Source organism: Anabrus simplex, chromosome 1, assembly GCF_040414725.1.
Source record: "Anabrus simplex isolate iqAnaSimp1 chromosome 1, ASM4041472v1, whole genome shotgun sequence".
NCBI lineage: Eukaryota > Metazoa > Arthropoda > Insecta > Orthoptera > Tettigoniidae > Anabrus > Anabrus simplex.
The window spans coordinates 39,831,519-39,903,607 of record NC_090265.1 but is presented as its reverse complement, the minus strand read 5'-3'; positions in this window follow the sequence as shown (position 1 = coordinate 39,903,607).

Below are 72,089 nucleotides of genomic sequence, written 5' to 3'. Positions count from 1 at the left end.
ACGTTTCTCAGAGAACTTTGCTTCACGTCTTAAGAAGAAAATCTCCACTGTTCACGAGGAAGACTTCTACAATAATGAGGGTTTGAATTTAAGAATATTTTACCATTGGCGCTCTAGTGGTACGCTCATTCGTCACCAGGTGGCTCGCCGTATGCTAGCACTGCGCTCCAAGCGGGAGCATACGACAACATTAAGCTCCAATTAAGATATGTGTGCGTGAGAAGTGACACTGTGGATTCAGACGAATCAGGAACGAATGTGGTAGAAGAAATACATAGAAACTAATAAAATAAAATGCAATGAAAGACACCAGGATAGAATAGAACAGAGCTGAAGGATGGAAAGAAAGTATGTGGCAGAGTATGAACAGTCGAGATTTTCTTCTGCAGACGCCGAGCAAAGTTCTCTGCAAAACGTAAAGAATGTAAATTTGTTTTCTTGCAACTCTCTCTTCGTATGTCCACGCATTTTTTCGGCTGGGTGGCGCTCACCTCTTCGCATCCTCAGCCGGCCCAAGAATAAGCACACGGGCAGACGCCTAGTTGGCTGTCGCCTTCCCTCATATCATGTATACTTGTATCATCAAGGACGTGGACCTAGGATACACCGACGACAACCTCTGCCTCCTACTCCGTCAATATGGCATCCCAGTCTCTGATATTCTTCGCCTTCGTGACGGACCTACTGCTGCTCCAGATGCTCCACCTTCACCTGCGGTTTTGGCCTATCTCCCGGATGCCGATGCCACGGCAGCCTTCATCATCAGCGGAGCGACCATCAATGGCAAGCTTCATGAGGTGGTTCCTACTCCCGCGTCTCTCATCCAGCAATCCCTCCATGATCTTCACCCTCTTCGTACTGTTGACATCCATCCACCCCGTACACTCCAACACTTTCCCCCGCTCCCCACCACCAGTACATCCCAAATCACCACCACTACTACTCCTACCTTCACCACTTCTACTCCTCCTCTCCTGCATACCACTACCCTTACCACCACGACCAGCCATCCTTCCCCTATTATGTCTACTCCAACTACCTTCGTCCCCGCCTCCCTACTCCCTCCCCAGGATCCACCTGTCACCAACTTGGCTGCCCCTACCACCTTCACAGCTGCCACCGCCACTACTCAGCCAGCTTCCCAAGGAGAGTCCGCCGCTGCCGCAGTTCTTCACCGGCCTCCGTCTTCGAGCTGCGTCCTTCGTGGCATCGACCCTACCATCACTGAACAGGACATATTGGGGGAACTCCACATGGTAGGCGTCCCGGCACTTCGAGTGTTTCGTATCTACAACAATGCTGGCCCAACGTTTATGGTACGCCTCCAACTCCCGTCAGATGAAGACGTCCACAAACTGATCACCTCTGGCGTCCGCATCCGTCGTCGGCACTACCGCATGGAACATTCTCGCTCCCCACCCCGTACTGTGTGCTCCCCACCCATCAGTTCTCCTCGTCGCCCTCGACCGGATCCGCCACCCACCCCACTCACGCAAACGGTTTTCCTACCTGCTCCCCAACCCCCACCTTTTCCGCCGCCCCACCCGATCCTAGACCTTCTTCGTCTTCTTGCTACCTCCATTACCAACATCACAACTACCCTCTACTACCTCCTGTTACAACATTACCCTCGTGCTCCTTACTAAACTTTTCAACCGAACCACGAACTCATGTCCACCACCGATGATCCGGCGCCACAAGCGCCCTCAATGAGTATTTTATCGAGTGCAATAAAGTGTAATTCACGCACGTTTCTTTCTCTCAGTGTTTATTTCTCTTCGTTACGTCTCTATGGTTTCTTTTCGTGCTCGCTACCGAAGTACCCTGTAAGACAATTGAACAATCTCTACTAATTTACTCATATTTTTAGTTGTGTCTAGTGTTACCATAGCAGCGCACGAAGAGCTGCAGGACAATTTTGTTGTTTATCTTTTCCTTATAGTTGCACAGTGTAAGCAATGCTGCAGGACTTTCACAATTTTCTGTTTCAGTTGTATCCTCCTGTGCTGGGACATTCTACATATTATTTTACGTATGTGCATAACATACCCACCAGTACTTGTAAATCTCACTCTCCCCTTTTTTCGCAAGGCCTAAGAGCCGCTAGTTCGGCTGATGGCCCGCCCACCGCGCTTGCGGCGGGAATGAAATAACTTACGTTTGTTTGTTTGTTTGTTTGTTTGTTTTCTTGATACGACATAAAGCCAAAATTCCATATCATGTCTAAAAATTCGGGCCAGGAAAGCATCTTATTGACAGGAATTGATCTTAGGTACCCTCTGACTATGCGGTTTCTCTCATGAAGATCCGTATCATGTTATGATACTGTGAATCACAAGAAACATACAAGGAAGCTGTACAAAACAACCAAGGATTGTCTATTGGCACAGTTTATTCAGTGTCTGTTACAGAATAAATGCATTTTTTGTCACAGTAAAAGACAAAAGGAGCCGATGGAGAATTCAGAAAAATGGTATTCCCCACAGTAGTCTGTTGGCTCTTAAATTTGGTACACGCATGCACAGAAATGGTGTCCCGGCATAAACAATCCCCACTGCCCCACTCCAGTACCGAAAAGGATGGGAATGGAGTGAACTGGTACTGCTGAAAGCACAGTGTGTGTATTGATATGCTTTACACCCACCAATGGGTCCATTTCACTCATAACCGTCTTGTAGTGGACTGTCTACCTGTAGCAATGCGTTAAACAAGAAGGAGGTGTTTATATCGAGGCACCATTGCTGTGCATGTGCGTACCAGGCAACTGTTAGTGTCTGATCACACATAATTCAAGGGAACCTCAGTGAGATTTTGGCGACGAGAAGAGAATTTCAAGCTCTACAAATGTATTTTACTAACATGTACGATATCGGAATACATCAAAGTATTGATGTTTCAATAACATTTGCGATAAAGTAAACGACACTGAAATGTTATACAGAATGGTCTGAAACAATGTGAGCCGAGTATATGAGAATTAGGGGGTTGGTCATGCTGATAAATAATATGAAAAAAGTAATTCGATATCTCGCACCGTTCCGCCTGTGGATGGAGGCGGTAGAATAACATCCACGGCAGCCCCTGCCTGTCGTAAGAGGCAACTAACAGGGGCCACAGGGGCTCTGAACTTTGGAGCGTGGGTAGGTGACCACGAGGCCCTTAGCTGAGTCCTGGCACTGATTCCACTTACTTGTTCCAGGCTCCTCACGGTCATCTATCCTATCCGACCTCCCTTGGTCAACTCTTATTCTTTTCTGACCCCGACGGTATTACGTATGGAGGCCTAGGGAGGCTTATTTTCACGCCCTTCGTGGCCCTTGTCTTCCTTTTTCCGATACCTTCATTTTTTGAAGTGTCGGACCTCGTCCATTTTTTCTCTCTGATTAGTGCTGTTGCCTAGTTGTACTTCATCTTAAAACAATAATCACCACTACCACATTAAGTTAGCCAATCAGATCACTTCACGGGAGAATTCAAATGCGTTTTGCGAGGCGGTGTTGCTAAACCTGCACGAGGCTTCAGACTGGCTTGAGTCCTCCAATCGAAGAAGGCCTGCGTTGCAGTGCGAGTCCAAGTCTACTGTACACATGCCAAATGGCTGCTTAACGAACATTTCCGTAAGTGACGGATCACCTCGCAGTTACCGATGCCAAAAAATCAGCATCAAACACAAACACACCATGGGTTTAAATCGGTGTTACTTAGCGTACTTGCTATGGCGCGACCTGTCACCTCGGAGATCCGTGTTCAAATCCCTTCCTCGACAAAGTTTTTTCTCCGAACGGTGCTCTCAAACCAGTCTTAAGCCAAGTACAAATTTAGCAACACCGCCTCGCAAATCTCATATGAATTTACACGCGAAGAGATGTGATTGGCTATTTCAGCATCTGATAAAATGGCAACAGCGCGAGATACCTAATTCTTTTTTAAAAATTATTTTTCAGTATGACCAACCCTCTAACGCTCATACACCCGGTTCACGTTGTTTCCGACCATCCTGTATAAATACATTGGTACAGTATGTTCTCAAAATACGTACCATCATGTGCCACATATTGTTCACAACGTTCCTGAAGACTTTTGATCATATTGATGAAGAAAACTTGCTGTAGGGACACAACAGTTGAAATAATCTTCCCCCGTAATTCGGGAATATTTCTTCGTAGATCATCTGTCTTGACAATGAGGGCCGATTGAAGAAACAATGACTAGTTTTAAGCCTTAGATAGCGGCCACCTAAACAACATCTAAGTTACGCACGATCTTGCATTGCATAAACAATGTTCAACAGTGATGTATACTGAGGGCTACCAAGGCTATCGGTGAAGCCCAACGTCAAATGAGAACGATGGAACTCTAAAGAACGTCTAAAGAACTTTGCTCTGCGTCGTCAGAAGAAAATCTCGACTCTCTTCTCTGCGAAACGTAAAGAACTTCACCTGATCTTCTTGACACGGCATAAGACCAAAATCCTATATCACGTTATAAGTATGGGCCATGAAAGCATCAATGGCAACATTTGACACATTGTTCTAATTTACAAAACTCGAAAAAAAAATAAAAAAAAAATAAAAGTAGCACATATTTCTGAGAGCAAGGCATCGGAGACTGATTTTGCACCCCAGGCTTTGTGCCGCTCTCCCTTCAACCCACCACACACGGCTTGCCGCTGTATGTCCTATAGGTGCGGGAAGCGGGGGAATAGGTGTGCAAGGCTTCGCTCCGTCAGATCGCCACTGCTAACGAACAGCCAAGCGTTCCACATCGTATACAGTTCCTCATTTCTGACCTAATTATATAGACAACAGTGTTGGTATTTCACTACCATTTACTTCTACATCCATGCAGGAAGACATTACAGGGCTGCTGATATAGGAGTATTATATAATTTTCTTTTTATAGGTACAACTGCTAAAATGAAATCGAATCTGTGATCATGTCTGTGTCTAACTGATAAATAACGTCTTTGCAATGCGACAGCCATGCTTAGACACTTTTTAACCGTGATCATTGTCTAAATAGCGTTTCTGTACTCGGCCCTGTTTCTTCACAAACAGAACACTAGCATAACTGGTTCCCAGTTAGTCGAGTTTCGATAATCTCTCTTACATAATGGGCGGTGAACACCGGCTTGGAATGACGATCAGAGTAACACGTTCCTCGGCAGAAGCTGGCATGACCATTCCAGGACATGAACAGTTGGTCAGAGTCTCATAAACTGGCCACAGCTGCAGTGACTTTATGAAGACAGTAGCACGCGCGCACGCCAGTTTGATCAACCCCGCACTGCCAGATCCGCATTAAGAATACGTGAGGGTACAAGCTGAAACATTTCCCGTGACAGTTGTTTCTTCGTCAGCCTGTTGTTATCCATTCTGTGCTGATGCCCGTAGAATTTCTAATTAGAGTTTCTTTGTAATTGTATCTGTTATATTTTCTGGACATTATTATTATTATTATTATTATTATTATTATTATTATTATTATTATTATTATTATTATTATTATTATTATTATTATTATTATTTTATAATTCACAATTTTTATAATTGGGTTTATGTGCTTCTTAGATACAATATACATGGAAGAAGTACTATTTAGTACGTACGCATATATGCTCCATACATGCTGGTATATACTTACAAAGTTGACAAATTTGACAGGTATTTACTTTACAAATAGTGAAAATTATTACTAGATGAAAATAAAAGAGATAATGTACAAAATGTACTGTGTACCCATACTGACTTATGCAGCGGAGACTTGGACTTTGACTAGCAGGCAAGAGAGTAGAATTCAAGCCAGTGAGAAGATGAAATTCCTAAGAAGTATGGTAGGAAAGACAGAGTGAGAAATGAAGATATTATAAAGGAAGTTGGGATATGATAGCTAAATGAGATAGTTGAAAAGCATAAACTATGGTGGTCTGGACGTGTAAAGAGGATGGAGGAGAATATAATTCTAAGGCAGATGCTGGAGGCAAAGTGCGAGGGCAAGAGAACAAGAGGAAGACCTAGAACAAGGTGGATTAAATCAGTGAAGAGCGGCATAAGAAGACGAAATTTAGATTGGGACAAGATCGTGCAAGAGGAATGGTGGAAGGAAAGAGGAAGGTGGACCCGACCCGGCAGGAGCTGGATAAGGGGAAATGATGATGATTTTCATTAATCCTCTGTATATGGTGGATGGTTCAAGGCAATAAACTTCCATACTATATGGCACACGGCCAGGATTTCTGCTTTTTTGTAAGTCTCTGTAAGTCAAAGGATAGAGAATAAGTGCTTCAATACTCCTGTGTAGTGTCATTGGTGTAATACCACTACATCCAATCACTACTGGAATGATGATAATATTGTTGATATTCCACATGGTTTTTATTTCCCTGCCCAGATCTGTGTAACTGGATATCTTCTATGTATGTGTTGAATAGAGGTTGTGAGGATTAGGGCAGGCTATGTCAATTATGAAGCAGATTTTCTTGTTCTTATCTACAAAAGTTATATCTGGTCTATTGCGAGGAATAGTTTTTATCAATGATGATATTTCTATCCTAGTAAATTTTGTAATTTTCATTTTGCAAGAGTGTTTGGGGTTTGTGCACACAGTATGGTGTAATACAATGAATTAGGTTACTTTGCCGGGCTAATTTCTGATGAATAATTTTTTGCACTTTGGTCATGTCTGTACTCGTAGTCTGTATTTGCCATAATCGACAACCAGAATTTATGTGCTGGATGGTTTCTGGAGACGTATAACAGTATTATTATTATTATTATTATTATTATTATTATTATTATTATTATTATTATTATTATTATTCAAGTTCCAAGTAAGCGGCTGTTGGCATCATCATCAAAGCGAAGGGACCTCTAGTTTTACATGAGGTCAGATCCACAAGGACGTGACAATTTCACATTCATATCGATTGAAAATGAAAACCTACAACCTGTTTTCCAGTCATTGACCGGTTCAGGGATGTATGAATGAATCATATATAGGCTAGTTGTACGATGGGATTACCACTCCCAAAGTGACTTATTAATGACTGTTAGATGCTATGAAATTAGAATGGAGTGTGTCGCTGGAATGAAAGATGACAGGGAAAACCGGAGTACCCGGAGAAAAACCTGTCCCGTCTCCGCTTTGTCCAGCACAAATCTCACATGGAGCGACCGGGATTTGAACCACGGTATCCAGCGGTGAGAGGCCGACGCGCTGCCGTCTGAGCCACGGAGGCTCCTCATATCGATTATCTAGTAAAGAAAAGGATACGATTAATCCGGTGATTTTATTTCTATTTAACGCGTACTTTCACATTATTTAAATTAATGAACTGCTCCATTAATTTTAAAATTCCGTTTTGAGCTTCTCAAAAACCCAACTTAATTAGTCTGTCTGATGAGAAAATCTTCAGGCCTGTCAAATGTGGAGTTCGGACCCACATCACGCAGTCACACTTCCAAATGTTTTCTGTCCGAACTAAATGGAATTCGACTGTTTGCCTGCAGCACCAGGTCGGTAGACGCAGAGTGGGTTTCGGCCCTTGGGTTTCGTCCCCTAAGAGGCCACGGCTTGCCCGTGGTCCACCAGCTCTGTACTCTGACTGGCCAACCGAGCAGAGGAAAGTTGGCCACGGCTCTATCGTGGTTCTACGCCTCTGCATTCGGGAGACGGGCCTGGGGCACAGTACCGGACTTCACGCATGGCCCCACCCGTCGGCTGTCCTGAGAATGGTTTTCCGTGGTTTTCCATTCTCCTGCACTAAGGCGAATGCCGAGAGAGTTCGTAGTATAGGCCACGGCCACCCACCCCCTCACCTTCTCCGCACATCTCCTTTACCGTAACAAATCTCCCGGCCTAAGAGACGGCGTCACCGTCAGAGAGGCCCGCCTCCCCCTTCAGGGGAGGAATTAAAACGTTTAGTGGTAGTAGTAGTGCAGCACCATGCACGGGTGAGGGAAAAATAAATTCTCAACCGTTCTAAATGGGAAGTATTACACATTTATTACAGAGCAATGATAAAAGAGGCTGAGAGGATTGCCAGGTAAATGAAATGAAATGGCGTATGGCTTTTAGTGCCGGGAGTGTCCGAGGACATGTTCGGGTCGCCAGGTGCAGGTCTTTTTATTTGACTCCCGTAGGCGACCTGCGCGTCGTAATGAGGATGAAATGATGATGAAGTCGACACATACACCCAGCCCCCGTGCCAGCGAAATTAACCAATGATGGTTAAAATTCCCGACCCTTCCCGGTATCGAACCTGGGACCCCTCTAACCAAAGGCCAGCACAGTAACGATTTAGCCATGGAGCCGGATAGCGGGTGAATGTGAAGGACTGACAGAGAGGGAAGGGAACATAAGATCTATTGAGCTGTGTGAAGTTCGCGAGACTTAAATTCACCTCGTTATGTGTCCAGAAGTTGCCTTTATTAGGTGGAAGATCCTTCAGTTTTGGATGAAAATACTACCGAACTGAGCCAGAATCGAATCCTCCAATTTGGACTAGTAAGACGGAAAAAAACTGACAGGGCTACCAAGTAACAGAACTATACCGAGCGATTTCTAAGGCTGAGTTAGTTTCGTCTAATAGCCGTTGAGTGCGGTGCCTGAGGTATTTAAAAAGACAATAATTATTATAATATGAATTGTTTAGATTTTCGGAAGTCGACTACTTTGGCCAGGATTCTAAAAACTTTTGATCATAAATAGAACATTCTACCTTTTAACACCTTGATTTTTTTTAACATCCTGTGCGTTACCAAGTATGTAGTGGGGCAGGCTGTCTTTTCTCCAGCAGGTTCAGCGTTCATTGTACGATAACCCCCAAGATACAGTACCTGTCTGCTATCGTTTACGAAATGCTGGTGAGAATGGTTAGTTTAATTTACGGTTCCCAAATTCTCCTCTAAATCTGCGAGCCTACTGCGTAGTCAGGCGCGTGGAAGACTGTACAAAGTCAGACAGCATATCAAAACTATGAACAAAGAAAACAACTAAACAACAAAACTAAATGTGACCGAGCGTGGGCTGTCAGCTCGTATTCTGGAGAAAGTGGTTGATGATGATTGCTATTTAAACGGGCCTAACATCCAGGCAACGGCCCCTGATAGTATAAGATAAAACGAAATTAAATAAGAAGTTAAAATTTAGGATAATTTATAAAATGATAATGATGAACATGATTATGAATTAAAATTAATCAGTGGAAGGAAGGTCGGACAGGAAAACTAAAAGTGAAGTGGCTATAACAAATGAGTGGAAGCAATGACAGGCTCAGCTAGGATGTCCGTGGTCGCCAAGTCACGCTCCCAATTTGAAAGGCCTTGCTTCCCCCTTTAAGTTGCCTCGTACGACAGGCAGGTGTTATTTGGGTCATCAGTCCACCCTATCGCGTGCTAACGTTTTCATTTCTACGTAACTGCTGCATCCTACATCTGCTCTAGTCTGCCTGTCATATTCATATCTTCATACTGTTTTTACCGTCTACACTTCACTCAAAAACCAACTGAACAAGTTCTGGGCATCATGTGCCCTATCATTCTCTCTCTTCTTCTGGTCAAATTTAGGCAATTCGATCTCCCCTCACCAATTCGATTATGTGATTCGATCTACCTATCTCACCTTCAGCATCCTTGTGTAACACCACATTTCAAGAGCTTCTGCTTTCTTTCTGAGCTAGTTATCTCTATGTTTCACTTCGAAAATAATCTAATTCCTATATCAATTTTCGAAGAGATCAAATTTCTTTTCTTAATAAAGGCCTTCCTTGCTTGTGCTAGTCTGCATATTGTGTCGTCCTTTTTCCTGCCATCGGAAGTTATTTTACTACCCAAGTAACAATATTTATCTACTTCCTTTAAGAATTTATTTCCTAATCTAATATTTCCTAAAACACGTGACTTCGTTCGACGGCACTGATTACTTTTCTTTTGCGTGTAATTATTTTCACCTTGTACTCTTTCTCCAAGACAGACTCCATACCATTCAGCAATTTCTCCAAATCTTCTGTAGACTCACATTATATCGAATATGGATTCTAGCGGACCCACCCCCAGGGGAATATCAATTAGAGATCTCGTGGACACTTCAAATGTTATTTTCAACAAAATCAAATTATAATCTTTGTGACTGATGACTAATATGTACTAATTCCCTAGATACAGCTATTTAAACTTCAGATGAGGTCCTGATGATTTGTTTCTGTTGTAGAACACAGCGGTGCCTATGTTCTGTAATATTACTTGGCGCCTGTCAAACGTAAGCCGTAACCTTTGTAGCAGGAGGCTCGGGTTACAAAGTATTCTTCACACAAAGAGGGAGTGCAGGGTCGTCCAAAAGGCATTAATACCGTACGAACTTCAAAGTGAGCGATGGCTTACGAGTATTAGGTGCAAAATCCTGCTCGTGATCTCTCTAAAGGTTTTCCCAATATGCTTCATGCCCAGCGCAACCACCACCTTGTTCAATCAGCATACTTCATTGAGTATGACATCAATTTCTCGTAATACAGATAGACGACGATCATCTGAGTAAAATTCCTATATTATTACTAACATCTGTAATATTTACTGGATTATATGAGAGGAGTTACACGGGTTGTATTATCAATGATCTGCATTTAGCGCTTTCACCCAGGTGGCAGATTACCTATCAATTATTTATCTGGTCTTTCTTGAATAATTTCAAAGATATTCGAAAGTTATCGAAAAGTTTCCTCAATAAATCAAGAATAATGTTATTGGCTTTACATCCCACTATTTACTTTAACGGTTTCCGTATACGCCAAAATGCCGGAATTTAGTCCCGCAGGAGTTCTTTTACGTGCCAGTAAATATACCGACATGAGGCTGTCGTATTTGAACACCTTCCAATACCACCGATTTTAGCCAGGTTCCAACCTGCCAAGTTGGGGTCAGAAGGCAAGCGTCTCAACCCTTTGAGCCACTCAGCCCCGCCAGTGCTGGACAGTTTGTCGAGCCTCAGCAGAATCGCATGTCGCTGAATGCACTTTGTCCCTCTTGTGTAGCCACATCTTCCATGGCTTGTCCTCACTCTGTTTAGCTCAAACACAGGGACCTTTCTCTTCGTGTCCAGCATGTTGTGAAGAGCAGGGATGTATCCTCTTTCCATTTTTGAATCCACTGTGTTGGAAAGTAGTTGTCTTGTTCCAACAGTGGGGCTGTTGTTATTGAGAGTCTTCGTGATTTGAGTCCTCTCTTTCAGGTAGCAGTAGGAATATCTTTTCACGGAAATAACCCAGGAAAACTCGTGCTGCTTTCCTTTGGATCATTTCCAGTTATCATATTAAGTAATCTTGGTATGGGTTCCATACAAAGGAACTATACTATATCTGGGGTCTTACTATAGACATATACACCCCTTCTTTTGTCGTAGTTTTACGTCAACCAAATTTCACAAGAAGTACATGATAACAAAACACAAAGGCGCTTCAGACAGTTATGTACGAAGAGCTCGCACTTAGAAACTTCTTTTTACAGGCAGTTATAAGGATACACAGTAGCAGTGCACTGATACGCATTGCTATAGTCCAAATAGTTATTAAACGTCCATCTGAATGACCAGCGTGGCGTGGTCATGTAGGTAGTGTGGGAGGTCAGATTAGCACTCTCTCGCACTTCTCGCTTCGTTATCACGTAACTTGCTTGTTGACACGTTGTGTTCAGCCACTGCGTATAGTGTGTACGCGAAGAGGAGTGCTAGACGAGGCAGTCTTATTGCAGTGTCCCTCCCCACATGTGCGACCGAGTCCCACGCAGGACGTTTACAAATATTTGGACTATATTCAACATCTTTGTCCAACCACTTGTTTCAACAGTACACCAAGGCATCGATGCGTCCAGTGCCTAAAGCCATATCATAATGGCACGGTGAAGAGCCGTATCGTCGCTGTATCACTTTCCACCCAGGTGCTTCTTCAACGGTCCGATCAGATGGAAGCCATGGGTGCCAGATCTGGGCGGTAGGGAGGATGGTCCAGACGGTTGATTTCCTTACCAGGAGTACGACAGTGAATGCTACCAATTCCTGCAACACACTGGAGTGTTTGCGGGTAGCGGTTTGCTGGAAACTACTCGGACTTCTCTCAACAGGCGTCGCGTTGCTGCACGCGTGAATTTTACAGTGCTCCGTGTGGGAGGTATTGGATTATTGATTTCTTTATTTTTCACGCCCATACTAACTGCTCATCATTGTCAACAAGTTAACCTTCATACGTACTGTGATAAAGTTTCAGCCAACGATCTATTATTGTTAAAACATACAAATTGTTTGCGACAAAGGTGTTTAACCATTGTCTTATACTGTTTAATAACTCATGCATGTTGTCGATAATATATATTTTCCACGGCGTCAGTTCACAAATTGTGATTGGGTGCCCTCATGCACCCACTCAGTCCAACATCGGGCCACTGTAACATCTGAATGGCCCACATGCCTGGCAATTGGACGGCACGACCAATCAGCCTCATGCAGTTCCACAATGCGGCCTCCGTCAAATGCTTTCAATTTGGCTGTCTAACGCGTTGTGAGCCATCGCGGGTGCTTCGTACTGTACGTAGTCCTCCTTGGACATCTTGTTTAACTGTCTGACTCACAGCACTTGGCTGGTAACAACTTATCAACAACAGGACGGTGCCATCACGAATGCACTCTGGTGGGCGTTCTACACATCACTGAGCCTTGTGCATCTCATCATTTACTCTCATATCAAAGGCATGCATGTATACTGAAATGAGAAAATATTCGACTGCTCCTTTTTTTTTTTGTCAAGCAGTGTAGTTATTTTGTCTGAATCTGAAGGCGATCTGGAGGATTTGTTAAATGGTATGAACATAGTCTTCGAGAAGGAGTGAAAATCCACAGCCTGTTTCCAGTCATTCGACCGGGTCAGGAATGGAATGAATGAAGCCCCCATCTAGTGGCGAGGATGGAAATTGTGCCGGCTGCCGAAGCCTTTCGCACTCCTCTGGGGCAATGATTAATGAATGACAGATGAAATGATATTGGAGAGTGTTGCCGGAATGAAATGTGACAGGGAATACCGGAGTACCCGGAGAAAAACCTGTCCTGCCTCCGCTTTGCCCAGCACAAATCTCACATGGAGCGACCGGGATTTGAACCACGGAACCCAGCGGTGAGAGGCCGGCGCGCTGCCGCCTGAGCCATGGAGGCTTCGAGAAGGAGTACAAGATGAAAATAAACAAATCCGAAACAAAAGTAATGAAGTCAGATGATGCAGGAAATGTTAGATTAGGAAATGAAATCTTAAAGGAAGTACATGAATATTGCTACTTGGGTAGTAAAATAACTAACGATGGCTGAAGTGAAGCGAGATGAAATGAGACTAGAAAGGTGTTTCTTAAGAAAAGAAATTTGCTCACTTCGAATATTGATTTAGGAATTAGAAAGATGTCATTTCGAGAATTTAGTCTGGAGCGCAGCATTGTATGGAAGTGAAACATGGACGATAATTGTCTCAGGAATAAGGAAAATAGAAACTTTTGAAATGTGGTGTTACAGAAGAATGCTGAAGGTGAGATGTATAGATCGAATCACAAATGAAGATGATGATGATGATGATGATGATGATGATGATGATGATGATGATGATGATGATGCTTGTTGTTTTAAGGGGCCTAACATCGAAGGTCATCGGCCCCTAATGGTACGAAATGAAATAACAAAAATTTCAAAGGCATCCACTGACCAAATAAAAATTAAATATGTCATGAAGAATGAATGGATGGACATGAACCCAACAAAAAAAAAAAACAACAAAAAAACAGTGGATCAGGCTCAAAACAGATCGAAAATAATATTACCGACCAAGGAACCACTTATAAAGCACAATGATGCTTGGTGTCTAAATGGGCTGCAAAATCCACGTCTAAGGACCCACAGAATGGTACATGTCGCGAGTAAAATAGAACTATGGCATTTGTCATGTTGGGGTATTAATCAAAAGTAGCGAAGACTCACGGTGTTCCACACAAGATGGTACTACTCACAAGTATTGCAATACGTACAAGTAACGCAGACCTATAGTGTGTCTCACACAATGGCGCAACTCATAGCCAACGCAAACCAAAGAAGGTTCCCCACCTAGGTGTACTAAACACGGGCGCCGGTATTCCCGTGGTGTTCCTCACATAGTGGGTACTAATCACTGGCAACGCTCAGACCCGCGGTATTGCTCACATGAGTACGACGCACGGGTACTGGAATCCACCAGGCCAGGCATTTTACTGCTACTAGTCACAAACCTATTCCGCACCTAATTTTGTGGTACTACTCGCAAGTACAGGCAACCTATGGTGTTCCCCGCGTGATGGTCCGATTCAAAATTAGTTTCATGGTTCTAATTCAGTCAGCCCTTGGTCGCCCCTTTTTGTCGCCTCTTACGACAGGCAGGGGATACCGCGGGTGTATTCTACATGTGCGTCCCCCACCCGCAGGCTGTCACAAATGGAGAGATATTGAATCAAGCTGGTGAGAGGAGAACGAAATTTGAAGAAGAGACAGAATGGTAGAACACATCTTAAGACACCCAGGACCTGTTTAGTTTTGAGGAAAATATAGGTGGTAAGAACGGTAGAGGTATACCAAGGTATGTATATGGAAAGTAGATTAGAGTAGATGTAGGATGTAGTAGTTACGTAGAAAAGAAAAGGTTAGCACAGGATAGGGTGGCGTGGAGAGCTGCATCAAACCAGTCTATGGCATGATGACCCAAACAACAATAATACGCTTCCGCCATTTCCAAAATACACGCATGTTCCTCACAAATGGTGCAAGTAGGGGCAACAGATCTTTCTAGGTCGACGCCCCGAACAAATAGCATTAAAAAAGACAATTGAAAATGAAAACCTACAACCTGTGTTCCAGTCTTTGACCGGGTCAGGGATGTAATTAATGAATCAGATATAGGCTGTTATTACGATGGGGTCACCACTCCCGAAGTGATTTATATTAATGAGTGATAGATGCTATGAAATGAATATGGGGAGTGTTGCTGGAATGAAAGATGACAGGGAAAACCGGAGTACCCGGAGAAAAACCTGTCCCGCCTCCGCTTTGTCCAGCACAAATCTCACATGGAGTGACCGGGATTTGAACCACTGTATCCAGCGGTGAGAGGCCGGCGCGCTGCCGTCTGAGCCACGGAGGTCCCTTAAAAAATACATTATAGCCGCAAAAAAAAAAAAAAAAGAAACTTCTGAAGGAAGAATAACATCCCTACCGAGAAAGAGTTCGGGGGCCCCCAGGGGTTAACGAATTTCACTTTGAGAAACACTGGACTATCATATATCACGAGAATTTCTCTTGGACTTTGTCCTGTAACAAAAGAAGGTACTTCTCCGGAACAATTTCACACCCTTATCAGTGGGGCCCAGGGAAAGCTCGTACAGGCCCTGGGGACAAACATGGGAAGTAGTTCAGTCAACAGATGTGTTGAGTTCCCAGTATGTTGCCGGCCTGTGGGGTATCTGTGTAAGAAGTAAACCTGTACCAATCGATCCAACGAGTATCCTTTATACTGAAGGCCTTTATGTTCAGCCACGCGCTGTAGCATAGTCAAGAGAAAGGCGATTGGTTGAACCGCGCTGACCACTTAGCGAATGTGTTCTTTACCTGTTGGTCCCAGACTTACCAGGAGACATTCACAACGTGTCTCCGATTTTAATAGACAATCAATACATGCAGGCCAGGGCGACAACTTTTACTAGTTCAAATTGCAATTCCAATTCCGATAAAATGGAATTGGAATATTTCGAGAGTAGTTCACAAGACCAGCATAGGACACGTTCCCACAAAGAGATAGTTCTCTGTTTCACAACCTTCTGATTCACGGATGGAATCTCGTCTCCTCCTAGTTTGTACGTCACACGCATTACCAGCACATTAACAAAATGGACAGTAATATGTAGGGTGCCTTTAATAATTTTGCTTACCGAGCTCGATAGGTGCAGTCGCTTAGGTGCGACCAGTATCCAGTAATCGGGAGATAGTGGGTTCGAACCCCACTGTCGGTAGCCCTAAAGATGGTTTTCCGTGGTTTCTCATTTTCACACCAGGCAAATGCTGGGGCTGTACCTTTATTAAGGCCACGGCCTCTTCCTTCCTATTCCTAGGCCTTTCCCATTCCATCGTCGCCATAAGACCTATCTGGGTGGTGCGACGTAAAGCAAATATATATTTAAAAAAATAATTTTGCTCGACTAATGTGCACGTTATAATTTACTTCTCTGTGGAAAAGCGGAAGTTAGGCTATGTATTGGAAATATGAGTGCTTTATTGTTAACAGTTTCAAGAACCTAGAGGTCGGTATCATAATGGAATACCCAGTATCTGAGACGGTCTCGTTTTATGTTCGAGTAAAAGATTGTGACCAAAGCAATGTCAAAATACTGTATTTTTCATACGTCTTCGTCGATACATTTATTATCTATTATTTGGAAGGCGGTTCAGACTGCTCAAACCAAATCATGTTCCAAAAGGCTTTGATCTACCTCACAGGACTTGGTCGACACTGAATCAGTTTCGCACAATTCATGGCCGATATGCATACTCTCTTCATAAAGGGGGCTTCCAGAGTTCACCTGACTGTTATTGTGAAACACGTCTTTTCGGAATGTCCTCTGCGACGACACCAACGACCACAGGTAGACCTTGTAAACTGTCCGCCACCATTAATCCAGTGCTTCAATGAATTTGACTTTGAAGTCTAAAGCAGTAAATTTTATCTTTCTGATGGCAAAAGTGTTGAAACCTCACTGCTGTATATCGTTACGAATAAAACTCCGTCTGTTTTAATATTTCAATTTATTTCAGGATGAACTAATAAATGCACACACACACACACACACACACACACACACACACACACACTAAAATTGTAATCAACCATGAAAGGCCACACTTACTGGTTGCTGTATAGTTACAATTCTCTCTTCCTTACGACACAGCAGGCGATCTGGTCTGTTGCTATTACGTGGGAACGGCTAATCCTTACTTTCACTTTCCTAAGTCCAGTCACTTGATACAGAAGCTGTATGTAGACTGCTGGGTTTGAACACAGGGCTAAAGGATACACAACACACAATGACTATTCCTTGCTTTGACTCCAGACACAGCCCAGTAATTCACGGAGTCAATTCTCTGAACAACTAACCAGCAGCAGATCAGCAGTATTCAATAGCACGACGATACTCACAACAGCGAACATTAACACAGGTTTCTCGCTGACTCACGGCGATCCTCAGTTCGCAGAACTACACAAACATACAGTACTCTCAGGTAGTACATAGACATCCGTTCTGCACGTGTCTTCAGCCCAGCCACTTTCTGGACACTATGATACCATCAACAACCTGTCCTCGTTCAGACCTCGGTGGGACACGAGCGACAGCCAATATCTCTGTCGACCTTAGCCCAGCCACCGAGCCCCAACACACTGACCGCACCACGGGGTCCGACATTAACCCTTAATTCAGCACCAACTCTGACTCCACCACGGAGCTCAACATTGGCTGTCCGCGGGTAGCCTCCATTTTTATAGCTCGGGCGATGTGCACCAGAATATTCGCGATGTGGCCAGTGAAGGAATCTTCTCGTTGCATCTCCAAGAAACTGACAGGTAAGCCAGCCGACGAGAACGATACAGGGGAATACCCACCATGCCCCCCCCCCCCCCGCAGGCGGCTGGGAACTCCCTGGTCGGCAGATTCATTAATCCCTACCAAGAAGTACCGAAAGGGGCAATCACATGGCTGGTACGTGACAATATTTTGTACATTAAATATGTATTTCTTAATTCTGTGTGTAACCGTATAGCCATACGCTAAATAAAAGTATACACTGTTCTAAGTGTTGAGTTGTAATTGCGGATTGCTACTACAAGAACCTGGGTAGTACTGAGCACAAAAACATGGGAAGCAACTTATATGGACATGATATAGTCTTTTGGGCTTATACCGTGTCAAGAAAATAAGGTGAAATTCTTTCAGTTTCGTAGAGAACTTTGCTCTGCGTCTTCAGAAGAAAATCTCTACTGTTCTCGAGAGAGGCATCTCCAAAATTGAAATCTGAATTTCATTTGAACCGGTGAAAGTTCTCGCCATTGCCTGCAGGTAAAATTAAAATACATCAAATCGGTGAGGACACGTTTGCAAGGTCTTCTTGTTAGTCTAGACTCGGGAGTAGCCTTTCCTTAACGAAGTTCTGAAAGGTGTGTGTGTGTGTGTGTGTGTGTGTGTGTGTGTGTGTGTGTGTGTGTGTGTGTGTGTATTTGGGATCGACTCTATGGAGTGCATATACAATATTTGCATCATTAGAGGATTTCAGTCAAGAGTAGTGAAAGCAACTTCGTAGATGACAACGTTTATTCTTCGTTTCTCGACTAGAGAGCACACTCTGACAAGCAGCCTTAAATCTGACGGGCGCGCGACACCAATTAGCGAAGGGACCGACTGAGAAATGCAAGCAGACATCTCAAAAACCAACGTCGTCAATAATATTCCACCTTGTGTACAACGGTTCTCTTTCAAATGCCTTCAGTTACTGTCGTAGAGTGTGCATTGTGCCTGTGATGTGTGTGTGTGTGTGTGTGTGTGTGAGAGAGAGAGAGAGAGAGAGAGAGAGAGAGAGAGAGAGAGAGAGAGAGAGAGAGAGACAGACAGAGGAGAGTCAGTCTGTCAAGTGTCGGAAACCTTTTGCTGAACAGTACCTGTCAGTCTACAGTAGTGGCGTCCGACTTCATGGCTAAATTGTTACCGTGCTGGCCTTTGGTCACAGAGGTCCCGGGTTCGATTCCCGGCAGGATCGGGAATTTTAACTATAATTGGTTAATTCCTCTGGCACGGGGGCTGGGTGTATGTGTCGTCTTCATCATCATTTCATCCTCATTACGACGCGCAGGTCGCCTGTGGGTGTCAAATCGAAAGACTTGCTTCTGGCGAGCCCAACTTGTCCTCGGACACTTCCAGCACCAAAAGCCATACGCCATTTCATTTTACAGCAGTGGCATAACGAGCAGAAGGACGTAGAGGCATCAATCCCTTCCTCTCCGGCTCCACCGCTAAATGGTTAGTAAGGTGACCTTTAGTTCAACGGGTGCCGTTTTCGATTCCCGGCTGGGTCTCTTTATTCCGATGGCTCGATGTGACGCTTTCAGCATTAGAATTCGCCACAGACACGGATGTTGCTTATAGGTGTTCACTTTAAAGACGTGCATCAGACCCCTCCGGAAGCCACACGCCATTTAAAAGAATTGCCTCCCTTATCAGTGGTAGTTAGTGGGTCAACCGTTAGTAGCGCTGCGCTCGATGCTGACGATTGTCAAGCCTGTGTTTGCAACCCCTGGTAGCTAAGTTACTACAGAAGGTGCAGATGTGACGTCGGCGGATGCACAGTGGCATTCGGCCTATACGTGTCCGTGGTTCGACAGCTCTGCACTCCGACCAACCAACGGAGCAAAGGACGGGTTTGCGCAGCTCTGTCGTGGCTCTACGCGTGTGGATTTGGGAGACGGAGAGGAGCTGTCCTGAGGAAGATTTTTCGTGGTTTTCCGTCCTCCTGCACTAAGGCGAATGCTAGGACGCTTTCTTGTACATGCTATGGCCATCAAACCCATCACGTTCGAACATCTCCTTCACCGTACCACATCTCCCTAGCCTGAGAGACGGCGTTACCGTGAAATTGTGGTTAAAACCCCCGATCCTTCCGGAAGTCGAATCTGGGATCCCTGAGAGAAAAGGCCAGCACGCTAACCTTTTAGTCATAGAGCCAGGCAGCAGCAGCAGCAGTAGACGTGAAATACGTTCAGCCACGTTTTTAACCGTGCCGAAAGACGAATATAGTATAAATATTCAACTTTTAATTTAATTTCGTGTGGCTATTTCTAGCCGACTGCAGCCCTTGTAAGGCAGACCCTCCGATGAGGGTGGGCGGTGTCTGCCATGTGTAGGTAACTGCGTGTTATTGTGGTGGAGGATAGTGTTATGTGTGGTGTGTGAGTTGCAAGGATGTTGGGGACAGCACAAACACCCAGCCCCTGAGCCATTGGAAGCCAATGAAAGTTAAAATCCCCGACTTGGCCGGGAATTGAACCCGGGACCCTCTGAACAGAAGTCCAGTACGCTGACCATTCAGCCAATGAGTCGGAAAATATTAAACTAATATAGTGTAATAATGTTCTTTGTGCATGGTATCAGGGATGATAATGTTATTGGCTTTACGTCCCACTAACTACTTTTACGGTTTATGGAGACGCCGAAGTGCCGGAATTTTGTCCCGAAGGTATTCTCTTACGTGCTAGTAAATCTACCGACACGAGGCTGGCAAATTTGAACGCCGGACTGAGCCATGATCGAACCTGCCAACTTGAATCAAGCAATGAGAGTGTTATAATAATGTGGCCTCCGGACAGACCTGGTGCAGTTCTTCGGAGTTGACGCTTTATAGGCAATCTGGGCGTCTATGAGGATGAGGCCCAACTATGATAAATTCTAATGATGAAGATGGCACAAGCCCCCAGCCCCCGAGCCATGATTAACCAATGAAATCTAAAAAACACAGTTCCGACCGGGAATCGAACCCGGGGCCTCTTGGACCCAATGCTAACCATTTAACAATCTAGTCCGGCAGTATTAGCGTTTGTTAAATAATAATAATAATAATAATAATAATAATAATAATAATAATAATAATAATAATAATAATAATAATAATAATACCGTTCTGTTTAATTACGGGCTGTGGATTAAGATAAAATAAAATTTCAGCCCGCCAAACAAAAGAATGCTATTACTTGAAGTGCTGATTCTTCTTCAGAACAAAGGAAACCCGGAGAGACTTTCAAGATCGGAAATCTGCTAAATCTGCTCGCAAACTTTCAAGAGTAGCGGATACCAGCGGATGGGGAGTGTTTTATTTTAATTCAGTTCTGTTTGTAATCACTTGCATCTACTGTGTTTTGAATTTAAAGTAAACAAGCTCCTTTAAAAGTGTCTTTCAGTTTAACAACGAGCAATTTTGTTGTAAAATAAAGAACAAAGCTAGCTAGTGGATCTACTTGAAGGTGACTGACAGCTTGCAGGGAATTTCCGTGAAGCGGTACACGGAGAACGGACAGGAAGGGAAAAGGCAGCTCGTTCTAGTGTAGTAGTAGTATGAGGGCACGGTTCTTACGCCGTGAAACAGAAGTAACATGGCTGCTGTATTTATTTATTTATTTATTTATTTATTTATTTATTTATTTATTTATTTATTTATTTCATTGAACACTGTAGAGACTATGTTGATTGTGCTTATTGGTTTGAGTTTATGTAAAATTGAGCAACCATACTCCCTTAATGTTAATTGGAAGAGAAAGAGTGGAGATATCGAAAGGTGTAAAAACAAAACAAAAATCTGCCTGAGCCTCGCAAACGTAACGCCGTCGGACACGGAAAAAGAAGAAGAGCTGACCAAAGAAGGTCAGACAAGAAATCTTCCACCGGGCGAGTTGGCCGTGCGCGTAGAGGCGCGCGGCTGTGAGCTTGCATCCGGGAGATAGTAGGTTCGAATCCCACTATCGGCAGCCCTGAAAATGGTTTCCGTGGTTTCCCATTTTCACACCACGCAAATGCTGGGGATGTACCTTAATTAAGGCCACGGTGGCTTCCCTCCAACTCCTAGGCCTTTCCTATTCCATCGTCGCCATAAGACCTATCTGTGTCGGCGCGACGTAAAGCCTCTAGCAAAAAAAACAACAAAGAAATCCTCCTGTGAGTGGGAGCAGTAGTATAACACCCATGGTATTCCCTGCCTGTCGTAAGAGGCGACAAAAAGGGGCCCAGGGACTCTGTACTTTGAGCGTGGGTTGGCGACCACGGTAACCTTAGCTGAGTCCTAGCATTACTTCCACTTACTTGTGCCAAGCTCCTCACTTTCATCTATCCTATCCGACCGCTCTTGTTCTTTTCCGACCCTGACGGTTTTTTTGTTGCAAGTGGCTTTACGTCGCACCGACACAGATAGGTCTTATGGCGACAATGGGATAGGAAAGGCCTAGGAGTTGTAAGGAAGCGGCCGTGATCTTAATTAAGGTACAGCCCCAGCATTTGCCTAGTGTGAAAATGAGAAACCACGGAAAACCATCTTCAGGGCTGCCGACAGTGGGATTCGCACCCACTATCTCCCGTTGCAAGCTCACAGCCGCGCGCTCCTAACCGCTCGGCCAACTCGCCTGGTCCTGACGGTATTAGAACACTCGAGGCATAGGGTGTCTTTCATTTTCACGCACTTCGTGGCCCTTGCCTTCCTTTAGGCGATACCTTCATTTTTAGAAGTATCGGATCCCTTCCATTTTTTCTCTCTCTGATTAATGTTATATAGAGGATGGTTGCCTAGTTGTACTTCCTCTTAAAACAATAATCACCACCACCAACCATCAGACAAGAAAGATAAAGGCGAGAAGACTGCAATAATTAACTGGAAGTACTGTTAGAAACAACAAGAAAAGAGTCCCTGGGGTTTCCCCGGTTAGGCACCTGTGACAGGCTGGGGAACGTGGGTGTATTTTGCTGATCTTACCCACCATGGGTAGGTTGAAGGGGATATGGAACCCTACAAATAGAACATTTTGACAATGTTCAGATATATGGTGTTGTATTAGGCGAGTGGAAAGAAAACTGAAATTGTCTGGAAATGCTACATTATACATTGAAGTGTAAGGAGAGCACAGATGTTTATGCAATTATAGGTTAGAATGCAACCTTACTGAAGCGAGTAACAAATGAAAATGAAAATCCACAGCCTGTTTCCAGTCATTCGACTGGGTCAGGAATGGAATGAATGAAGCCCCCGTCTAGCGGCGAGGATAAGAATTGTGCCGGCTACCGAAGACTGTCGCACTCCTCTGGGACAATGATAAATGAATGACAGATGAAGTTAAATTATACTGGAGTGTGTTGCTGGAATTAAATTAACAGGGAAAACTGGAGTACCCGAAGAAAAACCTGTCCCACCTCCGCTTTGTCCAGCACAATTCTCACATGGAGTGACCGGGATTTGAACCACGGAACTCAGCGGTGAAAGGCCGGCGCGCTGCCGCCTGAGTCACGGAGGCTTCGAGTAACAGACATTGTCTAAAATATTTAAGCTCTTTAGCCCTTTTCATCGTAAAATTACCAGTCTAGTCTAGCCCGGACAATGGCTAAAGCAGGGATGGCGAAACTTTTACAACAAGTGTGCCATTTTAAGTCTGGTTTATTATTCTCCACTGTTGACTGTGCCACTTGTTATTTTCCTTTAAGGAATCTACAACCTACAACACACCCACGCCCGCGACTTATTTTCCCAATTATATTTCATAATATGTTATTTATTTACTGATTCATTAATTTATTAGATATTTGCCTCGTAAATACATTTGATTGCATTTTCCGTGGTCGTATTTTGCAAATACTACAAAAAATACATTTTTAAATGTGTAAGTTTTGAGAATACCTATTATTCGTTGTAAATAAATAAATATATAATAAGCTCCCATTGTAAGACACTTCGTCATTAAATATTATTACCGGGCGAGTTGGCTGCGCGATTAGGGTCGCTCAGCTGTGAGGTTGCATCCGGGAGATAGTGGGTTCGAGCCCCATTGCCTGCAGCACGATTTTCCGTGGTATCCTATTTTCACACCAGGCGAATGCTGGGGCTGTAACTCAAATAAGGCTTCGGCGGTTTCCTTCCCACTAGTAAGCCTTTCCTATCCCATCGTCGCCATAAGACCTATCTGTGTCGGTGCGACGTAAAACAAATTGTAAAAAAAGATAAATATTATTAGATAGAAAAATCAGAAATATTAATATTGCCAATGGACTTCACTTTCTCCATTAGCTTCATTATCTTTCCATGTTGTCGTAGTTCGTATGCTCAACAATTTAACTAATTTCTCCCTCATCACATTTCCTCAAGGGAGTCAGAAAAAAACAGCTATCCTTGCTTGTAAGGTCAACTCCATGCTTTCATCAAAACATACTGCATACATCTGGGAGTTATCCAAATAAGCTTTCAATTGCTCCGAAACTTCTTCACTCATTCTTATTTTCTATCCTTGACAGCAGTTCAGCTGGCTGGCATTCCTTTCATTCTGTTAATTATTTGCTCGATAGCTGCCGTAGATTAAGTGCGGCCAGTATCCAGTATTCGGGAGATAGTTGGATCGAACCCCACTGTCGGCAGTCCTGAAAATGGTTTTCCGTGGTTTCCCATTTTCACACCAGGCAAATGCTGGGGCTGTACCTTAATTAAGGCCATGGCCGCTTCCATCCTACTCCTGGCCCTTCCCTGTCCCACCGTCGCCATAAGACCTATCTATGTCGGTGCGACGTAAAGCAACTAGCAACAAAAAAAAAAAAAAAAAAAAAAAAAAAAAAAAAAACACACACAGGCAACACATCTTCCTGTGAGTCCGAATACCCTTATCCAATGTTCTTCAAAAATCCGGTCACTACCTTTGTTAAGTTTCTGTTCTTTTCGGCACTAAAAGACATGTTTGCGAGGTCCGTTACAAAACCACCAGAAAACGACACTGTTATCTCATTTGACTTTCGGACCTATCAGTGTAGCAGTGTTGCCATATTGCACGTCCGGATGGAACTAGTATTTAGATTTTCGATATTTATTTCTTACACGTGAAACACTAAAAGTTATGTGCTGTTTGTAGTACAAGACGTATATAAGAACATTATTATGTTTATGTGGCGTGCCAACAAAATCGTGATCGCGTGTCACTAGGCTCGCCATCCCTGGTCTAAGCTATGAGGATTGCATAAGCGTAGGGGTATGACCAATCAGTACCCCTATGATTTATGTTACTCTTGCTACACTATGGAAGAGCGGGTAGACACATCCTAATAACCATATTATTTGCGATATAGTGTCATATCTGAAATACTTATTTGATTACTGTTTGTATGAAGGAGCTATACCAAATGAATGGAGAGTTGAAATAGCAAACCCAGTATTCAAGGGAAAGGGTGACAAACATAAAGCGGAAAATTACAGGCCAGTAAACTTGACGTGTAGTTTAAAAGGTCTGGGAAAGCGTTCTTTCTGATTAAATCGGACACGTTTGAGAAATTACTCACTGGTTTGATAGAATGCACTTCGGGTTTAGGACATGTTATTCCAGTGAAGCTCAAATTGTAGGATTCCAGCAAGATATAGCAGATATTTTAGATTCAGGATGTCAAACGGACTGCATCGCTTTTGACCTATCCAAGGCTTTTGATAGGATAGAACATGGAAAATCACTGACAAAAATAAGGGCTATTGGACTAAATCAAATAGTGATGAGGAAAAGGAGACTGACGTTTTATGGACATATCAAAATAATGAACCCTGAGAGATTGGCCAACAGGATACTTCCTCTGCAGGAAAAGTGGAAAAAAACCGGGATGGCTAACACAGGTGCACAATGACTTGGCAGAAATAGGTATCAAGGAGGAGGATATAAAAGAAAGGACATCATTTAGGATGAAGGTTGCGGGAATGAGTGATGCGTCTGAAGAGCAACATGCGAAGCCACGGAACATCTCGGTGGAAGAACGAGCAAGAAGAAGTCAAAGACTCAAGAATCTTTGGCGAGAGTGTAAAGAGAAGGGTATCAGTCTGCGTGATAGAAGGAAGATTGTGTAAACGTGGACCACAAGTGGTCGTATCGATAAATATATATATAAAAGGGTAGTTGAGTGGGTGGCTACATTTCTAGAAAATATAACTCAGAGAATTAGTGTAGGTGAAGCGTTATCTGATACTGTAATGACAGAGAAGCCCTCCCGCAGGGCGGCATTATTGAACTTTTAGTCTATATTTTCTTATATATATAAATGATATGAGTAAAGATCTGAATTCACAGATAAGTATATTTGCTTATGTATCAATCAGTTCGCACGTTGTGCCAGAGACCATTTGGATGACAAAACGATTTTATAGTGTTGTACGCAGACTTCAATTCCTTTCGATATGAAATTATAGTTTCTCATTAAAGAAAGGAATTAAGAAACAAGAACTGAGACGTTGTTCTGTTTTGCAAGGTTGGTACTGCCCTCAGAATCTCCTGTTTTTATTATACTGATATTATTTTAAAGTGTAATGCACTATACCGTTGTGATAGGTTTAAGAATGCAGTCATGCATGTTACTCATGCAGTGGTGAGTGAAGCGACCTGACAACATTGTACGGCTGTTCGCATGTGATTGAAACACTTTCCCGTTTGGAAACTATTTTAAACCTGCGGCCATTGAGTTAGGCGGATGAGGAAATCTGCGCTGTCGTCGGACATGGGAACGGCAAAGCGTCAGATCGTTGAGAGTCGCGTATATCTGAGCACGGATTGGCAACGCTGATCGTGCAGTGCTGTCTATACTACGGGCCACCTTTTGAACAGACTAAAGCGGAACTCGTGCTGACATAAATCATGAAACGCGCGCCTCCTTGCCCCTCTCCAAACATGTGACAACACCGTAGGCGCAGCCCCTCCCACCCGCGTCCTTCCCTGGCCTGTGCCATTCCTTCCGCTTTACGCTGCTTAAAAGGTGGTCCGGAGAATAGAAGAAATCGGTTAGCTCCAGGTTCACGTATTCTTCTATACTAGATATTTAAATTTATATTGTAATCATTATAAATACAAATAGTACTTAAGTAGCCTCCGTGGCTCAGGCGTCAGCCTCTCACCGTTGGGTTCCGTGGTTCAAATCCCGGTCACTCCTTGTGAGATTTGTGCTGGACAAAGCGGAGGCGGGACAGGTTTTTCTCCGGGTACTCCGGTTTTCCCTGTCATCTTTCATTCCAGCAACACTCTCCAGTATCATTTCATTTCATCTGTCAGTCATCACTCATTGCCCCAGAGGAGTGCGACAGGCTTCGGCAGCCGGCACAATTCCCAACCTCGCTGCTAGATGGGGGCTTCATTCATTCCATCCCTGACCTGGTCACTGACTGAAAAACAGGTTTTCGGTTTTCATTCACGGAATCCGGAAGTACTTATCGTGTCCCGTGTCCTGCGCTGGCGAGCGCGACCCGAACGACCTCAGCTAGCGATATTTATATGGCCATTTTCCGAGATATTCTCCAGGAAAAATAAAAAAAAATCGACGAAACAGGTTTCAGACTTTTAAGAAATGTTAAGTCGATTCTCTACATTTTTTCCGCATATAAAATTTTATTGACTTAAGAAATGAAAACGTTGTCTATTGAAAATTTCAATTAATGATTGCGGATTTAAAGTTACTCGTGCAGGTTTTTTGTTCCTAATAATTATTTAATTGGTTTATGTTGAAAACAGTTATACCGCTGAAATAGGGATGCATAGAACTAGCACCGATAGAGCGCACTACTGTTTTACTGGGTAAGCGCAATGCGCTCTTCATTTGTCTCCTGTGTACTCATGTCGCTAAATATCCACGAATTTAAGTTGCTTAAATTGTTATTTTCGTGACTTTGTCCAGCTGTTGCAGTGTTCCTCTTTGAAACTATCAGAGAAGCCCATTTTCGTTTCACCAGTTTCCACAAAATAAAGAAATGAGGAAGAAATGGTTACAAGCTATTAGAAGGAAAAATTTCGGTGAGAAGAATCTGACCGAAAATATTAAAGGGTTTTCCCATTATTTTCAACCCGGTGATTTCACGAAAACTTTGTTGGGTAAGTGCGATTTACGAAGAGAAATAATTCCTATTTTCTACCTATAAACTGATTAGGCATTTTGATAACAACCACCGAAATTATGCGTTTGTATTTAAAGGTGAGAGAGCAAGATTGAAACCGGGCGCTGTTCCATCGCTTTTTCTGTCGACCACGAACACGACAAAAACAAAGAAGAGGCCATACACCAGAAATTTGCCTGATTACCACGATAAGCCTACACTATCGGAATATGCAGAAATAACCTCCCTTGAAGTACGGGAAGAAATCGTGAATATACCCGAAGAAGTGAATGTTACATTTGTGCCTCCCATTTTCAAAGACATCAGCACTCAAAAATACTGCAGGTAATTTGGTTGTTGAGCAAACAATGCGTAACCGTGATGCCATATTGCTTTATATAGGGTTTGTACACCTCCAACATTGTAATTTGGTGTTTGCTGTTCTGGGAGAAAGCAGATACAATTTACAGATATTCCCTCTTGAAACCAGACTGTGTTTCTTCTTGACTAAGGACAACAAATCTGACAAAGAACTAGGCCTTAAATTCGGAATCCATAAAACTACTGCTGGGAGAATATTTAATGTTTGGATTAATTTCATGTACTGCCAGTTTAAAGAGTTGAACATTTGGCCTGATAGAGAAAATGTCCTTGAAAACAGCCCCCTTGCTTTTAGACAGAAATACCCCTCAACTAGAGTTATAACTGGTGAAACTGAGATTATACATTGCAAAACGTGTTTCAAGGGCAAACATTCCACTTTCATAGGGCTAACTGTCCTCAACCGTTTGGTAGCGGGATGCAGAAAAGTTTAGAAATTTTGGCTGCATGTTTCTGAACACTGAATAATACCAGGCTTGGGGAAGTGCTCTAATGGGTAGCTTACAGCAGCAATATGCTTACAACATGCCTTGGGGCCTGCTCCAGCAAAACGTTCACATTCCCCTCCTATAATGTCACCAGGTAATCCTAAAATAAGCTTCACATCATAGGTCTTATGTTTTGTGTACACGGATTTCACAGCACTGCATTTTAGAATTTTCACTGAAAAGTCTGTATCCAGTATAACACAATGATTTGTAGTTGGAAACAGGTGTTCCATCTATTTCCGATTTTATAAATGCGAAATAATCCATCAGATGCAAATTTGTGGTAGTGATCTTCACCTTATGGCTGATGGTCAAATATTCAAAGGAACCGGCACTGGGAAACTCAAGAATATTCACATGCCTTTGGCGGTGGACAGAGGCTGTATCTGCAGTTTCATGTAAGCCATCAACCTTAGAATTACATGAATCGAAGTGTATAAGCAAGGGGAGAAAGTGCGTGTTTAAATATATATTTATGATTTAAGTCTTGTGGAGGTACATTTATATATTTATCAATGTACAATACTCAAGTAATCGTAATCTTAAGGAAAATGCATGCTGACTCCTATTCATTATTTGGATAATAAAGCATGTTAGAATTTTCCAATTACCGCTGTACTAATTCTTCCTTCCTTCTGCTAGTTTTAGCGTTTCTGGTCCGTAGCTGATTTTGTAGCTGTTTAAGGCTTAAATGCTGAAAATCGTCCGTAATATACCAGGGGATATACCCATACAATTAATTAATATAGTCTTGGAGTAAAATTGAGAAGATACAATCGGTTTTAGCTCAGAAAAGTCGGTCACATTCTATACATTACTCGCAGCTGACTGGGATAAACATAAGACGATCGCCTTGCGCTTACCTAGTAGTACACGAGCGCTATCTGGCGCGAACTTTCTCTGCCTACATCCCTATTAGCTGTCTTTTTTGAAGCATGTAGTATAATTTGTTTTAGAACACTGTAGGACGTAACATCAGGAGAACAAACTGCCTCGTGCTCCAAAATGATTCCTTCAATTGGACATTTCTTCGTCAGTTGCTACATAACCTTGGCAACAACGTAATTTCTCTTACCCAACTAATTTGATGGCCACGACAAAATAGTCTCTTATCGGAAATTTACATCCAATCAACTTAAGAAATAAGCTTCTTGAGTTATAGTGGATCCTTTTTTCAGTGTATGATTTTAGCGTTTACTGTTCAGAATTTTGTCTCTCTCTGAGAATGCTGCCCTCCTTCTCGGCTCTGGCTTATCTCGGCGGACACGCGGCAAGGAGACAATAGCTTGCCCCCGGGGCAGGACCGCAGTGATCCAGACAAGGAAATGCTCTCTGTGCTTTTGGGCCTCGCTCCGTTAGCCGTAAATAAGAAAGTCTCGGCCTCCCAGCTGACTCTTCATTAACAACGAGCCTAGTTAGAGGAACACTGCCTTGATTCTTTCTTGGTGTTTATTTTACGTCGCAACGACACGGAAAGGTCGCATGGCAGGGTTAGAAATCGGAAGGAAGTGACTGTGGATTTAAATAAGGTATACAAATGGGAAAGCACGGGAAACCAACTTCAGGTCAAAAACGGTACAGATCTCTGCTCATAGTTATGAGGGTTCTTAAAGGTTGTAAAGGAGAGGGCATATAAGTTTCTGGTAAGACCCCAACTAGATTATGTTTCCAGTGTATGGGACTTTAACCAGGATTACTTGGCTCAAGAACTGCAAAAAATCCAAAGAAAAGCAGCTCGATTTGTCCTGGTGACTTCCGACAAAATGGTTATGAAAAAGTTTGGGCTGGGAAGACTTGGGCGAAAGGAGACGAACTGCTCGACTAAGTAGTTATGATTCGAGCTTTCAGTAGGGATTAGCAGACCAATAAACTTGAGTGGTGTTTTTAAAAGATATGAAGATAAAACTGGAATTCAAGAGGAGAAATTTTGCCAAACATTCGTTTACAGGAAGAGGAGTTAGGGATTGGAATAATTTACCAAGTGAGATGTTCAATAAATTTCCGAATTCTTTGCAACCATTTAAGAAAAGACTAGGTAAACCAACGATAAGGAATCTGCCACCTGGCCGACTGCCCTAAATGCTGATCAGTGGTGATTGGTTGACTGAGGGCTGACGACAGCGGGGTCTAAAGTCACTGTCTCCCGAATAAAATCTCAAAAGATTCGCTCCTGCCAGTGGTTCGACGTAGCACTAATGCGTTCATGAAGAAGGCTGTAAAACAACTAGGATTGGAAAGGTAGCGGGCATGGCCTAAATTAACGTATGCAAATAGGAAACAACGTGAAACCATGTTTAGGGCTGTTGACGGTTGGATTCGAAATCACCATCTCCCGAATTCAAGCTCACAGCCTCGTGACCCTGACCGCAAGGCCAACTCGCTATCTTTACATTTGACTGCCAAATAATTCACAATGATTTTATGGATAATTTAACAATATTATTAAAAAACTGAAGTGATAGAAGCTCTATTTCAGAAGATAACGCGAAAAGGGAATTCATACTCACAAAATCATACATAAATTTGTGCGAAAAAATATCATGCCTTTACCTATCCTATCGTATGGTCACCAAGCATTTGGAGAAGACCTGCGCAGCGTTGCCAACACCCGAAAATTGAAAAACCGTACTGAAATTCAAAATAAACCGCATTCTTTTTCGTAAAACCGTACACTACTAATATTCACCGAAATACACAAATTCAATAGAATGCCTTCAATAATAGCAAGTAGCAATAATACCAAATAGGAATACTTAACTTAAATGTATTACTAGAAGTAAGAAATGCAACATATACCCTTTGCCCTCTCTTCACATGTTTGATCAGTCACTTCCTGTACCGTCTATACTCTCCCAGGACTGCCTGTATTTTTGCTTCCTTTTGTGTGTTTTAACAGGAAATTTTCATTTTTTGGATGTCGAAAGTCTTGCTTTATTTTTTCAATAAGAAGTTAACCACAGCTTTACATATTTAACATTCAAAATAATCGCCAAAGAAAATAATATAAACCAACAAGAAATTGAAGCATTCACTGTCACGCAAAATAATTTGTAAGTACATCACAATATTATACATACATTTGAGGAAATTTACAACTAGACGCTGCACCGTTACATCTTTGATGTTACACCACACTTCACACTGGTTTATAAACGATTGACGGAGTTCGGCGTAGGCTCATTCAAAAGTGTGACCCTGAGCAAATATACGACTGCGAGATCAACAGCTGATAAAGTTTGAAGTAGGGTAATGCCGGCCGCAGAGTGAGACAAGAAATCCCACGTGTCGGACAATTCAGGCGCTTCATTGGTTGATCTGAAACCAGCTCGAAGTGAATCATAACATTCAAAGCTTTAGAGTCACCTGGAGAAATTGAGGGCGCGCCACACATGCCCAGGAAATGAGGTTATGTTCAAACAGGAGAAAAATAATTTTGCATAAAAAATTTGAAGATTTCCAAAAATAAAACTTAAAAATATTTGAAAATTTCGCACAACCATATATAACGCGTACAGTCTGACATTCGGACCGTACACCGTACGTAGAAGGTTGAAAACAGTAAATGTACGGTTCGAACTGTAGGTTGGCAACGCTGGGCATACGTGAAGCAACTAGAACTACACTGTGAACTACTTGTTCTAACTAATTCTACTGAGGAGTTACTGAGTGTGGGGGTGACACGTGCTATCCCCTACCCACTTTCTCATAACGAGGAGACATTGCGAGCGAGTATTCAACATTCCTGAGGAATTAACTGCGGGACAACAGAAGAAAAACAGACGGAAGTTGTTGTTGCTAGGCGTCTCTCCATCACGTGGGACCGCCATAAAGCGTCCACGCACGTCCCTAATGCAATGCAATACGAGCGTCAGCTGTAATTACAGAGGGACCCGCGCTACACCGCCTCATCCTCACTAACTGGCAGCGGCGTATCGTATTCTTAAAGGGACCTTGGAGGACGTAGAGAGCTCAAAGTGTTTGTACAGGGTGGTCGGATAGAGGGTTGGTCATACTGATAAAAAATTGGAAAGTAATAATTCGATATCTAGCAGTGTTGTCATTTTATCAGCTGTTGAAGCTAGCCAATCAGATCACTTTGCGGGTGAATTCAAATGAGCTGCACTGTTTCTAAAGTTGTACGAAACTTAAGACCAGCATGACAGCACCAGACGAAGAACAAAACTTCGCCAGCGGAGAGGCCTGACTAAGCTCCGAGCTGACAGGATGGCGCCAAAACAAGTACGCTACGGCGACGGCAGTAAAATAACTAACGATGCCAGAAGTAAGGAGGACATACAATGCAGGCTAGCACAAGCAAGCAAGGCCTTTCTTACGAAAAGAAATTTGTTCACTTCAAATATTGATATAGGAATTAGAAAAATGTTTTGGAAGACTTTTATTTGGAGCATGGCATTGTATGGAAATAAAACATGGACCATAACTCACTTAGAAAGAATGAGACTAGAAGTTTTTGAAATGTGGTGTTACAGAAGAATGCTGAAGGTAAGATGGACAGATCGAATCACGAATGGAGATGTACTGAATCGAATTGGTGGAAGGAGATCGTTGTGGCTAAATTTGACAACAAGAGATAGATAGATTGGAGCAGATGTAGGATGCAGCAGTTATGTAGAAATGAAAACGTTAGCACATAATATGGTGGCATGAAGGGCTGCATCAAACCAGTCTATGAACTGATGACCCATAAGCAACAACAACGGTGACACTGACTGGAACCAACTGTGTGTTCGTGCTTGATACTGATTTCCCGGCATGGCTCTGAAACCATTCTATACCGACTATGACAATATTACCGGGATCCTTAGGGCTATCTCTGCCGAGAGTCAGAGGTAGAATAATACAAAACTAGTGGACCCGCGTTGCTCCGCAGTATTCCTTATAAACAGGTCAGATAACTCGTCTTGATATGCATGCCGTAGTCCTATTGTTTTGCCTGATCTTTACAATAGTTTTATGAACCTTTAATACCGGTACATAATAAATGATTCATTCGTTATGTATATTAAACACTTCTTTTCATACAGTATTCACTGCGCTTCGACTATTCGGGCGTATCTGGACCTTAACAATTTCAAACGATATTGCCCTAGATACTGCAACATACAACTGGTCGTGACTGAATATTGGTTCTGGTAAATAGACACCCACATTTTGAGAGGTTGTCCGTGCGCTTTGTTACTGGTAATGGTCATACAGAAGGCTAATCGACTTGATAACATACAGTCTGTACGTGCGCCAATGTTTTCTGTTCTTGCTAGTTGCTTTACGTCACATCGACACAGATACGTCTTATGGCGACGATGGGACAGGGAAGGTCTAGGAGTGGGAAGGAAGCGGCTGTGGCCTTAATTAAAGTACAGCCCCAGCATTTGCCTGGTGTGAAAATGGGAAACTACGGAAAACCATCTTCAGGGCTGCCGACAGTGGGGTTCGAACCTACTGTCTCCCAAATACTGGACACTGGCCGCACTTAAGCGACTGCAGCTATCGAGCTCGGTATGTTTTCTATTAGCAGCATGTAAGTAATTAGGAAAGTTCTGCCATATGTTGAATATATTAAGAAGGCGGGGAAGGTCAGAGAATCGAAGAGTATATAGCATAGAATAGCATTCATCCGTGACCAAAGGAAGTGTATATCCTCTGGCTTGAGAGGTAGTAATCAAACATGGCTGCATGCAATAACATTACTAAGGATGAAAATCACACATATCAGAATGAAAGTGTTAGTCGCTTAGCAACATGCTAAGTACAGAATGTATTGCGGGTAGGGTAAGCCTTCGCATGCAATTACTGAAGTGATCATTTAATGATTTGATTTTATGATTACAAAAAGTTGGCTGAACTTAGAGGCCTATCAATGCCTCATGATTCACAGGCAGGTAATTACGGAGAGAATACAAGATAAATGAAGTAAATCGGTCCAGTAGAACGGACGGACGGACTTGTCAAAGCTGCTTTTAGTAAACTCTTAATATATACAGTATATACCTAGAATATCTATTTATCATTTTGGGCTCAGAAGACAAGCACTCGACGATCTGATCCACCGAATCCGGCTATTAGGAAGAAAAACAGCAGGATGGGGGGAGAGTCACGAAGGGCGTTAAAACGAAGGCCTTGGAAGCCTAATGCTGTCGGGGTTGGGAAAATACCAACAGTTGACCGATCGAGGTCCGATGGGAAAGAAGAAAGTGAAGATCTAGTTGCAGGTCAGTGGAAATAATGGTGAATTCACATGGTCACCAATCCACGCCAGACTGCCATAACTGTGCAAGCAGGGTGAAGTAGATATTGCAGCCCAATATTACGTAGTCATTGACCAAGGAAACAATGTTGAGTTCCTTGTACAGTGCAGGTCATACCACCACTTCTGAAAGTCGTCGAACGCTGGCTGGAGCACGTTCCTTCTTAAGTCTATCGACACTCCCAGCTCTGGGGGATTTAATAACATTTCACTATTCAACATTCAAAGAACCTGTAGGACGGCTACAGCACGAGCCTGAGGATCACGACATAAGCACGAAGTATATATAGCGAACTGTTTGGTTATTTGAACGAGTTACAAAGTGCTAATGACAGAGCAATTGAATAAACACTTCTTCATTCTGCTGGGATAAGCTCATACAGTACTAAGCGCTTTCAGTTTGGAATATTGCCGGTCTTCACCTCGACTGTCTTCTAAAGTAGAATAAATTTCTCAAAATATACTGTTACGAAAGAAGATTGTCCGGCCCCATGGCTAAGTAGTTAGTGTGATGGCTTTTGGTCACAGGGGTCCCGGGTTCGATTCCCGGCAGGGTCGGGAATTTTAACCTTAATTGGTTAATTTCGCTGGCACGTAGGCTGGATGTATATGTCGTCTTCATCATTTCATCCTCATCACGACGCGTAGGTCGCCTACGGGAGTCAAATCAAAAGATCTGCATCTGGCGAGCCGAACTTGTCTTCGGAGACTCCCGGCACTAAAAGTCATACGCCATTTCATTTCATCGTCCGCTTTAAGCTCTAAGTTATTTCAGGATGGCACAATAAATTCAGCCATGTATGACCAGACTTAACTAATTACTGCCTATTTAGCCGGGCTGAGTGGCTCAGACGGTTGAGGCGCAGGCCTTCTGACCCCAACTTGGCATCTTCGATCCTGGCTCTGTCCGATGGTATTTGAAGGCGCTCAAATACGTCAGAATCGTGTCGATAGCCACCGAATTCCAACATTCACCTCCAACACACTGGCTCGACTCTGATTGACTGCCCACGGCTAGCCTCCTTTTCACAGTACGGGTGATGCGTACCGGAATATTTTCGATGTGCCTAGAGACGGATCATTCCCATTGCATCTCCCAGAGATGCGTGACTAAATTCTGATACATTGGCGTCTCCAAAAAGTGTAAAAGTTGTTAGTGGGGCGTAAAACCCAGTAATATTATTAACTGCTGATTTACAAGTATCTTTTCTCTTCACAGCAGGCGGCCAGTTAGGTGGTCTACTTAGACGGGACTATAATTCTTATTGACAAGCTCGCCTTACTTTCACTTCTCCATGCCACACCCCACACAGCAGCTGCGTGCAGACAGCCAGATTTGAACACAGCGCTACTGTCCATACAACACAAGATCACTGTTCCTTGGTTCGATTCCAGAGACAGTCCAGTAATGCACACGGCCAATAGAGTGAGTTACTTAACACTGACAACTAGACAACAACAGCTCAACAGTGCTAACCAGCAGGACAATACTCCTAACAACAACGATCATTAACACTGTTCCAATTACACTCACGTAAGCTGCTCCAATCGCTGACTCTACGACGGTCCTCAGTCCACGGGAGCACACACAGTGTTCCGTTCTGTACGTGACGATTCTTCGACTCCGGTGGGACACTGAGCGCAGCCAACACTACACGTACAACAGCCGTCCACTGTCCAGCTACTCACTCAACACTCCGACGCACTAACAACTCGTTCACACTCCAGTGGGACAGTGGCTGCATCTAACACCGCTGTCGCCCTAGCCCAGCCACGAATTCCAACGTTCATCCCAACACAGTGACTTATTCTGACTGACTGTTCGCGGCTAGCCTCCCTTTTTATAGCTCGGGTGATGAGTACTAGAAAATTCGCTATGTGGCTATAGACGGATCATTGTCGTTGCATCTTCCAGATACGCATGAGGAAACCAGACGAAGAGAAGCCCCAGGCCGGCTGGGAGACCCCACCCCCGATCGACTGACTCGCCAGTTCCTACCAAGAGGTACCGAAAGGGTCTACTACGGGGCTGGCACGTAACAACACTGTAGGATATTAACGGAGTGTACACAATTAGGGGATTAAGTATGAATGTATACCCGTAGCGGCACCAGCAACGTCATAAGTATGTCGTAAGCCTCCTTCGGGTTCCTCCTCCTTGAAGTATTGGCCGGTACCGCGTTCTAGCAAGGTAGCGAGGTGGCCTGCATGTCTCTCACACTATGGCATAGGTTTGGATACCAGGCAGGTCAAGGATATTTTACCCGGATCTCAGAGTTGGTTCCAAGTCAACTCGACCTATGTGATTACAACACAAGACAGTGCGCTGGTCTTAAAAGCCTAGAATAACGGCCGAGAGAATTCATCGCGCTGACCATGTGTCACCTCGTAATCTACAAGCCTTCGGGCTCAGAAGTGGTCGCTTGGTAGACCAAGACCCGTCAAGGCTGTAATGCCATGGGGTTTGGTTTGACTGTCCACTGTATTGTTCGGGCATTATCGGGTGTTCCAAAATATTTAAATGGCGTTCGTGTATAAGACGTACTGTAGGTTCAATGTCTTGAAAAGCTAACTTCGTTATTGGTCATTCTGAAATAAGCCGGCGACGTACGCGCGGAGAGGCACCATGTACTTGCTCGTGGCTGAAGTGAGGGTGAAGAGCCCCAGACATTTGAATAAATTACGTCGATATCTCGCACCGTTGTGATTTTATCAGCAGCTGAAGTTACCCGATCCGATCGCTTCGCGGGCGAATTCAAAGGGGCGTTATGAGGCGGTGTTGCAGAAACATTAAATCCTGAGACCAATAATTTGATATTTTTCGTAATTTTTTCCATTACTTGCAATGAAATACACTTTGTATAATATCTTACAAAAAAGTTTCATTTTATTCTATTTTTGAACTATTTCATCTATAACATCGCCGTTATTACTCTCAAGAATCCCACCATGATCTTCAAGAACCATGCTACCTCACTCGGTAGTCATTTTTGTTTTTATGACTCTGCAAACCTACCACAAAAAGCAATACGCGTACTTACAGATCAGACAATTGCTAAAAGGAGCTGCGTCAATTTCAAAATTATAGCTCCAAGTATTTGAAAAATTCAACGATAAACCTGATAGTTCTAACATTAGGAGATAGCACATGTTAACTTCCCTTAAGCAAATTTCGAAAAAATAAACCTTGTGAGTGGTTTAATGTCGCACAAACACACGGAAGGGCGCAACGGTTGTAAAGGGTAGGTAGTGGCCGAGGACTGGTGTGAAAATGGGAAAAGCATTAAAACCATCTTCAGGGCTCCGAAGGTGGGATTCAAACCCACTATCTTTCGAACGCAAGCTCACAGCTACGCCATCCGAACCGTGCGGCCAACTTGCTCGGATTTCGAAAATGCACATGATATAAGAACTATGTTGGTAACACTGCAGTATTTTATTGTCATCCACTTGCCAACCGTGAATTATTGTACCCGATACAATTCTGAATACACTTATTACCAACTGTAATAATTCTGCTTACAGTAGGTTATTTTACGCATTTTAGATAATTACAGTATTACCAACGTAAAATGCGATAGGACTGTAATTTATTTCAGTAACTTAATAACCATAATCATATAACTCTCGAAGTAATGTGCCGTATATTTATGGCGAGTAATTTTACGCACGATTTTATCACATTAGTGTTGTGAATAGCAAACGGAACAGGAATGAAATTTATTTCGATAACCTAATAATAAAAATTATAACTCTTTACCAGTGGGATGTGTCTGTGTTCGCATACGAGTGACGAAGTAATTATACGCACAATTCAGCCATAGCTAACCTTAATAAGATATTCCAAAGTACGTGATTTCCATATCTAAATTTGGAGAGAGATTTTCATTTAGACCAAACAGAATATGTTGAAGATATAAACATAGTAGAGGGATGAAAATGATTGGAAAGACCTTCTTCAGAAGTGGGATTTTTTCGATTTTGCAGTCATTAGTTGTGGTGTTTATTTTCATCTTGAAAACATTTCATAGCATAAAAGTTAGGGTCTCTACACTACGAAAAACGTAAACTTAAGTAATTTCCTCAATTGTGCCGAAAGCGGAAGAATTAAAAAAGCCCGGAAAGGTTCCAGATTCTGACTCTTGGATAGCTCTATCGAATTAAAAAACAAAGTGCGAAAATAACTTCCGACCTAAATGCAGTTCCTGAAAAAAAGCCTATAATCGCTTGTTTCTTAACTCTTTTCCTTCTTGATTCAAATCTATCCAAATTAAATTTCTTCTGTAATGTGTTCCTTGGTTCGATGTCCTCAGATTCTTTCTGTTTTGATAAATGCTCACACCCAATATGTAGTTATAAAATCTTAAGTGAAGCTCTGCATTGACTCACATTAGCGCTCATAGTGGTGCTTAAGTGAAACTCTGCATTGACTCACATTAGTGCCCATAGTGGTGCTTAAGTGAAACTCTGCATTGACTCACATTAGCGCTCATAGTGGTGCTTAAGTGAAACTCTGCATTGACTCACATTAGCGCTCGTTGTGGTGCTTAAGTGAAACAATGTATTGACTCACATTAGCGCTCGTAGTGGTGCTTACGTGGAACAATGCATTGACTCACATTAGCGCTCGTTGTGGTGCTTAAGTGAAACAATGTATTGACTCACATTAGCGCTCGTAGTGGTGCTTAAGTGGAACAATGCATTGACTCACATTAGCGCTCGTAGTGGTGCTTAAGTGAAACTCTGCATTGACTCACATTAGCGCTCATAGTGGTGCTTAAGTGAATCTCTGCATTGACTCACATTAGCGCTCATAGTGGTGCTTAAGTGAAACTCTGCATTGACTCACATTAGTGCTCATAGTGGTGCTTAAGTGAAACTCTGCATTGACTCACATTAGCGCTCATAGTGGTGCTTAAGTGAAACTCTGCATTGACTCACATTAGCGCTCATAGTGGTGCTTAAGTGAAACTCTGCATTGACTCACATTACCGCTCATAGTGGTGCTTAAGTGAATCTCTGCATTGACTCACATTAGCGCTCATAGTGGTGCTTAAGTAAAACTCTGCATTGACTCACATTAGTGCTCATAGTGGTGCTTAAGTGAAACTCTGCATTGACTCACATTAGCGCTCATAGTGGTGCTTAAGTGAAACTCTGCATTGACTCACATTAGCGCTCATAGTGGTGCTTAAGTGAAACTCTGCATTGACTCACATTAGCGCTCATAGTGGTGCTTAAGTGAAACTCTGCATTGACTCACATTGGCGCTCATAGTGGTGCTTAAGTGAAACTCTACATTGACTCACATTAGCGCTCGTAGTGGTGGAAAAGGACAAACTGCTTATCTAATCGACTGGATAGAATGACTGGAGTGATTGACTTTAGTTTTCATTTTTTTTATATTAGGCGGAGCGAGCGAGACAGACATAGGGACAGAGAGAGACAACGCAACTGCTCAAAGTCGAGGAGTGAGGGGTCTGGACGTATTTGCGCCGCGCAATGAACCGGTGCATGCACCCTGAGATGCCCTGCGCTAGATTTAACATCATTGATTCTTAGAGAAGAGAATGACTTCAAAATACTCCAGAAACGTGTCAGCTGTTTCCTTACATCTCTGAGACGGTCTCTGAGTTTGATATACCTTGCAGAGTATGTACAACACTCAATCGGTTGAGAATAGGGCATGGTAGATGTCGAGACTCACTCTTCAAGTGGGGGGTGCAATCCTCACCCGCATGTAACTGCGACACACCATCACAGATCATTCAACATATTAGGGAAATCTGCAGAAACAGAGTTTATGTAGGAGAGTATGGGGAAATTCTAATGGCAAACCCCGAATTCCATCAGTTACACTCATGAACTAGATGCTTGTTTATAACATAGTGATGAATGTAATTATGTTTCTCAAAAAGTGTGCAAAAGGCCACACGCTAAATAAATCTTTCTCACTATCTAGAAATATGAAGTAACTTAGTCTCCTTTTAACATATTTATCTCTCTCTCTCTAGATGCTATACGTACTATGGGGGGTTGCAGAACTATCTATAAAGTGGTGAGGAAGATAGAACGCACCAGAACGAACTTACTTTGGATAGGAATTTATGTTCGCTGAATTCATCTGCTAGCGTTAGGGTACATTCACAAATTTGTTGGTGGAGATAGTGTAGCAAGCTAAGAACAATTGTTTGTTCACAGAAGGTAGTCGAAGTTGCGACCAGCAGCGAGAATGTATGTATAGCAACGTCGGTGCAATGATAGTCAGACACGATCCAAGTCTCCGAGCATGCAATGAATAGTTCAGTAACGTCAGCGAATCACAGACGAAGTCACCTTCTGATTCAAGATATGTCCCTAGTGAAAGAAATCAAGACATGTCAGAAAAGGCCATCTCGGCAGCCAGGTGATGGATCTACTCCCGTCTATCCACCGGTTCACAAATCTTGCTAACACATGATCCCTTACTGTATAGTGGTTGCTCTATGAAGGCGAAACACATTGTTACGTGCCGGACATATGGTAGCCCCTTTCGGCATTTCCAGGAAGGAGCTGGTGACACAGAAGCCCTGAAATCTCCCAGCCGGCCTTTCCGTGTATTGTTCTCAGGAATGTTCTGCCTCCAGTGACATCGTGAAATTTCTGGATCAAATTACGCGAGCTATAAAAAGGGAGACGAACTCCGAAGAGTCAGTCAAGTGTTGGACTCGGAGTGACAGTTGGGCTCCTAGGGGGGGAGTCAGTGAGTTGGTGTTCGATGGCTGGGTTCTCGCCAGTGTCCCACAGAGGTCTGAACGGGGAACTGTGATTGTGTTGTCGGAGTGACCAGAGAGTAGCTGCTTGGTAGATGCCGTACGGGACAGAAGGCTGTGTACTGCCTTAGAGTACTGTGTGTGTGTACTTCTGTGGATTGAGGAGCTCCGTGAATCAGCGATTGAATCAGTTATCGTGAGTGTGAGGATAATTGGACGTATGTTAATATTTGCTGTTGTGAGTATCGTTCTGATATTGGATACTGTTGAGCTGTTGCTGATTGTTGTTCGCTTCATGTGACTGTGTGAAGTACCGGACTATCAATGGAGTCGAATCGGCGAACAGTCGTCGTGTGTTGTACAGCCAGGCGTGCTGTGTTCAAATCTAGCTGTCTACGCACAGCGGCTGTATGAGTTGATTGACTGTACTTGGGGAAGTGAAAGCAAATACAGTAGAGACAATACACGACACTTACGGATTTCGCCTTGCTAAAATGGGAGACAATTCGACGGTGGCGCTCCTAGTGACTTGACCTGAACAAATCGCGCTAAATTCAAATATCAATGGAAATGTATATACGGAAATGAACAAATAAATTACGTCTAGAAAGACAGTGGTATTGAGATATTAACTTCGAAGTTGCTAAAGCAATTCTGGATAAATGAATGAAGAATTATTTAAAAGGTTATTATTCAAAGACTGAAATTAGACATATAAACGAGGTGTGAAATGGACTGCTGTGAAATGGCTTGATCTTTCATTTATGCATTACTTTTTTAGCTTTAGCATACCTGCCTGAAATCTTACGGTTGGATTTGTCTTTTTTCCTCATTTAAAAACAATGTATCATCACATTAAGACATTTGTCAATAAAAATATCGGCACATTCCTTACACATATGATGCAATGAATTAACATTTAATAGCTGGACAATTTTCCTCTTAACATGAAGCCTACTAACAGAAAGAAAATCTATAAAATCCCGGCTTTAATCTGAGAAGAGGGATAAAAGAAAGAAACGTTTGAAAATGTTGTCGATAGTGATGCTTTGAGGAATATTTACGTACAATTAGAGTAAAAATGTAACATACCCTTGGCTGTATTATATTTTAAGCCCGTTAAAACATGGGTCGAGCAGGTCAGAAGATTATGAAGTACTATAAAAATCTCTGTCACTGGAAGAATAGATATGCAAACACAATATTACTTACATGTTCTTGTCACGAGGGAACCTGAAGAACGAGCGCGCATTTTTCTCTACTTCGTAATTACTGCAGCCAAACACAGCTCATACCTTTCCCCTCATGCTGAGAGGAGATATCAAGGAATGACACACGCTACTATTTAATTATATCAACTCACTGAAAACACATAAATAACACCAAAAACTTCACACAAAAATACACGTGCTCTTATGACAGAATCAGTACCGTTCAGGTCTATCCGCTAGAGTGAGCTCCAATAGCTGTCCCTCTATATCTCGCTCAGTGTCGTGTATTGTCTCTACTGTATTTGGTGAAAGTGAGGCTTAAGCATCCGCAGGTAGACGAGCGGGCTGGACCTCCTACTGTGTGTACAGAAGATGTGACTTCCCCTCTCGGAGAACAATCATCAAATGAAAAATGCAACCATTCAAGCTAAGGGCGCCAATCTTTAAGTTGAAGACTTAAAAATAAAAATTTATAATCAAGCTTGGACGGACTCTTATCACAGGGGTGGGGTGATAGTGCACTAATCATTAAGCAGGAGAATTAAAAATCAAAAGGCTAATTAAGGCAGATTGATTAAAGTGAACTCGAAAAATACTATTTATTAGATTTAATATAAATGACGACGGTTTAACGAAGACTGAATTTAAATTAAAAAATGAATTTAATAAAAAATTGAATGACTCTACTTCGCGAAAACTTGCAATATCTTTAACTCGCTTGCTCACCATTTAGTCTTGTTCTGCTGGTCCTTGGAAGGCTTCCCTCCTTGTAGCTGGAACATCATCGGTCGTCTTTGATATCTCTTCATCTGCAGCGAAGTACCATTCCTGCCTTGCAAATTGCATCCACCACTAATTGGAAGATGACTTCAAAACTAACACTCCCTATTATGCTTTATCCCGTATATTGGAGATAAGCCCTAAGTCATAGTTAGAAGAACCACCTTGGGTTATTTGGAGAGGATACTCAATTAAGAATCCTTCCAACTTTACTGAAAATGTTCTCTGAAGTTTCATTTCTATCTAGATTAATACTACCTATTGACTTAAACTGCTTCAAACCGGTCTTGTAGCCGAGCTGTACGTACTTCCTGATGAGAGTGGCTATACACCCCTCATTCGGAATTTCTAAGTACCACGTCGTGGTAATGAAGTAAAATACTAACGTAGAATCAAACGAAGAAGATCAAGTAGAATGCAGCCGAGTCCAGTAGTAGAGATCAAGATATAAGATGCAAGATCAGATGAGGCCAAGAGCTCCAGCATGCCCTTTTATAACCTTCAATGGCGCTAATTACAGGTCGCTCCACGTGGTCCAATCAGATGACATGTCTCTCCCAACTCCAGATATTAGAGTTGACGGGTCATAACTCTGATATTAACTGTTCTTCTATTGGTCCATTCACTCATTATCCATGGCAACATGACGCTCCTTTCAAAATATAGGCGTTGAATAGTTTGAATAATTCTGGTCGAAATACGGTAGCTTACGTTAGGACGCGTGAACACGTGCTCGCTTTCCCAGAACTTGATGTCTAAATTTGTCCTTCCTCCTTCCTCGGTGATGTTGCAAGATAGAGGAAATCTACTGCAAGTTTATTTTAAACAAATGTCGCAAGAATCTAAGTGAATATTAGAATATTCAGCCATCGTTTACAAGTCGTAGTTACAAAGTAATGAAATGATAGTGAGCAAATGATTAAACATGAATTATAATACAATTACATACCAAAATAAATATCATGACGTTAAATTCCTGAATTAATTACACATAATAAAATTAATATAATTACACTGTAACGTCTGGAACGTTACATACGCCCCCATGAGTTCTTAACAAATATCATATGAGTTGAGAACTCACACACTTACTCCCACATTGACTTGAAATACCTCTATTACTTGCCCATAACGAGCGACATTATTTACATACAATTAATTATATCTCACTCTTTCCATCATATCTCTCTTAGACTGCTTACCATTGCGACTGTCTGTTATTTCAGTTCATCTTGAGGTATAGCTACAAAATTATGCCCAACACAAGCACCTTTTCACTTTTGTAAAAAAAAAACAAGATTATCCTAGAAAATATAACATAATATATATACAATTCAGATTACAGACTCTGCCGAGTGTCTATCTGTCCTTTTACTCCCCACATCTCTCCGACATTCTTTGCTAGATAGCAATAACACGTTCTCTTCCAATCTTATACATTAGAAACATGGAAAACAAATGATACAAACAATTTACACTTTTATCACTCTTTCGAATGTTTCAACCTTATCTTGAAGCAGGATGTAGTACACTTCACTCGAATACACAGGTGATTTAAGCTCACGGTAAAATTATTGCAAGTTAGAAATGCACATACGGGAAAATTAATTATTTACCGTCGTCAGCTTTAATTAGCCTTCTGTAACATCTCAGAAAACAAATATATAAAATTTCATGGCCTCACATACGGAAAACAGATGATCGATCGTCAATGAACAAGCGTAACTCTACCGCTACACAATCACCTCTCTTGTTTACAAACACAACTAGGAAATACCACCACAATAGAGACGTAAACTTATCCACTCGTAGTCTGACATAACAAGTAGCAACTTCCCCGAGTTACTGACCTATATCTCACAATCCGGTTCAGCCACCTCACACGACAGGTATCTCCGTAAGCTACTAATGTTATATGAACCATTCATTACGCTCTCGCCATCCGCTAACTTGTAAGCACAGGGTCCTAGTTTACGATGTACTTTATAAGGGCCTTGATATAACAGAAAACATTTCTTAGTCACCTTATCCTCACTATTTGACAACATGGGAACTCTCACCAAAACCATCTCACCTACCTCAAAGTTATCCAGTACCTTACGTTTCTGTTGTCTTTTACGTTTATCTCCAGATTTAATCAGGTTCTCCCGTGCCAGTCGGACGTAAAATTCAGCATTACGAGGTGGTTCCTCAGGCAAACCTAACACTCTCACTACGCTCTCGCATTCAATACACAAACGTATTGATCTATCAGACTTAGGCACGACAATTAAGGGATTAACATATTGACTGTTTGATAATTCAATCACATCGTCTGCTAACATAGCTTGAATTTGATCCTCTACAGCTTTTGCATATTTGTGTGGTATCGGATACCGCGGTCCGCTGAATGGAGTTTTATCCAGCACAGAAAAAGAATGTTCATACAGATGGGTAACACCAGGTTTCTCGGAAAAAATCTCTACGTGTTCACACAACACTTCAAATAACTTGTCCTTCTGGATTTCATTTACTTCACTTCTACTTACGGCTTCTTTCAAGCCACATATTTTATCCTCATTAATCCACAACTGACACAACTTCAGGCCCTCACTAGCCTCTTCATTTACTTTAGAAACCTCTCTCATTCTCCACACTGTACTAACTTCCGTTTTCCTCTGAATTTCCTCCTCAAACTTGACCTTGATATCCTCATTATTCCACCTCAAATTTAGCACTAGATCATTGTAATTTAACTGAGCCAATTTTAACGTTAACCAGTCAGATCCCAAGATAAGATCAAATATCAAATGCGGAATTACCAAACATATCTGAACGCTAATAGAATTATTAATGCAGATCGGGACAGCTACTTGTTTACAAATTTGCTTAGACCTCTTTCCAACAGCCGTAATGATGAAAGTAGACTTAACAGGCATTTCCTCCAACTGAATACCCTGTTTCACTAATGACTCATACCACTGAGAACTAATACATGATATTTGGCTACCAGAATCAATCAAAACTTTAACCCACGCCCCCCATACTTTCAATTTAACAACGGGATTGACTACTTTATTACTTGAATCTCCATTATTCTGCTCGGGTTCATACAACAAATCGTCTCTAACATCGAGGTCATATGGTAACACTTTCATGGCAAGACACTTCGCTACCTTCATACTAGGCTGGAATTCTGACCTTACATTACAGCCTCTAGTTAGTTTAAAGGTTCCCTTTGTGTATCGACGTTGGACTCATTAGTACCTTGCTCTGGCCTCCGTTGGGGATTTCCTGTCCTATATTCCGGTGCTCCGCTCCTGCTGTTCTGCTGAGGTCTGAACTGATTGCGAGCTTCGTGATTTTGTGTTTTACCGTTATGTCTCATTCCGTTGTGATGACTAAAGTTCTGAATATTCTCCGTTCTACTCCTAAGGTTACCTAACGCATCAAAACTGCCTAATAGGTTCTCCATCTCCTGAATAGTACCAACTTTTTGCATACAGGCCGCTTCTCTCACCCTGTCCGGAAAATGTCTTAAAAGTAGTCTTACTACATCAGACCCCTCGGTTATACCATCTAAGTTCTGACAAATCATGACATGTGCCAGGAAGTACTCGGTCATAGTAACTCCCTCATGCTGTTTGTACCTCCCAAATACCACCCTTTCTCTCTCCCGAGCTTGTATCGCTTCATTCCAGAATTTCTCTCTAAACTTATTTCTGAATTCTTTCAGGTTCGTCATCGTCTGCCTATATACCATGAACCAAGACCGTGTTTCTCCTATAAAAGCATGGTCAATATTTTCCATAACGTCTTCCCAGTCCATAGACCCTTCCTCTAGACGCTTTTCAAATCGTTTTTCTATCATCTTAAGGAAATCTAGCGGGTTCGTTTGTTTCCCATTAAATTTAGGTAGTTCTATTTCCCTAATGTAGCTATTTCCTAGACATTGCCTTCCCGTGAAAACCTGTTTATCCTTTGCCACTTGTTTTAACTTATTTTCTGCTTTCTCCATCCGGCATTCTACATCTCTGTCTCTCCTATCAATTTCTCTCTCCAAATTAACCTGCTTCTCTTTCAATGTCCTAATTTCAATCTTATTCTCTTCAGCTATCGCAAACCTTTCTTCACTTGCCCGGGTCTCATCTTCTATTCTAAGCTTTACCGTGTCAATCTCTTGTTGGACGTGGTCTTTAAATATCCGTATTTCCCCTCCTTGAGTCTCAACTCTCTTATCAATACTAGTGACCTGCCTCATTACTTCCTCCCTAGTAGAGTTGTTTTCCTTCCCCATTAATTCCAGGAATTCACTTCTCTGCCCCGCAAACTTTTCTTCTACCTCTTTCCCTCGCCGTTCATATTCACTTTTCTGGTCCTCTAATCGCTTATTAAAATGTTCATTTTTTACCACCAGATCGCGTAACTGCCTACTGTGTTCGTCCATTCTCCGATTCGCTTCCTCCTTATTTTCCCTCATCTCCCTGCTTAATTCAGCTTTAGTTTGCTCTAACTGTTCTTTAAGTTCATATTTAATATTCTCAATTTTAGTGTTAGTTTGTTCTAATTCACCTTTAAGCTCAGCTTTAGTTTGTTCTAATTCACTTTTTATTTCAGTTTTACTGTCCTCTATCTTACTTAACATTAACTGCATCATTCCCATTAACTGATCATTATTATTACTTTCATTGTTAGTGTTTACTTCCACTTCGCCCCCCATCCTACTATCATCTGACTCCATACTGACTTCTTTCTGCTTGCCTTCACTCTCCATACTACTTACACTTCTATCTTCACTTTCCTCTACTAGACTACACAACTCTTCTTCTGAACTCAATACATTATTGCCTTTTATCGCCCGTCCACTGCGCAACATCCTCTCCTCTTTCGTCTGATCAGCCATGACCCTTCCCACAATCAAACACTCCTAATGAAACGTGGATATCCAAATTTTGCCCATAATACAAATTCTGATATTGTTACTGTCATTAACTGCTCCGTACTTAATGATTTTCTCGCCACACGTTGGAGCGGCATTTATGTGACTTCCCCTCTCGGAGAACAATCATCAAATGAAAAATGCAACCATTCAAGCTAAGGGCGCCAATCTTTAAGTTGAAGACTTAAAAATAAAAATTTATAATCAAGCTTGGACGGACTCTTATCACAGGGGTGGGGTGATAGTGCACTAATCATTAAGCAGGAGAATTAAAAATCAAAAGGCTAATTAAGGCAGATTGATTAAAGTGAACTCGAAAAATACTATTTATTAGATTTAATATAAATGACGACGGTTTAACGAAGACTGAATTTAAATTAAAAAATGAATTTAATAAAAAATTGAATGACTCTACTTCGCGAAAACTTGCAATATCTTTAACTCGCTTGCTCACCATTTAGTCTTGTTCTGCTGGTCCTTGGAAGGCTTCCCTCCTTGTAGCTGGAACATCATCGGTCGTCTTTGATATCTCTTCATCTGCAGCGAAGTACCATTCCTGCCTTGCAAATTGCATCCACCACTAATTGGAAGATGACTTCAAAACTAACACTCCCTATTATGCTTTATCCCGTATATTGGAGATAAGCCCTAAGTCATAGTTAGAAGAACCACCTTGGGTTATTTGGAGAGGATACTCAATTAAGAATCCTTCCAACTTTACTGAAAATGTTCTCTGAAGTTTCATTTCTATCTAGATTAATACTACCTATTGACTTAGACTGCTTCAAACCGGTCTTGTAGCCGAGCTGTACGTACTTCCTGATGAGAGTGGCTATACACCCCTCATTCGGAATTTCTAAGTACCACGTCGTGGTAATGAAGTAAAATACTAACGTAGAATCAAACGAAGAAGATCAAGTAGAATGCAGCCGAGTCCAGTAGTAGAGATCAAGATATAAGATGCAAGATCAGATGAGGCCAAGAGCTCCAGCATGCCCTTTTATAACCTTCAATGGCGCTAATTACAGGTCGCTCCACGTGGTCCAATCAGATGACATGTCTCTCCCCACTCCAGATATTAGAGTTGACGGGTCATAACTCTGATATTAACTGTTCTTCTATTGGTCCATTCACTCATTATCCATGGCAACATGACGCTCCTTTCAAAATATAGGCGTTGAATAGTTTGAATAATTCTGGTCGAAATACGGTAGCTTACGTTAGGACGCGTGAACACGTGCTCGCTTTCCCAGAACTTGATGTCTAAATTTGTCCTTCCTCCTTCCTCGGTGATGTTGCAAGATAGAGGAAATCTACTGCAAGTTTATTTTAAACAAATGTCGCAAGAATCTAAGTGAATATTAGAATATTCAGCCATCGTTTACAAGTCGTAGTTACAAAGTAATGAAATGATAGTGAGCAAATGATTAAACATGAATTATAATACAATTACATACCAAAATAAATATCACGACGTTAAATTCCTGAATTAATTACACATAATAAAATTAATATAATTACACTGTAACGTCTGGAACGTTACAAAGAGAGATTTGTAAATAGACTAGTAATTAGTGTGGCCATTCATAAGTGATTAGAATTGTTTCTTTGCATTTGTTAGCCATCCTGAAATAAATTAGAGTAATGGAACAGATGGAGTTTTATGTTCGTAACAATGTTTATACTCCTTGCCCACTTCGTCACTCAAGCCTAATAATAGCGGATCCAATGAGGCCCGAACGGATAACTTTTTACCCATCTTCTCGGACCTACTCGACGGTAGAGTCAACTAAGTCAGCGAGACTTAATCTGGCTTGGCGTCAAGGGGCAACCGGCAGTAAAGCATTTTGCCATGAGAGTACGTTCTCCTAGTCAGACGAGCCGATCCTAAGTGAGCTCGTGAGAGTTCGCTTTATAGCTATATATACGGCCAGAAAAGAAGGACAAGAAGAAGAAAACCCATTTGTGTGGGGGACGCAGACGAATAATACACCCACGTTATCCCCTGCCTGCCGTAAGAGGCGACCAAGGGATGATGAACTTAGAACCATGAAACTACTTGTGATTAGTACCATTACGTGAGGAACACCATTGGTCTACGTTACCTCGTTATGTGAGGAACACCACGGGGTCTTGACGTTGCCTGTTATTAGTACCATCGTGTGCATCCCACCGAGGCAGGCGAGCGGGCGCTCGGCTGCACACAGTAGTATCTAGCGCGAGAAGGTGCCGAGCGCTGCGCTCGAATGTGTTGGTTTCGTTATGTTTAGAAAAGGTCTGCATTACCTATGAGTAGTACGACTACATGTCGAGCGCAATGGGTCTACGTTGCCTGTGATTAGTACTACTATGTGCGTAACACCACGGGTGTGATACACCGCGAGTCAACAATGCCTATGATTAGTACCAATATGTGAGCAACACCATGAGTATACGTAGCCTGTGATTAGTACCAATATGTGAGCAACACATGAGTATACGTGGCCTATGATTAGTACCAAAATATGAGCAACACCATGAGTATACGTGGCTTGTGATTGGTACCAAAATGTGAGCAACACCATGAGTGTACGTGGCCTTTGATTAGTACCAACATGCGAGCAACACCATGAGTATACGTGGCCTATGATTAGTACCAATATGTGAGCAACACCATGAGTATACGTGGCTTGTGATTGGCACCAATATGTGAGCAACACCATGAGTATACGTGGCCTATGATTAGTACCAATATGTGAGCAACACCATGAGTATACGTGGCTTGTGATTGGCACCAATATGTGAGCAACACCATGAGTATACGTGGCTTGTGATTGGTACCAAAATGTGAGCAACACCATGAGTATGCGTGGCTTGTGATTGGTACCAAAATGTGAGCAACACCATGAGTATACGTGGCCTTTGATTAGTACCAACATGCGAGCAACACCATGAGTATACGTGGCCTATGATTAGTACCAATATGTGAGCAACACCATGAGTATACGTGGCTTGTGATTGGTACCAATATGTGAGCAACACCATGAGTATACGTGGCCTATGATTAGTACCAATATGTGAACAACACCATGAGTATACGTGGCTTGTGGTTGGTACCAAAATGTGAGCAACACCATGAGTATACGTGGCCTTTGATTAGTACCAACATGCGAGCAACACCATGAGTATACGTGGCCTATGATTAGTACCAATATGTGAGCAACACCGTGAGTATACGTGGCTTGTGATTGGTACCAAAATGTGAGCAACACCATGAGTATACGTGGCCTATGATTAGTACCAATATGTGAGCAACACCGTGAGTATACGTGGCTTGTGATTGGTACCAAAATGTGAGCAACACCATGAGTATACGTGGCCTATGATTATTACCAATATGTGAGCAACACCATGAGTATACGTGGCCTATGATTAGTATCAATATGTGAGCAACACCATGAGTATACGTTGCCTTTGATTAGTACCAATATGTGAGCAACACCATGAGTATACGTGGCTTGTGATTCGTACCAAAATGTGAGCAACACCATGAGTATACGTGGCCTTTGATTAGTACCAATATGTGAGCAACACCATGAGTATACGTGGCTTGTGATTCGTACCAAAATGTGAGAAACACCATGAGTATACGTGGCCTTTGATTAGTACCAACATGTGAGCAACACCATGAGTATACGTGGCCTATGATTAGTACCAATTTTTGAGCAACACCATGAGTATACGTGGCCTGTAATCAGTACCCTTATGTGAGAAACACCATGGGTTTTTGTTACCTGTCAGCGGTGCCATTAAGTGTGACATACCATGGGTCTACATTACCTGTGGTTAATACCACTATAGGAGGAACACAAGGGTTATGCTTTACCACTGATTAGTACTATTATGAGGGGCCGGTGACCTAAATTTTGGACCACTTTGGACAACAAGCATCATTTCAGAAAATAAGGCACTGTTATTTTGTATCCACTGATTGTTTTGGATTCATAAACATTTTTTTCGTCATTCGTTTCAGATTCTAGTCAGTGGATACATTTTGAAGTCTTAATTATCGTTTCACTTTGTTAACCCTCGTACCACTAGGGGCCGCTGCTCAGCCCGAAGACCTGCAGATCACGAGGTGTCGTGTGGTCAGCACGACGAATCCTCTCGGCTGTTATTTTTGGCTTTCTAGACCGTCAGATAGCTCCTCAATTCTAATCACGTAGGCTGAGTGGACCTCGAACCAGCTCTCAGGTCCAGGTAAAAATCCCTGACCTGGCCGGGAATCGAACCCGGGGTCTCCGGGTAAGTGGCAGGCATGCTACCCCTACACCACGGGGCCGGTGAAGAAAAATGTTATAGTGTCCTATTTGTTACATTTCATGTTTCGACAGACTAAAATGCTTACAAGTTGTATTAACTTTATCAATGTATAGACAGATTTGCAGCACCCTGTAGATAGACCAAACTCCTCACACGTAATCTCGTAGCCGACACTTCAAGTGTCACTCGAGTGTGGGCTGAACATAGAGAAGCTCGTCCAACTTATCTCGTCTCTCAAGGGGAAGGCAGGGCCAGTATTTAGTACGCCACTGCTATCTCACCTTCATGAATATTTATCACTCCACCATAAAGGTGGATGTTAATACCCGATCCCTTTCACGAAGTAAATTTTATGAGACTGGGGTAATCTGGCCGAAGAGTTGGAGGCGTAATCTCAGATAAGGAAATCTATCAGGGTTAATGGCTCCTCGTAATAGAGATACAATCTTATAGGGTAGTTTGCTCTTTAGGAACAAGTAAAGCAACAGATAAAATTCTTTGTTTTCACTGTAGTAATAATAATAATAATAATAACAATAATAATAATAATAATAATAATAATAATAATAATAATAATAATAATAATAATAGTAATAATATATTTTGAGGAGAGATATTGGTAGAATAGAGAAAGTAAAGACATTCAAATGCCAGGGAGAAAACAACCAATAAAATGATTTAGAAAAATCTGCTGTAGAAGAAAGGGTATACAAAATGGAAAGAACACATGGCATCTTTATAATTTTTACAACAGGAAATCCTTATCTAAAAATCATAAAATACAAGTTGTTCTACGTCGCATCGATGATGGGCTAGGAATGAGAAGTAAGCAGCCGTAGTCTTAATTAAGGTACCGGTAACATTTGCCTGGTGTGAAAACAGGAAACCACGGGAGACCATTTTCAGGGCTGCTGACAGTAGAGTTCGAACACACTATCTCCCGAATTCAACCTTACAGCTGCGTGCCCCCAACCGCACGGCCAACTTAAAATAAACACTAACAGACAGTGGTGAAACCAGAATGTCTTTACGCAAGAGAATGTCTAGTTTTGAGCTACAGTTTAGATAAACTAGAAGTAGGCTTATTAGAAAGAAGAATCTTGCGAAAAAGCTTAGGTCCAGTGAAAAAACAAAACAACGGAAATTAAGATGGAAAATTGTAACAGACAAAGTAAGACAAATTATATTGCTGTTTTTTGTATATCTATTCGAATGGATGATAACAGACTGACAAAACAGATATTCAATTACCTTTGGCAGAAAAAGTATACAGCGAGCTGGATACAAGAAGTCAAGAAAGATTTAGAAAGAAGTAAAACAGGAGAAGATGAAACTACTTATATATATTACAGGCATCCGGGAATTACTGATTTTATATCCTTCTTCTAAATTCATATTTTTCGGATGTTTCTTGATTTCGATAGCCTCGCGGATTTTCCTTTCCAGATTCCAAGGGATAGTTGCTGGGATCTTGGTCTTGTCAAATGATATTCCGTGTCTTGTTTCGTAGGAATACTTGGCTACCGCTGAAATATCTGTGTTTTGATTCTTGGTGTGATGGATATGTTCTTTTAGGCGGGTTGAGATGAGATGTTTTGTTTCACCAACCTCCTGTTACATAACGGCGCGGGCAAGCCCCACTACCCGGCTGCAACATATACCTTCCAGAATTCTCACGAGACAGCCAGGGGGCTTACGTCAGCCAGAAAGGCTAGGATATATAGACCAAGGTCAGGAACCACTCTTGTAGTGTGATTGCTGCCTGGGTGACTGATAACCTCGGATCAAGTAGGGGTATTTCACTCGCCTAGACAAAGAATGTATTCGGAACGTCGGCAAACTGTACTTAATGTACAGAAAACAACAACACGGTTCAACTCCGAAAATAAATTAAATAATTCTACACACCGTGGAATCTTCACCTCTAAGATATGATACACTGTGATATATGCGATGTATATCAGTCGATTTTTTTTTTACAATTGCCTTTACGTCGCGCCGACACAGATAGGTCGTGTGGGGACGATGTGCATTAATTAAGGTGCAGCCCCAGTATTTACCTGGTGTGAAAATGGAAATCATGGAAAACTATCTTCAGGGCTGCCGATAGTGGGGTTTGAACCCACTATCTCCCGAAGTACAGCTCATAGGTGCGTGTCCCTAACCGCACGGGGAAATGGATTAACCCATTCATTAGTCAACATGATGATCTAGGAGATTAGTTAAGACCCCATTTTTGCTGTAGATGAGTAGGGAACCGCAGTGCTGCAACCACGCGGAGAAACAATGCAACAAGGTATGTTAGGTGTTCTTTGATTAATAATATCTCTGACCTTCTGTGTTTGCATTACTGTGAAGTGGAGTTCAACCAATCAGAGACGATTTCTAATGAAACAGCACGAACAATAATTAGAATATGGTAAAGTGTACGGAAAGAAGGAAATTACGTCACAGTGTGAAATAAAGTTCATTTTCTGTTTTACATATCTTATTTCCATCTACACAATTTTTTTTCGGATGTATAGGCTTTCTCTGTGGTGGAATATTGTGCACCAGTATGGTTGAACAGTGCCCATGTAAACAAGATTGGCGTCCTATCTAACAATACTACGCGTATCATTTCAGTAACAATCAGGTCTACAGCTACCATCTGGCTGCCCGTACTAAGTCACATACTACCCCCAAATCTTCGAAGAAAAAAAGCATTGATTAGGGAATCTTTGCAAACCCTGGACTGCCACTGTATTCTGATATTCCTGACCTCAGAATGAACGAACTTCGTTCAAGACCTCCTCTTCTCACACTTGGAAATAATCTCGCTAGATTTAACATCATTGATTTTTGGAGAACAGGATGGCTTTAAAATGCTCCAGAAACATGTCAGCTGTTGCCTTGCATCTCTGAGACGGTCCCTGGGTTTGATTTACTTCGCAAGATATGGACAACACTCAATCGGTTAAGAACAGGGCATGGAAGACGTAGAGACTTGCTCTTCAAATGGGGAGTGCAATCCTCACACGCACGTGTGAGAAAACTGCAGAAATAGACCTTGCGGAGGAGAGTATGAGGAATTCCTAATGGCAACCCCGAATTCCATCAGAAACATCCAAGAAATAGACGTTTGTTTGTAATATATACTTGTTAATGCTATTTGTTCGACCTATAGAGATCTGGCTGCACCATATGATATGAACCTGCGTGTAATTGGAATTGAGGCAGTGTAGAGTGTTGAATGTGAGGAAAGGAACGTTAAGGACGACACAAATACCCAGTCCCCAGGCCAGGGATATTAATCATTTACAATTAAAACCCCTGACCCATCCGGGAATTGAACCCGGGGCCGCCGGCTGACAGGCGGACGCGTTGCCCTCTACACCACGGGGCCGGACTTGTTTATAATATAGTGATGAATGTAATTATGTTGTTTCATTGAATGTACCCAAAAAGCCGTACGCTAAATTAATCTTCTGACGTTTCCTGATTGCCGCAGTCGTTTAGCAGGTTTGCAAATTCCATACCATTATTGCATAAAATGCATTGAGTTTCCTTGTTTTCTTGCCTTGTGGCTTTATCCTTTCTTTAAAGTATTGTAGTTGTATCTATTAAAATACTTCACCACCACCAGCAGCACCACTACTCCAGCTAATGTAACTGCATAACATTATTGATCAAAAATCGCAGTGCATGTATAGTACATTTATGAAAACGATCAATCATATTTATGGTGTTCATCATCATCATCATCATCATCATCATCTGTTTACCCTCCAGGTTCTGCTTTTCCCTCGGACTCAGCGCGGGATCCCACCTCTACCGCCTCAAGGGCAGTGTCCTGGAGCTTCAGACTGTTGGTCGGTGGATACAACTGGGGAGAATGACCAGTACCTCGCCCAGGCGGCCTCACCTGCTATGCTGAACAGGGGCCTTGTGGAGGGATGGGAAGATTGGAAGGGATAGACAAGGAAGAGGGAAGGAAGCGGCCGTGGCATTAAGTTAGGTACCATCCCGGCATTTGCCTGGAGGAGAAGTGGGAAACCACGGAAAACCACTTCGAGTATAGCTGAGGTGGGAATCGAACCCACCTCTACTCAGTTGACCTCCCGACGCTGAGTGGACCCCGTTCCAGCCCTCGTACCACTTTTCAAATTTTCGTGGCAGAGCCGGGAATCGAACCCGGACCTCCGGGGGTGGCAGCTAATCACGCTAACCACTACACCACAGAGGCGGACATTTATGGTGTTGCTCCCGTGAATTATTATTTTCACGTTGTTATCTCGCGCTGCTAGCGAGTAAAGAGCTTGCGGCACATTATTTCATTGATGCTGTAATTCATAGTGCACCGTTAATACACAGCGCCTGTTGCTATATTTTGATAAATGCATGTATTTTTTCTTTGGGCATCTATGTCTTGGCACAGGCCAGAGCAAAATGTAGCTTCCACCTAAGTCTCAGTCTCATGTACCGCTGTTACAATATGGAACCTGGCGCTGAGTAATGATACGCATAGCTGTGCTGCAATAGCACTTTCTGACCCAGTACGGAAAGCAATGATAAACTAACTTCACATTATACATATACACTAGAATCCCGTTAATCCGAACTGAAATATCCAATTTTTAAAAAATATTCTCCGTATTTGAAATGATAGAACATGTCCGACTCGTTGGCTGAATGGTCAGCGTACTGGCCTTCGGTTCAGAGGGTCCCGGGTTCGATTCCTGGCCGGGTCGGGGATTTTGATCGCTTCTGATTAATTCTTCTGGCTCGGGGACTGGGTGTATATGTCCGTCCCAACACTCTCCTCATCATATTCAGACAACACACTACACTATCAACCACCACAGAAACACGCAATAGGGCTTACATCCCTCCATATAGGGTTGGCGTCAGGAAGGGCATCCGGCCGTAAAACAGGGCCAAATCCACATGTGCTACGCAGTTCGCACCCGCGACCCCACAGGTGTGGGAAAAAGCAGCAGGAAAAGAAGAAGAAGAATAACAAGAAGAAGAAGAAGAAGAAGAAGAAGAAGATTTGAAATGATAGAACATATTAGAGAATGAAGATTTACCTGCCTTTTTTTAGCCATATTTTACTAGAATAACTTAATGTAAACATAATTACATATCATAAATTATCAATCACTGGTCGTTTATCTTTACAAAAAGTCTGTAGTTTCTTTTGACGTAGTGATTGGAACCTACTCGAAGATGCAGTGTTAAAGCAGCGTGTCTTAAAGATAACATCAGTGAGCTTAGCAGCGGAGTGTTGCTCGACGAAGCGTACGGCAACTTCTAAGGCGGCCACGGCATCTGAATGTGACTCTAGGTGTTCATTGTGGTCTTCTTCGTCGTCACTCTGTTCCTAATCTACTCCAGATTCTTTCTCCACCATAGCTACAATTTCTTGCTCTGTTTGTAATTGATGACAGCTTCCATCCACTCGCTAATGTAATTTTCAATGTCGTTTTCTCCTCTACGGATTCTTAACTAACCTACTGTATTTTATTAACGTAACTGCTAAAGAATGGGCATTTCCAGCTACAGTATGTACTGTACTGTATTGTAGAAACTATTTTTCTCAGACGGTTGAGGTGCTGGCCTTCTGACCCCAACTTGGGGGGGGGGTTCGATCCTGGCTCAGTCCGGTGGTACTTGGAGGTGCTCAAATACGTCAGCCTCGTGTAAGTAGATTTACTGGTACGTAAAAGAACTCCTGCGGGAGAAAATACCGGCACTATGCGTCTCCGGAAACCGTAAAAGTAGTTAGCCGGACGTAAAACCAATAACATTATCGTTAGAAAATATTTTCTGGTTAATGAGAAAATTTTGTAATCCGAATAGACTCCCAATTAGTTAGGATTAACGAGACTCTAGTGTAGTCATAATATTAGAAACAGGGTCCCTATAGCTAGCGCGGGGTAGGTCCGTTTACTGCCTTTCTAGTTGGACAGAGGGGAGTAAGGGTATGGTTGCCATGGAATCGTGGGTGGACACACTGCGGTCACCATGGAGACGTGCATGGTGTCCACCTAGAGTTGGTTGTCAAGCCTTTCATTTCTTAGTTAGATCTTGTCATACGCTACAGCAGAATACAGCGGTCTGAACGAACACGAGAGTGAGAAGGAGAAGGAGAAAGTAATGCAGAAAAGTGGCAACACTACACAACGGCGCTACAGTAAGCCCTCCCTCGTGTGCTAGCAGTCGGAACGCTTCTTTCAAAATTAGGATTGTAGTAAGCTTCATTTCTGCACCGTCACAGGCGTTTGCTGTTTCCCTATAACCGCATGACCCCTCTGGTGCTATCTGAGGATCTAAACAGCCTCCGGATTGATAACCTAACAGACAGTTGTTCGTTCTTAATTTATTCACACTGCTATCCAGCAGCACTCTTTAATAAAAATACTACTGAACGAAATATCAACGCTTGCATTTCAACGCTGAAGACGATGTCAAGTGTCAAGGAAAGGTGAAGGTGAGATGGATAGCTCGAATCACGAGTGAAGGAATACCGAATCGAACTGGTGAGAGGAGAGTGATTTCGCGGAAATTTGACCAGAAGGAGAGACAGAATCATAGGACACATTTTAAGACATATGAGACTTGTTTAGTTGTTTTTGAGGGACGTAACGACGGTAGAGGTAGAGCAAGGCATGAGTATGACAAACAGATTAGTGTAGATGTAAGATGTAAGAGTTATCCAGGAATTAAACATTTACCACAGAATGGGGTGGCATGGAGGGGGTGCATCAAACTAGTCTATGGGCTGATGATCCAAACAATCACCATCTTTTTCTTATTTTATTGATGGAGCCTCTAAATATTAGTTACTAATTAGCGTCGACCTCTAAGATCTTTTGCTACCATGTTTTTCCTTCATTCCCACCTAGATATACCTGGTCCCTTCACAAAGCTGCAAGTTGTTCTTATTGGGTCTTCTTGGATTTTTCCTCTCTCTTCACCTGGTAGTCCTAGAGGGGAGAGTCTAATTCTACCCAGCGCTTCACATTCGAAAAGTATGTGTTCAGCTGATTCTTCTGCTTCATTGCATTTCCTACATCTGTTGTCTCTTGTTATTCCAATTCTATGCAGGTGTTTCTTCAGATGGCAGTGTCCTATCAACAGTCCTACTGCCGTTCTTATATTTTCTCTGCTGAGTTTCAACAGTTCTTTAGTATGCTTCTTGTTTGGTCCTTTTATTAGTTCCTTTGCAAGCCTGCATCCTGGAGTATTTTTCCAGTTTTTATATTTGTTCCTTTTGTACCCATTTTCCTATGTAGTATCGGGCTTGTCCATAGGAAATCCCGCATACAGGTTCTGGGCCTACAAAATGTGTTTCTGCCCCTTTCCTGGCCAGTTTATCTGCCTTTTCATTTCCTTCTATACCTACGTGCCCTGGTACCCATATAATTTTGACAATGTTGTACTTTGAGAGCTTCAGGAGAAGTGAGTGGCAATACCAGACAATTCTGGATATTATCCGGACTACCTCTAGTGCCTTAATGGCCGCTTGACTGTCCGTAAAGCAATCATCATACTACTGCGTTCGTACATTACAGGCTTGAGGCTATAATTGAAAATATTGTTTGTATTTCGAAGAACAGACGATGTCTGGCATTTTATGAGTGCCCGTTTAGAACCGCAAATATTTTTGTCAAGGACTGGTAAAGGTGCTTCGATTAAAGCAAGGAAAACTTCCATAACTTTCCCAGAATGAATGCGGAAAAGCTTCCAGGAAACCACACTTTGCAAGGCTGAATCAGATGGGCTGGAAACACTTGGGAGAAAGGAGACAAGCTGCTCGATTAAGCGACATGTTTCGAGCTATCAGTTGGGAGGTGGCGTAGAATGGCATTGGTGGAGGAAAACGCTTGAATGGAATTTTTAAGAGCAGTAAATGTCATAATATGAAGTTGGAATTCAAGAAGACAAATTGGGGAAAATGATCGTTAGAAAGAGGGATTAGAAATTGTAATAATTTACCAAGGGTGTAGTTCAATAGAAGCCGGCCCCGTGGTGTAGGGGTAGCGTGCCTGCCTCTTACCCGGAGATCCCGGGTTCGATTCCCGGCCAGGTCAGGGATTTTTACCTGGACCTGAGAGCTGGTTCGAGGTACACTCAGCTTATGTGATTAGAATTGAGGAGCTATATGACGGTGAGATAGCGGCCCCGGTCTAGAAAGCCAAGAATAACGGCTGAGAGGATTCGTCGTGCTGACAACATGACTCCTTGTAATCTGCAGGTCTTGGGGCTGAGCAGCGGTCGCTTGGTAGGCCAAGACCCTTCAAGGGCTGTAGTGCCACGGGGTTTGGTTTGGTTTGGTAGTTCAATAGATTTCCAACTTCCTTGAAATATTACTAACAAAAAGAGAATCTGCCACCTAGGGGACAGTCCTAAATGCAGATTAATAATAGCTCAGGTCCACATATGTCATGACATTTGTTCAGTAAAACCAGTGGTCATTTTCAAATTGCATTTATTTATGTACTGTAGCCAGCTCTGGTCGCAAGGCTGTAGTGTAATGTAATTGCGACAGCGTGGCGCTGTGGGAGAACACAATAAGGCAAGCAGAAGGCGAGCTGAACGTGATGCAATAACCAGTGTGCGGCGCCCCTTACGTGCGGCATATTGAGCAGTGCTTCCATCACTCAGACACACCTACAGGTTTCCATTTCAGACTGTGATAAATGGAAGCAGTCAGTGGTTACTGATCTATATTGTTGATTCATTGGCTATGCCAACAAAAGGTAATACATTAATATGCACCTGCAACTGGTCGCACATTCGCAAATTCTGTATTTTCAATTTATAAACAAAAGACTTTACCGCATAATTTTCAGATTGCAACACACTATTACACTCGGATTAACCTCACGTTAACTGTTTTTGTGTTTGTAACATCACACGAAAACGGAAGACAATTTTATAAAACTTAGTGTGAGTTTTGAAGCCGACACCATCCTTCCGATAAATGAAATTGAAATGGCTTACAGGTTTTAGTGCCGGGAGTGTCCGAGGACAAGTTCGGCCCACCAGATACAGGTCCTTTGATTTGATTCCCGTAGGCAACCTGCGCGTCTTGATGAGGATGAAATGATTATAATGACGACACATACACCCAGCCCCCGTGTCAGAAATATTAACCAATTATGGGTAAAATTCCCGACTATGCCGGAAATCGAACCCGGGACCCCTGTGGCCAAAGGCCAGCACGCTAACAATTCAGCCATGGAGCCGGACATTCCGATAAATTCCGAATAAAATCTTCCAGGCATGACAAAGACATGAGCAGATACGGGGAAAACTGAGCCAGCTACAATCAAAGAATCAAAATCATCATTGATCTGTCATTTAGGGCTGTCGCCCCAGTGGCAGATTCCCCATCATTTGTTTATACTTACATGATATCAAAGAACTTGGAAATATATCAAACATTTCCCTTGATAAAATATTCCAAGTGGTTAGTGTGATTTGCTGCCATGCCGAGAGGTCAGGGGTCGAGTCAGGTTCTGTCACGAAATTTGAAAAGTGGTACGAGGGCTGGAACGGGGTCCACTCAGTCTCGGGAGGTCAAATAATTAATGGGGGTTCAATTCCTACCTTAGCCATCCTCGAAGTGGTTTTCCGTGGTTTCCCATTTCCTCCTCCAGGCAAATGCCAAGACCACTAATTATTATTATTTACGCCGCTAGCGAAGTACTAAAAATAAAGCACCTAAGAAAGTAAAACTACAGTTTGTCATTGACCTAGGCAGGCTGGAGGAAGTGGCGTAGCGAAAGGTCAACGAACTACAAAACTAGGTGGACTCGAGCCAAGAACAGAGCAATGGTTTATCAGCACACCACAGTCTATGCTTGGAAGGAGAGGAAAGAGGAAAAGAGCCACCTGAATGGAAAGGAAATGTGAACAGGTTGTTCCGCTGATGTGCTTAGATCATTTGAAGTAAAAATTGTGATATTCACCATACCAGTCACAGTACATCTGGTAATCACCAGATTCCTACGCGCGGTGATCATTGCGGGGTGGGCCCACTATACTTGTCATAGCTTGTTAATTAGTAATAACTGTAGTTTAGATTTATTCACAGGGCTAGCGGCTCTCCGGAAGTGAGTTGACCGTGAGCCATTTGTTTCCAATTACTAATCGAATTATTTTTTGTCAGTGTGCTTAATCAGGGGAGTTTATACATTTTGTACTTTCTTACGCTGTTATGGATTTGAACACTGTATTGGGCGAAGGCCTGTAAGGTTCAATAATATTCGCCATACATGTGTTCATTGGACACTGATACGTGCAAAAAGTGGCTGTGTGCTGGTAGTAGGACAACGCTGCACTATTTAAGCAATGTGTTGCTGTTCACCACAGGTTGTTCAACCACACATTCAGAATTAAATAGTAACTTAGAAGAATACCTGTTTCACGAAATGTGCTGACAAATCTGGTAAACACTATACGATCGGGAATTTAATAAGTCGGAAAGCACCGACGGTATTTCTCGACAGCATCAGGAGCATTACAATTCCAGAAGCCGTAAACATACACCATATCAGCATATTCTTCATTAGTGTAGATGTGTGGCATTTTAGTCAGCCGATGCTTCTCTCTGATAAATTCTCAATCCACGCACTACTTCACTCACAAGCCATCATTGACAATTGCGCGTGGAAGGGGCTAATTTAATGGCAGAAGGACATCCCGAGCAAAATGGTTGAAAGCAAAGAGGCAGACAGGGCGCCCATGGCTGTTAAGTGGGAGGAGTTTGAAATGGAGGAAGAAATCCACATCATTGTCAATTACGTTATAAGAAATAAGTTATGTATGTTCATCGCAGTTTATGTATTTTGACCAGATACAATAAAGAGTTATAGGCCAACGACCTCAAATATGTTTACAATTTACGTAATGAATTACAATTTTCACTATTACATTTTAAGAGGTGCTTTAGAAACGGTTTAATATAATGCAGAGTAAAGGTGGATAAGCTGTGGCTTGTGGTCGTTTGGATTTAAATTATCTGATAAACTCACCTACAATCCAATCATGCTTACCGGGAATAAATCAATAAGGTTATTTATTTGAAGGCATACTGTACATCTATCTGGTAGATATATGGGGTGTTTGAAAAAGGACTCCATAGTTTTAATGTGTCCTAGAATCTGTACAAAGTGACATACACTATTCTAGTTTGTGGTGTGTGATTTATCAACTCTCCACGTTTGTCTCCCCTGCAGTTGGCAGGTCTGCTTGACCATGGGACGGCGCCAATGCCGTTTATTTCCTCTGTTCTGCAATGCACTGCACACACTACTGGACTGAACTGAACTGCAGAACAGAGGAAACAAACAGTACTGGCGCCGTCTCACGGTCAAGCAGACCTGCCAACTGCAGAGGAGCCAAACTTGAAGAGTTGATGTATCACACACCACAAACTAGAATAATGTATGTCACATTATTCAGATTCTGGGGCACATTAAAATTAGGCAGTTCTTTTTCAAACAACCTGTATTTGTGTTATTGTTGTACTTGGATAGTAAATATCTATGTCCTCATTCGTAATGAAACTCCCACTCACCATTTATAGGCTAGCTATTATCACCGGACGCCTGTTAAATTTTGAATACTATTTTCTGAATTTCAGCGAACAGGGAGTCACACAACACTACAATACTGTGCAAAATCATTGCTGCATTGTGTGATTATATGAATTCTCGCATAATGAATAACAGGAATGTTACATTAAAAATGGAAAGACTGTCATTCCCATCCAAGGAGTTGTAAATCGTAGCTTGAACGCTTAAAGCCTGTCCCTTTGGAGATTGTAACATAATAATAATAATAATAATAATAATAATAATAATAATAATAATAATAATAATAATAATAATAATAATCGTATGGCCTCAGCTACCGTGTGCAGACATTACAATTTGACGCCATCTGGCTGTCTGCTCGTCAATTTCGACGTTCCGTTTTACTCTAGGCCCACTAGATGGCAGACCGAGTAAACCGAAACTCTCTTGGGCGTCTATGGCTGAGATTTAATGAATTTTGTCGGGTTAACACCAAATGTGTCACCAGAGATCTTCTACATGCCGACAACGTACGACATGGAGTGTCGAATGGACTTTTTTCCGCCCTTCAAAAATCCGACCACCTCTGTCGGGTTTGAACCCGCTATCTTGGGATCCGGAGGCCGTCACTCTACCAATGATTTCCTTTGCGATTATAAAATTTTATTTTAAATAATGTACCCCAATCAACACTTTGCTGATAGTGGAGGAGAACTTTGTAATCACAGTTGAACGTCAATGCCCCCCCTCTTCCCTGCAAAGTGTGTTCGCTCCCTCGCTTCACTGTGACATATGCTTGCTACGTAAGCTGCTCGCATTTACGTCACGCCAGGCCGGCCGCACTGGGCTAGCCTCAACGGGCGCCCAGCTGAGCACCTCTGGGCTAGAATAAAACGTCAAAGAGGTGGGTGGGTAAGACACTTACGTACGCGCCACTAGGCTAAAAACAGATGTGCATCAAACGTGTTTTATCTGAGAAAACATTCAGAAAAGGGCATTTGTCTTTTTGCTTCAAATGATCGTTTTGTCATATCCCAAATTATTGACCATTCCTTCTGGGCACCCTGGACTTTTTTCCGCCCTTCAAAAATCCGACCTCCTCTGCCGGGTTTGAACCCGCAATCTTGGGATCCGGAGGCCGACACTCTACCACATGTTTACTTGTAACTTCTAACATGAATTAAAAACGAAAATTTCCTTTCTACAAATCTTCCTGAAAATTCGAACGTAAGAAGAAATATCATTAACTGAATTTAATGATCAAAGGCTTCAGGACTCCGACATGCATTAAATATGAAGTTCAGATACTGACATAGAACTGTGAATATTTCGCTTATTAGTAACTGAATGTGGGTAATAAAAGCATTCGTCCCCCGGTCGACAGCCTGACCAAAAGCAGATATACACACAATATGTGGCCTGTTGGTCTGACCGCATTCAGTGCATTCTCGAGCTAAACTATGGCTTCATGCTTCCAAATGTTGATCGCAGTTTCACTGAATGTTCAATACAATTCTACCAAATATTATCATTGACAACACGCTGTGTTTACATGCTAATCAACGGCGACAGATCATCGCATTGTCCTTTCCCATAATTGGCGATAATCTAGTGAGGTGTGTTCCCAGTTGCGATGACAATATTATCTGCGGTGTCATCGGAGACGTAGCAGAACAAGCTGTCACTGAGGGGCTGATAAGGAGGTATCGCCAGGCCATCCGAACTTCGAGAATGTCGATATAATCTACCTTTTAAGTGAATAGTTTGCTTCAGAAATAATATTCTATTCTCCATGCTCTGTAAGTCATAATTTACTAGGGATAATTTTGTTTTTTATTTTATTTTATTAATTTGATCTACTACCAAATGCAAGTAGCCTGATACCCTGTTTAAAAATATACCTTCTAATAAAGAATATTTTACATATGATGGAGATGTGCTGTCCCTGAAGCGAACAGTAATAATAAAAACGGGAAGTAGAGAAATCAGTTTTAATAAATTTAAATTTACATATGGAATATATTTGTTATAGAAAATATTTTAAACTTAATATAGTGTTACTGTAGTAAGTGGGATTGACTCAATCAAAGTGCAGTAAATCTAATGCAATGAACTCGCAGTTGCGATCAACAATATTTTGCAAGGACGAAGTCAGTACTTGGACGAAACTATCTTTACATCGGCCTGTTTCAGACCAACATTGCTGTAAGGAAGCGAAAGCTGAGTGGATACAGGACATCTTATTCATACGCTAGAAGTGACAGACATGAGAGTAGCGAGAATGATTGCTGGTACAAGCAGGTTGGAACAATGCCAGGAGAGGAAGGATATAAGTTAGGAATGAACTCGATGGATGAAGCTATACGCATAAACCGGCTTCGGTGTTGGGTCATGTGAGGTGAATGGAGGAGGATCGGTTACCCAGGAGAATAATGGACTCTGTTATGGCGGGTAAGAGGAGAAGAGGGAGACCAAGACGACGATAGCTAGACTCGGTTTGTAACGATTTAAAGATAATAGCTTATAGAACTAAATGGGGCCACAGCACTAGTTACAAATGGAGGATTGTGGCGGCGGTTAGTAAATTTACAGGTGCTTGCAAACTGAACGCTGAAAGGCCTAACAGTCTATAATTAAGATGTATATACAGTGTTATTCACCTAAGGCGTTACACGGAAATAGCATCTAAACCACTAAATATTTCGTTATTCTGTTTTCATATTCGAAAATGATACCCAAGGGCTTGTAGCGTAATGTGCTACGTATTCCCATGGGGTGATAAATAACCGAGATATTGATACTAACTCCATATTTTTAAAAGGAACGGCACGAACACATACAGCTTTTCCGCGCACAAGTTCAAACATGTATTTTTAAAATCGGACAGTTACTTCTTGAGATATCAATCAAAAGTGCATTTGGGCTTTTGCTTGCCCGATCAGACAGAGTGCGGTCGACCAAGGACGTATTGGCACGCAAGCTGTTTCCTGGCATTGATTCCAGCCACAGAACGGATACCAGGCATGTACTGTAAACTACTGTACACATAATGTGATGTACCATAACATAGCCTGGGTGTGTAACGTTATTGTATGACTGGCGAACACACAACGGGGAAGGGAGATTCATGTGTGTTTTTTTTTTTTTTTTTTTTTTTGCAATTCATGCGTAACAGGTTGCGCTCAGTTTGGCGTCTTTCCCCACGGATGGAAATAGGATGGCTTTGAAAGAAACATCGGGCGTGGCCTATCTCAAAAGTACCAATCCGGTATTTGCCTGGTGTTGAACATGGGGCAGCATGAAAATTACTTTCAGGTCGGGCGAGGTAGGACTCGAACCCGAATGCACGCTACTAAATTACTCATTTGCTTTTCTAGAAGGAGCTCTTATCGTGGGTTCGAACCCCACTGTGTCGGCAGCCCTGAAGATGGTTTTCCGTGGTTTCCCATTTTCACACCGGGCAAATGCTGGCCGATTCCTTCCCATTCCTAGCCCTTTCCTGTCCCACGTGAATGTATTGGAAAATCAAATGCCCCTCAATAAATTATGCTGGTGTGAGTTATGGATATAAGAAAGCGGTAACAGAGGAGACATTTAGGCGCAGGGATTCTTAGGTAAACAGATAAGAAGATGAGTAATGGTGTTATTAATTAAGCTATTCGAGGACGGTTATAACCTCCAACAATATTCCGCCAATATCCCGCAGAATGGCTGATTGACGCCTGTCTTGCCTTCTACCCAAGGAACAACCACGAATTTAAAGGCATGATGTGGAAAATGGCTATACGTTACTTCCCTGCTGGCAAGCAGTCAGAGACGTTGCCATGGTAACCTGTCGGTTCGTTGTCGGTCTGTCGGTCACTCAATGCAGAGCATGATACCCGCAGAAAATAGTAAATTTCTCCATCATTTGAAGAGTAAGGTAAATTATGAACATAACGAAAGTTGTTTATAATGAAGATGCGTTTCACATACGGTCCACGGAGTTTACAGAAAATCAATAGTATAAGAGAAAATGGAGGAAAAACGTTCTGGTTTTCCTATAAACCCCCCGTGTAATCAAAGATTTTAATACGAAATGCACATCGAAACCTTACTCGGGATGAGTATAATCTAAATTTGAAGTTTGGTTGAGATCCATCCAGCCGTTTCGCACTGATGATGGAACAAACAGACAAACGGACAAACAGACGAAAAACACACGAAAAATAAAAACCACCGATTCAGTCTTGAGTTGACCTAAAACGGATAAACATCTTAAAAATTGGCAAAACAAATGAAATTATAGACAGCGGACCCCGTACAACTTTATTTATATAGATTTGAACTTCTACGCAGTTGAACTTTTACGCCAGCTGTATGAATTTGTGCTGTTCCATTTAAAAATATGGAGTTGCTATCAATATCTCAGACATGAATCACCACATGAAAATACGTAGCACATTATTTTACAACCCCTGAATATCATTTACGAATATAAAAACAGAATACCGATATCTTTAATGGTTTAGACGTTATTTCCGTGTAGGTGAATAACCCTGTATAGTATGTATGTAATATAGTGTCTACAATAGCGTGCAATGTCAGTCACACCGTTTCATACAGAACACTGTCGGCTGCAAACAAAAAACTGAAGTTTATTAAGTTTCTATTACATCATAAAGACTAGCAAATATTATACATTCTTTAAAGAATGACAACATTAATGAACTCGTATTTCTCTGTATGAAGCTGTCTTGTATCATCGTGACAAATCCTTACCTGATATCATTGACCGACATACTGCCATATGACATACTGACAGAATGTATGGTTTCTTTCTTTATCTCAGCATATTTTATATGTAATGTCACATACACCACGGATAAGCAGGAATATAGTATCAATTTTCTGCAGGACAGAGATAGTCTTTGCGTCTATAATCACGAACATATTAGTAACCCGTATTCCGTCACAAAGTGGAGAAGTACTGTTTCTGAAACAAATGATGATAATACGTATATTTCTTGTACTCAATAACTACGAAACACCCGCATCATTTTAAAACCGATAAAGGATTTTTTAATTTTTACGCTGCTTTCTACAGACTTAAAATCCTCATTAGTGTGATGAAGAGTATATAGCAAGTCTTTCTGCTGTATTCCATACATTATCCTCCGTCTACTGCTGTCATGTTTTTAACGCTCAACATCTATTTTACAGAATACCTTTGACATTACCTGCCCAGAGGTTGGTTTCAGTATTCACTATCATCGATGGTAAAAGAGGCTACACTAATCTGCATTGAGCTAAACTTTGGCCAAGTGTGTATCTGTTTTAGATTATAAGTTCGGTGCCTATTAGTATCATGTACGATATTAAAACGACTAAAGACTTGAACCAATTTAAGAGCTATAACTTCAAACATAATTTTAAGTGATATCCTTGTGTTTTTATGCTAAGTCTTTTAAGAAAATGAAGATGTCTCCGTAGGAGACGAGACATGTATTCCTTAGAAATAATACACAATGAAGGGTATGATATAAAAAGTGTTAAGTAGGCGGACCTTTTCACTTGAAGATTGGAATTCATAAACATTAACGTTGTACGTGTTATTGAGGATCTGAGACTACTATTATCACTTTGCTATTGCTCGTATGTGATATTCAGGGTTTTATTTTGGGGCCTTGCAGTGAAAACAGGCAGCCAAGTTTCTAAGAGTAATATCGACCCAAGAAGCAGCTTACCAGTCGCCACAGGTTGCGTTGTACAGCCCTCACTGTGGACAAACCAGCAGCTTCCTGGACATCGCTAACGCACTCTGCACAGCTCAATAGTGAGACAGGGATGTCCAGCTGCGTCACTGTTTGACCGCGTAGCTCTCCAGCTTCGATTTCGGGGCATGCATTGGAAACAGGCAGCCTTCTTTTTTTGCGTTTAGTCTGATCGTCGCATATCGATTTTGTCACCAGAGTTTCACGGTGGGTTTCGAGGATGTGACCCTTCCCGTGCGAGAGCAAGTCGTTATGAGATCGGACTCTGCACAATACTTAGCTGATGATCCCTTTCAAATGTATTATTCAACAATACTAACCATATGCCGAAGTTCAGCTCAATGCGGATTAGTGCAGTTTCCGGCTCCATGGCTAAATGGTTAGCGTGTTAGCCTTTGGTCACAGGGGTCCAGGGTTCGATTCCCGGCAGGGAATCACTAGTTAATTTTCGTTGGCACGGGAGCTGTGTGTATGTGTTGTCTTCATCAACATTTCATCCTCATTACGACGCGCAGGTTGACGAACATGTCCTCGGTCACTCCCGGCACTAAATGCCATACGCCATTTTATTTCATTTTGCCCTTACATTAAAGACATACGATAGTGGAGACTAACACTGGACAGGCAATGATGTGGGACATGACGATAGTTGACGGAGGATGATTTATTTATTTATTTATTTATTTATTTATTTATTTATTTATTTATTTATTTATTTATTTATTTATGATATCTCCTTTTACTTGGCGCGGTTAAGGATATAGAGTCTTTCCGTACACTGAACTACTATACAAAATGCTATGACACACACACAATATGTTAAATAAATACGTATACATTTATATATCACTTAAATAACCAACGAAAATAAGCTTAAATTTAACCTGCTATATTAACTGTAAAATAATATTAAAATTAACAGTGATAATATTGATAATAATAGAGCCTCCGTGGCTCAGACGTCAGCGCGTCGGCCTCTCACCGCTGGGTTCCGTGGTTCAAATCCCGGTCCCTCCATGTGAGATTTGTGCAGGACAAAGCGGAGGCTGGACAGGTTTTTCTCCGGGTACTCCGGTTTTCCCTGTCATCTTTCATTCCAGCAACACTCTCCATTCTCATTTCATAGCATCTATCACTCATTAATATAAATCAGTTTGGGAGTGGCGACCCCATCGTAATAACAGCCTATATCTGATTCATTCATTACATCCCTGACCCGGTCAAAGACTGGAAAACAGGTTGTAGGTTTTCATTTTCAATATTGATAATAATAGAGCCTCCGTGGCTTAGGCGGCAGCGCGCTGGCCTCTCACGCTGGGTTTCGTGGTTCAAATCCAGGTCACTCTGTGTGAGATTTGTGCTGGGCACAGCGGAGGTAAGACAGGTTTTTCTCCGGGTACTCGGGATTTCCCTGTCATCTTACATTCCAGTAACACTCTCGAAAGTCATTTCATTTCATCTGTCAGTCATTAAATCATTGCGGCAGAAGAGTGCGATAGGCTTCGGCAGCCGGCACATTTAATAATAATGGCAAGCAATTAACTAATTCTAGTTTACCCCAACCACCAACTGTCAAATGAATATTTACATAATGACCAACATAATATAATTATTAGTACTATTAAACTTAAATTTAACCTGGCATAATAATAGTACAAAGAAGATACATTTCATATACGCCTGATGCGCACGAGCACTACATGACAATGATTTAAGGTCTGTAGAATGCACTGCATATATTAAAAAACATACTTTTATAATGACACTCATATTTGTAATTATTTGTAGAGTCAGAGAAATGTGCATTTCAGAAGTTGACAGCAATATCTTTAATTTACACTTTCTAAGCGTGTTTTACCTATGAAGTGTTAAATGAATCATCAAGAGACACATCAACGCTGAAGAAAATTGAAATCCCTCTAACGTAAAGTAGTTTCTTACCTTACAAAAATGTCAGGAGCTGTATT